This window comes from Xiphophorus maculatus, chromosome 23 (assembly GCF_002775205.1).
Source record: "Xiphophorus maculatus strain JP 163 A chromosome 23, X_maculatus-5.0-male, whole genome shotgun sequence".
Classification (NCBI taxonomy): Eukaryota; Metazoa; Chordata; class Actinopteri; order Cyprinodontiformes; family Poeciliidae; genus Xiphophorus; species Xiphophorus maculatus.
The window spans coordinates 20,829,208-20,898,822 of NC_036465.1; the positions used below are offsets into that span (position 1 = coordinate 20,829,208).

General features: G+C 39.5%; 7 protein-coding genes across 9 annotated transcripts; 5 read left to right on the forward strand and 2 right to left on the reverse strand.

Annotated features, from left to right (window-relative positions):
* Positions 1-885: 885 nt before the first annotated feature.
* LOC102233559 (neuropeptide Y receptor type 2-like) lies at positions 886-8,022 on the forward strand. Its single transcript, XM_005795388.2, has 2 exons — positions 886-1,044; positions 6,781-8,022. The coding sequence occupies exon 2, from the start codon at positions 6,821-6,823 to the stop codon at positions 7,934-7,936; it is 1,116 nt and encodes a 371-aa protein (XP_005795445.1). The 5' UTR covers positions 886-1,044; positions 6,781-6,820; the 3' UTR covers positions 7,937-8,022.
* A 2,696-nt stretch (positions 8,023-10,718) lies between these two features.
* prelid1 (PRELI domain containing 1) lies at positions 10,719-15,172 on the forward strand. The gene is made up of 6 exons (XM_005795387.2): positions 10,719-10,847; positions 11,376-11,495; positions 12,961-13,186; positions 13,286-13,399; positions 13,628-13,706; positions 14,292-15,172. Exons 2-6 carry the CDS (start codon positions 11,404-11,406, stop codon positions 14,411-14,413), a joined length of 633 nt encoding a protein of 210 aa, XP_005795444.1. The 5' UTR covers positions 10,719-10,847; positions 11,376-11,403; the 3' UTR covers positions 14,414-15,172.
* Positions 15,173-15,910: 738 nt separating this feature from the next.
* On the reverse strand, positions 15,911-19,269 carry mxd3 (MAX dimerization protein 3). Of its 2 annotated transcripts, XM_005795389.2 has the most exons (6): positions 19,056-19,267; positions 18,283-18,385; positions 18,103-18,132; positions 17,550-17,664; positions 17,275-17,440; positions 15,911-17,046 (listed from the first exon to the last, which is right to left on the reverse strand). In XM_005795389.2, exons 1-6 carry the CDS (start codon positions 19,123-19,125, stop codon positions 16,928-16,930), a joined length of 603 nt encoding a protein of 200 aa, XP_005795446.1. In that variant the 5' UTR covers positions 19,126-19,267; the 3' UTR covers positions 15,911-16,927. The 2 variants fall into 2 exon arrangements, with proteins under 2 accessions (XP_005795446.1, XP_023184009.1); XM_023328241.1 differs by lacking the exon at positions 18,103-18,132 and having other exon boundaries at positions 19,056-19,269.
* A 543-nt stretch (positions 19,270-19,812) lies between these two features.
* fam193b (family with sequence similarity 193 member B) lies at positions 19,813-32,940 on the forward strand. The gene is made up of 10 exons (XM_023328916.1): positions 19,813-20,402; positions 23,367-23,645; positions 24,376-24,574; positions 26,526-26,735; positions 27,439-27,850; positions 27,940-28,123; positions 28,224-28,457; positions 29,255-30,311; positions 30,399-30,474; positions 31,264-32,940. Exons 1-10 carry the CDS (start codon positions 20,238-20,240, stop codon positions 31,358-31,360), a joined length of 2,913 nt encoding a protein of 970 aa, XP_023184684.1. The 5' UTR covers positions 19,813-20,237; the 3' UTR covers positions 31,361-32,940.
* Positions 32,941-32,975: 35 nt separating this feature from the next.
* On the forward strand, positions 32,976-41,389 carry ddx41 (DEAD-box helicase 41). 2 transcript variants are annotated; one of them, XM_023328095.1, is made up of 17 exons: positions 32,976-33,211; positions 33,768-33,863; positions 34,220-34,370; positions 34,465-34,539; positions 34,648-34,708; positions 34,801-34,937; positions 35,027-35,099; positions 35,175-35,328; positions 35,978-36,129; positions 36,339-36,501; positions 37,616-37,747; positions 37,840-37,911; positions 37,989-38,085; positions 38,308-38,457; positions 38,567-38,638; positions 40,791-40,901; positions 41,004-41,389. In XM_023328095.1, the coding sequence occupies exons 1-17, from the start codon at positions 33,185-33,187 to the stop codon at positions 41,138-41,140; spliced, it is 1,860 nt and encodes a 619-aa protein (XP_023183863.1). In that variant the 5' UTR covers positions 32,976-33,184; the 3' UTR covers positions 41,141-41,389. The 2 variants fall into 2 exon arrangements, with proteins under 2 accessions (XP_023183863.1, XP_005795447.1); XM_005795390.3 differs by having other exon boundaries at positions 35,993-36,129.
* Positions 41,390-41,592: 203 nt separating this feature from the next.
* dok3 (docking protein 3) lies at positions 41,593-53,675 on the forward strand. Its single transcript, XM_005795515.3, has 5 exons — positions 41,593-41,793; positions 47,644-47,934; positions 48,216-48,306; positions 50,600-50,787; positions 51,879-53,675. Exons 1-5 carry the CDS (start codon positions 41,737-41,739, stop codon positions 52,731-52,733), a joined length of 1,482 nt encoding a protein of 493 aa, XP_005795572.1. The 5' UTR covers positions 41,593-41,736; the 3' UTR covers positions 52,734-53,675.
* Positions 53,676-53,808: 133 nt separating this feature from the next.
* LOC111606866 (neurogenic differentiation factor 4-like) lies at positions 53,809-55,317 on the reverse strand. Its single transcript, XM_023328240.1, has one exon. The coding sequence runs from the start codon at positions 54,869-54,871 to the stop codon at positions 54,134-54,136; it is 738 nt and encodes a 245-aa protein (XP_023184008.1). The 5' UTR covers positions 54,872-55,317; the 3' UTR covers positions 53,809-54,133.
* Positions 55,318-69,615: the final 14,298 nt, after the last annotated feature.

Here is a 69,615-nt window from a genome sequence, read left to right on the forward strand (position 1 = left end):
ACACACAGGATTTTCAATTAATCATATTTAGGATATCAGAGTAAAGCGGGCTGAGTATAAATGAGTGCCAAACTTTTCACCTTTTTAGTTGGACAAGAAAGAAGTCAAAGTTTTTCTTTGCACTTTGCACTTTTGGTCCATTTGATGAAGTTCCATCACAAAATCTCCCAATGAAATACACTGAAATTTGTGGTTGTAATGTAACCAACTGCGAAACCATTTCAAGTGTATGAAGGCTTTTGGAAGACATTGTATGTCACACTGAAATTACAAAGAAATTGTCCTCTAGAGACTGAGACACCCATTCAAAATGCATTTACAATCCTTCAGATTAATAAAACTGCATTCGAAAAGTATGTCTGCAGCTCTGGGCCTCAAATGTTCTTTTATTGACCTGCCACCTTGATGAAGTCCCTGCATGTTTATGTCTGCAGTTTAAACTAAAAACAACGGTGCGATGTCCAACAGCTTTCATCTTTTCCAGGTTGTCATGGAGCTCACAGTATGTGATTATTTCCAGGGGAAATCAATCTACTCTGGCCTTGGTTCCAAGTCGTTCCTTTAAACTAACTTGATCCCAATCGTGGAAAATAAACGGTTATGTCAACTTGAACATTGTTCATCTGAGATCAGACTGGAGCAGAACGATGGGGACCATAAACTGAAATGATATAACGACATGTTCGTGTCAGAGATGCGTCCACACTGTGCACCACAATTAGAAATAAAACCTCGAATGCAATAAACTTTGTGATGTTCGTCAACATAATAAAAATGAAGATGAGAGAGACGCTTCGGGTAAAATTGTGATGTGCGGGGAGCCCACAGGACGCGGCCATTGCGCAGATCTCCAGCGGACCGTTCCTGGCACAGATGTTGGCGCCTCATTCCTACTCTGACTCCGCTGGATCTGACTCGGGAGCGCTCAGTGGATCCACAAGATGCGCACTCCAGGCAGGGAGGAGCTTCGGGAATTTCACACCACTTGTTCCACGCCACTCTTGAGTGAAGACTCGTTTCCCAAAGTAGATATTGCGGCGAAAGGTGAGTCCATTAACACGCGATTGGTATTCGTGTAGACCGTGAATTCATAATGCGGGGCTCGATATGTGTCCAAGTGCACCAGATAGACGCTGAATGTTCTGTTCTGTTCTTGTGACGCGGGCGCATCCTGTAACTGAAACTGCCACATGTGCGTAATTTGGATATGAAGAAACCTTTTCAAAGCAAGATGATGAAGAGTCCAAATGATGTGAGACAATTATAGTAATTTGCATATGTTTTGAAGGGTTAAATGAGCCTTCAGGGCTGCGAAAGATATATTTAAAGAGTGAGAAAGTGAAACAAATGGCCACAAATTACGCGTCAATGCATAATTGATTGAATTGGGTTATTAAAATATATCAGTAGTAACTCGCCATTGATGTGAGCTGGATCCCTTCAGCAGGTGCATCGTAGAAAAGAATAATAATAATAATAATAATAACTCTTGGGATAAGAAATTATAGGAAGTGTTTTTTTTGTGCTTGTGTCTTTTTTTTTTTTAAATTACTGTAAAAATGTTGCTTGAACGGAGATAAATCACATCCATTTGCTCTTGAGCATCTGTGCGCTTTGGTGTCTAGGGGATCCCGCTGAGTTGCTTGACGACGGCTACATTTTCTAATTTGCTTTATAGCTTTCATGCCATTTCACTGCATACATTGAATGTATCAAAACTACTTTAACAGACAAGGAGAAACATAAAACTTTATAAACTAAGGCAGCCTGGCGGGCAGTCTGTTGAATAAGCTTTTATCTTTAAATCAGCTGGGAACACAGGTATTATATTTCTGCCTGTGTTGCAAATATTACATATCAACTTTGAAAGTTGAATGGAAAAAGAAATTGAGTAAACATGGTTCTTTTGGAGACTTGAAGCCTGTATCAACAGAACAATGAAAGAGAATAAGAAAAGATCTCAATAAATTATGCCTGATCTCTTCTCAGTTCTTCCTCCAAGAATCAAAACTTGAAATATACTATGAGTCGTGTAACAGTTTTCTAACTCATTTGCACAATACATTTAAAATACAACTGAGAAAGGAGTCTGGAATTCTATGACAAAATTTCAGAAAATGAGCATAAATGTGTCTTTTTATAAGGACAAAATTGGCTAAAACTTGCTTTTGTGTGTTTGGATCATAATATAACAGGAGGCACATTAATGGGCATGATCACCTGGCATTAGTGAACATTATCTTAGAAAAGCAATTTCAGCATAGATTTTATAGCATGTGATTAAGAACATGCTGAGGCCTTATGTGTTCTTTCTCCTCATATGTCTCAGGTTCATTAAATTCCTGCTTGAGTGTTTTCATCTGACTGATTAATTTTATGACTGAATGATTAAATACATCCCATATTCCCCCCATTCAGTGCAGCAGGGCCACCTGCCATCTACTTTTAGTTTACCTGAACACTCCAACGTATTTCACTGAAAATTTATAAGAAAATCATTTCATTGTATCTTCCTCTTGGTGTTGACTTAAATGATGGAGATGATTATTGGCTGTACTGCAGGTGCACGAGTGGGTTAGTAAGGAATGATTCAGCAGTCCAAACCTCATTGAGACTTGATAATCATCCTAATGGAAAGTCCTGAACATGTGGTTTTCATAACATCAAACATTAAACATTAAAATGAAAATGGGAGATCTTTGATTATGAAATCTCCAGTCTACGCTGGTCCTCTTCACAAACTGCTTCCATTTGTTTGGTTGTTGAAGTAGATTTTATTCATCTTCTGATGATGAACTATTTCTTTAGTGTGCTTGATTAATCTGGCAAACCATTAGTTGACAGTCTAACCCGCCAGTAGCAATAATTGAATATATATCTGTATGCAGCAGCAGCACTTTGCCTGCATATGTAAATTAACAGGAAAAGCAAAATGTTGAATTGCATTTATTTTTCCTTAATATTTCCCCGCATTTGTTCTCTTTAATATGAGCTGCAAGTGTAGGCACACATTCTGCAGCTCTAATGATTGAGCTTTGAACTCACTCACTACCCCTCATTGCTTCTTCCATCGTCTCCTTTAGTGTCAATAGAGGCACAGGTGTTCCTAAGGGGAAAAAAAGAAAGCATGCCGTAAATAAACAGGCAAGCAACACAGAGAGCATGAGGAAAGATGTTTTCTCATTATTGTCAATTGATGAGATAGACTATTTAGTGTAAATTTTTTTTGGTTGGAATTTCTACTTCTGTTCCAGGAAAGCTAATTTTCTATTAATTTCTCTCTGTGACTGCTGCTCATTTTTCCTTTTCTTAGCTTTGTATAACATCCACCTTTCTCCCTGCAATCAGGGAAGATTGTGTGAATGATGAGATTGCACGCATTAGAGAATCAGTTTATCTGCTAAAATGCACTGAGTTTTTACTCTTCAGCTTTAAATACTAGTTGTTTTATGGTGGTGACATTTTCTATGGAAGCTCAAGCCTGGTAAAAATTACATACTGTTTCATCAACCCATTCTCACTCCCAAGTCGTCATATATTGACACATGGGACGGTCCGTCCTCATCACATATTGACGCGCAGGGTACCCCTTTCGCGTCAGTATGTGACGCGAGGGGTTTACCCTATGCCTTACCGTAATTTTTACCCTAAACCTTACCAAATCGTTGGGTTTTGAAGGTTCGGCAGCGGTTGCGAGAACCCTTCACGTTAATAATCCTCGTAAAACACGTAACCTTCCCAAATCGTCAACATGTGACGCTGAAGGACCCTGCCCAAGTCGCATGGTCAGAAATCGTGAGTGAGAATGTGTTGGTTTCATAAGAAGCTCTCATACTGAGGAGGAAATGACATTGGAAACAAATAACATAATTTTAAGATACATCACCAATGCTATCATTTTGCCTTCATGCAGCCAGTGTTCATTTCTATAAATGACAGAGTCGCTTATGACAGAGATGAATGGGAACAAATAAAAGGTGTTGCACACATGAAAAAAGGGGTCAAAGAATCAACTGACAGCCAAGTACATGCAGACTCCCAGCTGAGAGACCTCGGCAGGGTTAGGTGGCAGGATTTGACAGCCAAGTCCTCCTAACTGCACTCAGTAGCCCCACTGGGAGTTGTTGTTCAGGAGAATATGTGAAGGTTGGTACATGTCGCCCCACTATGCAGGAGCAAATGACTGATGCAGATCCCACTGTGCTTGCACACACAAGAAACACAGTTCACAGATCTTGAGAATTTTGAATCAGACACTTCTGAAGCAGCTTGAGTTTATTCCCTTACTTCATATTCTCATTTGCTGAATGAGTGAACAAATTAATTAATAAATGAATGAACAAACGAACAAATGAAATATGTATTTAGAACATATAAACAACTAATTTTTAAAGAAAATAATACAAAAACAATCAAACATAGAATAAAAATAATAAAAAAAAGAATACTTTATCGTCATTGCAGTTACCTAAACTAAAATTATTTCCCGTTTCCTCACAAAATGAACCATGTTAACTAGATAAAAATCCAGTAATAAAAACAACTGGGCCTCTCTGCTTAGCCTCATCCCCAGTGTCCACTAATTTGGGGGCAATAGCATTGGTTCCCACAGACTCTGGGGATCAATTAAGCTGCTGACCCCTGAATATTACCCCAGATAAGCAGAAAACGATGGATGGATGGATGGATGGATGGATGGATGGATGGATGGATGGATGGATGGATGATAAATATTATCATAACCCATGTATTGTCATATTGCACTAATCAATAAGGGATCGAGGGCTGATAGAAGTTATTGTTCTTGAAAATAATCTGTTCCTCACACATGTATTGCATGTTTCTAAAAGGCACTATCTCCTTCCTCATGGCAGAGGGACAATCAGTGAATGCCTCGGGTGAGTTACATCAGCACTGAGTCTTTGACTTCTGCTGCAGCCGGTCATGATACAGTGTCCAGGGCAGACAGTGTACTCCTGTGACCCTTAGTGCTGTGTTTATTACCCAGAAAAGGTTCCTCCAACAAGATCGCTGATACAAGCGGCCAAAATGGGTTTTCTCCGTAGGTTGTCTGGGCTCTCCCTTAGAGGTAGTATCTATATCAAGAATGACAGGAGTATTCCAGTAAATGTTATGAGGAAACATTGCTCTCTACATCAAGAGTGCCTTATGCAGGGCATTTTATCCACTGAGAGACATTACTTATATATTTTGTATAGCTATTAAAATCTCACTGCAAGCTAACATTGGCCTAGCACTGGAAGAGCTGCATAGCTTTTTTATCATCCAGATGAATGCTCACCCTAAAGACTTTAATAATGCAGATATGACAGCAGTCTTACCCAAGTGCCATAAAAATGTATGCTTTCTGGCCAGAAACAAAAATATCCCGGATCAACTATTTGCAAATATCCCGTGACAATACAAAGCTGTGCCATCACCACATCCTGGGGATGACAGACGACAAATCACATTTCATTGATCCTGAATCTATCATATAAACCTGTGGTTTGCAAAACCCCAGCATCTGTGAGTACAGATGTAACATTACAGGACTGTTTTGAAAGCATACACAAGGTGTGCTTTCACAGGGAGCTGACTCAGAGACATATGTTTCTGCTGGCTTTAATTACACCAAATTTTGCACTGAGGCAATGCTGACCATTAGAGCCCTTTGTTTTAACAGCAAGGTGAGAGCACACCTCAAGTGTACTGATATATTTGGTCTCTCACTACAGCACGTGTCAGTGCTCACCTGCTTCAAAACCACCACATTCATCCCACTGCCAAAGAAGACATCAGCCACCAGCCTCAACAACTACTGTCTAAGTAGGCCTTACACCATAATGAAGTGCTTTCAGAGAGTGGTATTGCACATCAAAAGCATCCTATACTGGCTGCCTGGATGTTTGCCGAGCAAACTGAGTCTGTTTAAGATGTATCATGTTTCATTCAGCCGCCCTCATCCCACCTGGAGCTCTGTATTTTTGAACTTCTGTTCCGAACTCACCAGCCTTGGACTGCCCAACACACTATGTGAATTAATTGTTAATTTTCTCAGTAACGGATCACAAAATGTCAGGATGGAAAGTCAGACATCATCATCCATAACTCTGACCTGACATGTGTGCTACAGGGCTTTGTGTTGAGTCCAGTCATTCTTACCCTCTTTACAATGACTGATCCTCCCCCCATACACACACACACACTCTTCCAACATCATAATCAAATTTCCAAATGATGCCACCCCACGCTGACTAATCTCAGATGTAAATGCAGGTAGGAGACCCAACATCTGGTTGAATGTTGTACAGGCAATAACTATATTTTAAACAACCATTTTTAAAAAAAAAGATGTCATTGTGGACGTTTGGAGGATTAAGAGGAAGACCAAGGCTCCACTGACCATCAATTAAGTTCAAAGTGGTGTCCATCCAATTCACATCAGTTAGTATCCAGCTGTGAACTCCAGTTTTACCAGAGTTTGCGGTTCTATCTACCCAATAGACAGTGTGGCCAGCTAAGCGAATAGCCTAAAGATTTGGTAGTGCTTGTTAATGTAGGTTAGCTTTCAGACTCGCATGGAGGCTACTGCACTTGCCCCTAATTCTGCTTCACTTAATTGCTCCTATTCAGTGTGAAAAGGATAGGAAAAAGCTCAGGCTTATTACATCCTACTCCTTACTTCTCCAGAATATCCAACATAGCTATGTTCTGTCTGAAAGTGATGTTCTATTAATTTTGTGTCAAGCTGTTTTGTTTTCTGTTTTCTCTGCTCAGGTGTTGGTGCAGCGTCAGTATTGTGGACCTTCCAGTAAAAATGAGCCCACTTGACACATCCAACGTCACAGCAGAAGTGGAGCCTAGCGAAAGTGATCTGTCGTTTTTGTTCAACGACAGCTCTGATTCATACCAGCCCGGTTTCAGCTCTGATGTCACCAAGCACCTTGGAGTCCAAATCACTCTAATAATGGCTTATTCCTTAATAATCCTGCTGGGGCTGCTGGGCAATTCCCTCGTCATCTACATGATTATTCGCTACAGAAACATGCGGACAGTGACCAACTACTTCATAGCCAACCTGGCTTTGGCAGACCTTCTGATGGTCACTCTGTGCCTGCCCTTTACTCTGATTTACACTCTGCTGGATGAATGGAAGTTTGGTGCCGTGTTGTGCCACATGGTCCCATTTGCCCAAGCTCTGAGTGTTCATGTGTCCATCCTGACCCTGACTGTCATAGCTCTGGAGCGTTACCGCTGCATTGTCTTCCACCTTGGTCGACGGCTCACCTGGCATTCCAGCCTCTTCATCATGGCATTCACCTGGACTATTTCTTCTGTCCTGGCAGCTCCTCTTGCTATCTTCAGAGAATATCGCTATGAAGAGATTCCTCCTATCAATCTGCGCATGCCTGTCTGCTCTGAGAAGTGGCCCCATGGCATCAACAGGGATGGAGTCATCTACAGTCTCTCAATGATCCTACTATTGTACATTCTTCCTTTAGCAATCATTAGTTATGCATACATATGCATTTGGGTCAAACTGAAAAACCATGTCAGTCCGTCCAGCCGTAACGACAGCATCAACCGACGCAAGAAAACCACAAAGATGCTAGCACTGGTAGTAGTGGTGTTTGCAACCAGTTGGCTGCCTTTACATGTGCTCCAGCTGGCCACTGATCTGGACTTGGTGCTCCGATTTGAGGAGTATAAGCTCATCTTCACAGTGTTTCACATCGTGGCTATGTGCCCTACCTTCACCAACCCTCTCCTCTATGGATGGATGAATAAAAACTACAGGAATGGCTTCATAATGGTGTTCCGTTGCGAGGACAAGGCAGATACTTTCCACCCAGATGGGTCATTCAGGACACGCTCTGTAAGAGGGCCCACTCTGAACGGTCGTAACAGCAGACACCCTACTACTGCTGTATGAGATTTGTCTTGTTTAAAAGCAGAGTTTTAGCACATTAGCTAGACCTCTGATTTAAGGGGTGTGTGGTTCTCAACAAGTCTTTTGACTTAAAAGAACTGACTCAGCAATTGAAATGCACCTATGGGTATATTTCAATTGTATCTATCCTGAAGCTTTCAGCTCCTTGTTGGTTTTCAAGAACCTTGAAAACCATTTGTCCACAAAAGTTCAAAGTACAGGTACCTTAGGTACATATGTGTCGCTTACTTCTGGTCAATACTAAACTGCTGAGGTGTTGCTGCTGCTGCTGACGGTGTCTTAAAAGTAAAAAATAAAGCAAAACAAAACTACATGTTATTTTATACTTTTGGTGTAGTGTTTCCAGCTGGAAAAATTTGTTATTGTTTGCAAACGCAACATTTAGGCCTAGCTATTTTCACAACTACAATAAGATTAGGAGATGGTTTTCTAAATGATACCAATAAAGCATAATTTTCTGACTATTTTAACACTGGGTACATTATAAAACAGCAGTAAGATAACTACCAATTATGTGAAATCCTTAAGCTGCTATCACGCTATTTTCTATTTTGCCATGTGTGCTGGGCCTTAAAAATGTGTTTCATAAAACTAAGCAGGATAAAAAGGAATCATTTTGGAAACATCAAATCATATCACAGTTTTGATGGGTGTTTGTCACTTTGACATGTTCCCACTTTACATAATGCATATACTGTAAATTGGGATTACATGGAGCAGTATTATGCAGTATCTACTTTTTTAGCTTTATATCATGTTATAATGTTATTTCCTCATCAAAACCATGCCTGGAGTGTTGCTTTGATTCTTTCATGCATGCTTGAGAAACCATTTAATCTTGTTTTGCACAACCATTCAGTTGTACAAAAGTCTTGGTGGGACTGATATTCTTTGAGGATGAAGCTCCTCCTCAGAGCTGCAGAGCCTCTTCCTCATAGATCTCTGCAAATTCCTCACTCATCTCCTTCAGACTAGTCAGCAGCAATTAGCCAACGCCTGGGGGAACTGTGCATCTGCTGATCTCATTATACCCGCTACTTCTCAATGGTTGCATTGTTGCTCAAGGGTCTACAGAGGAGTGATGTTGTGATGACTTCCTGAAAGTTGAGTGCTGGAAAGAGTGGGACATTCAGCCTGCTGTAGCTAGTGATCATGTTATGTTACTTAATATTTTTCACTGATTACTTCATTTATCTATATTCAAGTGTTCAGTGTCAACAAAATTTGAACACTTCAACATTTTTAACCAAGGCTTGTTTACAATGTTTTTCTCCAGTTGGGCTTTTGGTTAAACATACAATGTTTTTTACATTTACTATCGTACAGTATTAAATGCAAGGACAAGTGGTGATGCTGGAAAGTGATTTACCTAAGACAGTATGTAATCCTACCCCAATAAAACACTTGGCAGATAAGCAACAATGTGACAAAGGTGTTATTGCCTAACGCAATGCAATGTTCTCACTGTCATACTTACCTATTCAGAAATGGCTAACAACCTATCAAAGCTCCACCCTTTTGAGGTTTTTTCCAAAAGTGCTACCTCCCTACCCTGGACCCTGCAGCTTAAATGAGAGGGGACAAGAGATAATAACCCCTCCGCATAGAGACAATGGTTGACACAAAGCATTGGTCACTAAAGAGGGCCCAATGCTTTGCATGCAAGTCTCTTTATAAGGCTTATTGAATTGTGAGTGGTACTTGTAAAGTACATATCTAATTTATTCAAATATGTATCTAAAATGTTTACCTATGTCTTATGTAAACATGTTCCACTGTATGTACATAATTCTTGTTGCTAAATAATGTTCAACTTTGCAGGATATTTTCTAGTGAGAAAGCAGAGATTTATGTGACAGTGAATGTAGACTTCTCATGATACTTCGGTAATTGTTTTATCATTCATTCAAATCCTCTAATCTGGAAAAATAGAAGTTAATTGTTCTCACCTGGCCACCAGCTGTTCTTGATTAGACAGAGCAGCGGGACTCTGTGTCCAGAAGAATGGGACTGGAAACCGGTGACCTGTGTGACGCCAGGGCAGCACACTGTTGATGTCTTCATTACAGAAACTTGTTCAAGGGGATGTAAAAAGAACATGCAATTCTGTGTTCATTACGCTGCTGCTAAAGTGACCTTTCTGGTGATCCTATTTAATAAATGTGGGGACATGAATCAACAACGAGGCCTCTGGGCACAGTTTTCAAGCCTGGACCTGATACATTACAGCTGCTGTTTCTAGAAAGACAATTTATTGTTTGTTCCTCTGTGTCAAATAAAGAGATATTGGTCGTGTATGTGTGGAAGTAAAGTACATCTAGATTTATAAAAAAGTAAATTCAGTAAAACATTAAAATGGCAAAATTACTAGTGTGACCCACACATTTTTTTTTATTCATTGTATGTCAAAGAGAATAGCTATGGCCATTGCATTACTGGTTCCTAACTCCCACATTGCAGATTTCCTGGTTTAAGCATATCATTATATATATAATTCAGGCTTCAAGCCTTGAAGAAAAAAAATTAAATCTCTTCCTTAAAATTTACAGTATTTTCATATAGTCTATTTGTTAATATCAGTCACAAACACAGCAGAAAATAAGAGTTTGATTTGAGTAATTTTTTGGAATAGCATTTAACTGGGCAGGAAGAAACTGTAGGTGTCAACCCTGCAGGGAACTGAAACATTTTGCGCAGGATCTCTGCTGCCATCTAGTGATCAAAACAAGCATCACCAGTGCCTCCTGCCGGATGTTCCGTCAACGCTCAACGTTTGACCTTCTTCTCGGCCTGGTGACGTTTGGCGTCTGATGTAGGTGGTCGCACGATGGACTTTGCTCCTCACGAACAATGAAATGTCCGTTCTGATCTTTTGAAAATCGTCACTGTGCAGGTCGGTGTTTATTTCGTCTGTGTTGAGCCCTTCCTCCTGAGTGTTGATATGTGACTAAATACAAATGTATACCGAGAGAGCCATTCATTCACGAGGTTAGCCACATGCTAGGCTAGCTCCTACCGTCCAGGAAGCTGGTAGTGTGGACGTGACGAATGTGACAGAAACGACTTTAAACAGGTTGACCTCAGTTTTTTTTTTTTAAATACATGAAGCCCTTATTTAAACTGCAAATACATCATAAAGCCGTCACTAAAAATGCCCCGCTGTGCTTTTTCTTTTATATAGCTTGGTAGGTTTTTATGTGGGTTTTAGCCACTTTGTACCATTTTCTACAAAATATGAATGAAAAATGTCCGTACAGTCATGACTGACCTTTGCAAGCATGCACTTAAATCCTACTTATTCGTAGCAGTTATTTAGTTATTTGCAGCAGAATGAGCTACAAATATGATTACTGTCAACCTTACTCTACTTCTGCTTTATCTGATTGTAACTGACTTTATTTTTTGTGCCGTCGTTCCACAGAGTACTGCCAGAGTAAACCAAGGGAACAATGGGGAAATACGTTTGCTGCACAGGTTTGCTGAAGAACACCTGGGACCAAGTTTGCATTGCTTTCTGGCAACGTTATCCCAATCCTTACAGGTGAGAAAAAATATCTTAGTGTAAAAGTGCACGATTATTAATTATACTGTACAAAATTGTGCTGGTGAAATAGGTCTTTACATTTGCATACTGCAGAGGTTTGTTAATGTAGATGAATTAATTGATGTACAAACACTCTTATAGGTACACACATAACTGTAGTGTACCTACAAGCTTGTTTTTTTGTTTTTTATAAAACATCAGTTATTGGCCATTTGAAACCATAAGGTGCTATCATGCCAAGCTGAAAAATGCATTAAGGGAATTTTCTGATGATACACGGACATTGAAATGATCAAAGTAATGTTACTAAAATAGTGAGCATGCACTATACCCCCTGTCACATGAGGCAACAAAGTGGGACATGATAACCTGTCTGACATAACTGTAAAAGCAGTTTATTAATAATTAGAATCACATTACATAATATGCATATTGCCTTACAAAGTTCTTCACACACTTTCAATTTTTCCACATTTTGTTATTTTGTCACCACAAAGCTATTTATTTATTGTGATTAGCTGCTATGTACTAACACAATTGTCATGCACAATTGTAAACTAGGAGAAAAATTATGCATCTTTTTTTTTTCTTTTACAAAGAAAACTGAAATTTGATCCAAGTATTCAGTCTCTTTTATTCTGCCTTCAGAATCCAACTGATTAGTTAAAAAAAAAAAAAATCCCATCTTTGTGTAATTTAATCTCAGTGTTTAATCTAAACTGTTTCTGTGAAAACCTCAGAGGTTGTTGTTGGTGAACAAATTGCATCATGAAGACCAAAAAGGAACACACCAGGCACGAAATTTAATTATGCATTTAGACAAATGTTAGTCTCATACACACAACTATGTATGAGACTATTTGTGTCCTTTTTATAGTCCCCTAAAATTTCCCCTTAGTTTCTCACATAGGAAAAAAGCCTTGGATTATTGACGTTTTGTTGTTGGCATTCAATCTGGAATTTGCATGACAACATAAAGAACTCTTAAATCCTCCATTTTCTATTTCCTTTCATGATTTAAAAACGTTGTTTTTAATCATCATTGAAAGAACCAAAGATTCATGTGACTCTGGATCAGCAATACACTGAGCCCTGTAATTAAAATACATAGAAATTTATCAAGTTAAGATTATGACAATCAAATAAAGCATTGCTACAGAAGTAAACAATTGCTATTTACCACAAATATCCACAGACCCTAAAGCATTACTGATGTTGTGTTTCCTGAATACTGTGAAGTTCTTGTTGAGGAAGAGGGACATTTTGCTGACCTAAGTTTGAATTACTGATCTAGGATTTTAGGTTTACTGTAAGTAGTCAACACAGAAATTACATCAATAAAATCCTTTCATACTAAAATAGAACACTAATTTGTTACTTTGAGAATTTAAAATTGTCCAAAAATAAATATATTGCAAATAAAATGTAATTTTTAATATTTTACCGATCCCTTTGATTTCAGTAACCATGTCTTGACGGAGGACATCATCTTCAGAGAAGTTACTCCGTCCAACTGCCTCATTTCCAGACGTCTGTTGACCAAAACCAGCCGTGCACCTCGCTGGATGGAGCGGTACCTCCCAAAGCACATGACCAACTCGGCGTACATCATCGAGGACTCCGTCGTAGACCCTCAGAAACGGACCATGACCACTCTGACCTGGAACATCAGCCACGCTCGCCTCATGGTACGCTCCGGTTTTCATCCAGCAGAACTGGGCTTTGCTCAAAGTCAAAACATAATTGTAATGTTTGTTTTGTTTTGTTTTTTCTGCATGCTGTGGCAGTCTGTGGAGGAGCGCTGTCTCTACCAAATTAATCAAGAGAACGGCTCCTGGACGGAGATTAAACGGGAAGCCTGGATCTCTTCCAGTCTCTATGGGCTTTCTAGAGCTATTCAGGTCAGTAGAGTAAAGTGGAAAGTGGTACTACAGCACAGAAAGCAGCATGGAGTGGCTGATGGGGAGACCTCCCCACCTGCCTTCTGTTCTGTTCTGGCATTATCAGCAACATAATGCCAGAGTTAAGATGCAACAGCTGAGCAATTAGTCCAAGTAGTTCCTCATTGTTGCTGGGTTTACATAAATACACTTTGTCTTTTTCATTTACTGACTTTGTTCATTTTTCAGGAATTTGGTCTGGCAAGGTTCAAGAATAGCGTCACAAAGACAATGAAAGGCTTTGAGTACGTGCTCTCCAGAATGCAAGGTACATTGTCATTTGAAGAGGTTTTTTTTCCAGATTTCCCTAGTTATTTTATAGAGTTGTTTCCTTCATGTTCTTTACTGTTAACGTGGAGTCATGAACTACATGAACCTAACAGGTTCATGTAGTTCATTCATGGAAATAATGAGTTATAGAAATGTAAAATAACAGTTAATTTTTTGTTTTAGAAATGTAAAAAAAATTAATTCAATTTCTCAGAATGCTGACACACCAAATTCTCTGAGTCAGAACAATACAAAGAGGAAGCAAATAAATTCTAGTCTGCCTCTTCGGCAACTCATTTCTATGCAGACATAGTTAGCAGAACCATGCTGCTGATCGGCTGTGACTTTTTCTCCTTTATTTCTTTTTGATGACTACGTGGATTTTAATAAAATTGATTGACGTTTGTGAAATGAGGGACATTTTGATGTTGTAATCTTGACATAATATACATTGCTGTGAAAAAGTGTATGTTGTTAAAACCTCCCAGTTTTGTTTTTCACATCAGCTTAACCTTTACCTCTACATCCTGAGGATGAGAATGTTGATGTGTTTCATTTAAAGCCATGCTTTGTGTTTCTGTAGGCGAAACTCCGTCCAGAACCTTGGCAGAGACTGCTACAGAGCGGGCAAGAGAGACAGCAATGGCAGCTAAAGAGAAAGCCAAGGACCTCGCCTCGCATGCTCAGAAGAAACAATACGTATGATGATGCAGCTGCAGCCTTTTATATCAAGACTATTTTACATTTAACCACTCTCATAGCTCACGCAGTTACTGGGTATTTTGCAATGCATCCCAGTGTTGGTTTAAAAAAACCTCTGTGAGGACACATCCTGCTGAAAGTGGTGGTGAAGAAAAGGCCTGAGCTGGGTTCAAGAGCCTGCTCCACCCGCGCTGATTGTGTTTATTGTACGTCTGATGCCACGTCATTTCAGTATTTACCACAGATAGAGATTTTGAACATGGCCCCGGGTGCCATAAGAGTAAAGGTGATGACCTATACTGGAAGTGTTCCTTAGGCTTTTGCTCAGCCTCTCTACCCACCAGGATTTGCCTTTTTTTTAATTCTGGTTCACTTCACATCTTGTTTTGTTTCCCCCATGTTCTTTATTGTTAACTTGGAGCACTACTTTAAAATATGACATCAGTTCTTTATGATTAATATACGTGTTATGATATCCCAATTGTTTTGTGTTAGTTCAGTTTACCCAGTCCTACCTTAGTCCTGATATTGAGAGTGGTTCCCTGGCTGCTTCATGCTGAAGTTTGTTAGCTTCACATTGTTGGAGATAAAAGCTTGATAACGTCTCGTCACCTGGCGTCTCTGCTGCTGGGTAAGAGCAATACATGAAGCCTCCTCTTAACTTGATTGTCAACTCGCTGTATACATTCATGTAGTCCTTGTGACTTTTCTTGCTTAAATGAAGTATCAGCTGGTGAATAAATTGACATTTCCTGATCATAATATGGTTTTCTGTGTCAAGTAAAGCATTGTACAACTTTAGATGCGATGGCGCCTTTTTGCTGTATTTAATTGGGATTTTATGTGGTAACACAACACAAAGTAGTGTGTAATTGTAATATAATTTTTACATTCTTTGCAAAATGGCAGATTTTTTTTGTCTTACCACAGATTCTAGATTAGAATTAGATCTAGATTTTAACAAAGCCATTCCAACATTAGTATGCTTTGATCTAAATCATTTGATCGTAGCTGACTGACTATCATTGCGTTATTGGAACATCTCAATATAAACACTTTCTGTATTTAAAAATATAAATACAGAAAGTTAAAAGCAGAAGTGGGTAAGAAACGACTGGTTGGGAGGAAACGCACAAAGCTACAATATGTCAAATATTCAGATTTTGGGATTGCAAAACTAATAATTATCCTGTGGACAGATTAAACCACCTTTAAATTCCTCCACAACTTTATCAAGTGGCATAAGAGTTAAATGGGGCTGAATACAAATGCAGATTACCATAGTATACTAGTTTGTTTGTTTTTTTTGTAGAAAAAATTCTGGTTTTTGTGTTGCTCTATCAGGTATAATCACCGCAATACACATTTATTTTAGTTTTCATATGAAAAAAGTATAAAGGTATGAATACTTCTACAAGGCTTTGTTCCTGAAGTTCTCAGAGAGAATAGTTTTGAAAAAATAACACATGAAAAAAATTTATATAGAAAATATTTATTTGCTTAAAAAAAAAGAAAGAAAGCTTACAATGGTACAAAAAAAAATGCTACATAATATTACTGGGTGGAAAGACGAACTAAAAGTAATAAGGCATCTTGCATATACAAAAAGTGAAGAAGAAAGCAACTTCAGTTATTAAATCCATGTTAAATACTTGTAATCAGCATTAATTGCATAATTATTGCAAGTAGATGTCACCTGCTTTGACTGATTTTCAAATGCCCAACTGAATACTCAAGATGGCCAACGCTCCTCCCCGACTTGAACGCTCTCGAGATCCGACCGATCACATAATGCGTCAAAAGTCTTTATTTTAAATAGAGATGTAAATGTGTGCTGATATGAAACCTCAATGTGCAAATGTGACTGAGGATTTTTTTCTTCCTTCCCCCATTTCCTGGTTGTTGATTTTTTTTTCCCCCCATCTCTTGCCCTACCCCACGTCCTTCTGACAAAACAAGTGCAACGGGTGGACGTTATGTGCAACAGAAGAAAAAGAGCTATAAATACATGAAGGGAACTTACGTAGGAGAACAAAAAAAAAAGGAAAACAAAACAGAAATAATGTTTTAAGTGCATGATAAATGTGACATTGCTGCAATATAGACTTGGTGCTAAGGAGAAGCAGCGTAGAACGTTAGTTTGAATCTGGTTTAAGGCAGAATTCAGCACAGACATGAAGGAAATTTGTATTAAAGCCCTTATTTAGAGAAAAACTGGATTCCTAAATGACAGAAAGGTTAACACCTCATGGCTTTTGGGAACAAAAACACATAATTGCTTTATCAGAGGAATGCTTATTCATGCTGTAACATCCATCCCAGTGCAATTGAGTACATTATTAGCCTGAACTTATTTTGAAAGAAGATATCCCTCCCACCCCCTAAAAGAAAGCTGTCCTGTAAAAACAAAAGTGTTCGGTTGTGTACAGTATCCACGTCTTGCCTCATCCTCTGTTGTCTTGTTTTTGGAATGTTTTCTTCCTACCCTCCCTCTGGTTAAACCCTGTGTCATGGTGGTCATAGCCAGGACCTGTCCAAGCTGGAGTAACTGTGGTCTGCGTCCATGTGTGCAATACTCAGCCCGTCAGAGTCCACGCAGTCAAACACGATGCTTTCCACATCCACCTCCACGTCTTCTGTAATGAGGACAGCAGCAAAGATCAAACCCATTAGGAGAGGAAACTCAAGGTGAAAGAGCTGAAAACTGGGGCTGTTTAAAAAAAACTCCTGTTATCAGTGTTTTTGGTAAATAAAACAAAGACTTTTATTTATTTTTTGCATCATTCTAAAAGTTCAAGCCAAAAAGAGCGTAAAAACAAAGTGTGACATAACAGATTTCAGCTGAGAGCCCGTCATGCACCCACCTCTGTCTGAGTCCGACCTCTCAGAGGACATGGTGGACCCCTGGCTGTTGTTCCTCATCCTCTCCGTTCCCCTCTGGAGCTGCTCCAGCCGAACCCGCAGCTCCCTCTGCTCCCAGCGAAGGCGGTCCTTCAGCTGCTCGGCACGCTCGTCCTGTTTCTGCAGCTTCTGAAACATCGCAGACGAAGGGGAGAGAGACATTTGAGCAAAGCTTCAGGTACAAAGAGAGAGGAAGGGAATGTCGTTGGAGAGGTCAGCGTGAGGCTTTCTGCAGTACCTTTATGTGAAGCTGAGCTTGTCTCAGCAGGTTCAGGGTGGTGTTCCTCATGGAGTCGGTAGAGTGAGGAACCTGCTTCTTCAGCTGCTCCAAGCATTGCCTCAGCTGAGCTCGTCTGCAGATTACAACAATCAGCAATGTTACTTTTTCATATCTCGTCACATTACGACCACAACGTTCAAAGGAACCTCAACTGAGTTATGCTATATTCCCACACAATGTAATTGTGAAGTGGACGAAGATTCATGTGGTTTTCAGTTTCACGTTGCAAATAATGTGAAGTCTGTTATGCATTTGTATACATTCCACTTTACCATGACAACCTTAAGAAGTCAACTCAGGAAAATATGTCTGTATGTGATCTGTTTTGCGAAAGCCTCTGAGGTTTTCAGGCATTGCACAGGCAAACTCCATGGATACAATGTGACGAAATGTAGAAAAGTTTGAATTATAAACGAGGGCAATGTACTGTTATATCTCTCAAGACAAAAATCCCCCAGCTTTGACAGTTCTGATGTAATTTAATTAAAAAAACAAAACAAAACGTGAGTACCTGTTTTTCTCCAGCTCATTGTGAACTGTCCTGCAATTAGAATTAAAAACACACTTTCCTTAATGTTGTAAATATGCATAGGAAATGATGAAACAACTTTTATAGGTGAGGTTTATGGTTCCTTATCATAACTGAGAGACACAGACAAAGTGCCATTGATCTGTTACATCATGTACTCACCTTTTACCGCCAGCAGCAGAAATCTTCTTGTTCTTCTGTTTGCTTCTTTTATCCGAGTTACCGGGGCTGAGAGGCGGGGGTGAAGCATATCCATGTTCAGCCTCTGCACGGGGAGGAAGTCCATGTTTATGACGCTGATAAAATTACTGTTACAATGTTATAATGGTGGGTTTCTCATTGTAAATATGTTAGAAGTCCTGGGATTCTGATTAAGTATGTATCATGCCAGAAATATTACCTCAACCCAAGGTCAAGCGTTCAAGCAAAAATGATGAAAACAATCTGAGGAGTCATCAGCTGAACGTTTATTTATTTATTTTTTTTGGTTTTTGGCGCCATCCATCCATTAGCTATCCGTCACTTTCAAACCGAGACTTTTAGATTTAAAGTAGTCTAACTTACTAAATTAAACTAGCATTGACTCAGTTTGCACAATGCGCGACAAAACGTAGCTCTCCTGCCCGGTCGCTCTTTTCATTCATCGAGCAGGACTGATGAGCGCCGCCCTGGATTCATTTTCAAACTCGGTGAGATTGGCGCCTTCCAATACAAAGATGCCACCGATATGTAGGTCACTGAGTCAAATGGCACAGATCGGCCGCGGCACCATCTAGCTGGAAAATCATGTGCAATCTTAAACAAATGCAAATAATGTGATTACTGTATTATTAATCCCGAATGCATTAATAACAGCTTCTCGATGCAGATTGTTTTTTCCTCTTTAGCAACAATAACTCCTACCCCTAGGCTGACTGTTGACATGAAATACCAACCTCGGCCTTTCCTCTCCACGAACTCGGCCGCCCAAAGGAGAACCTGGATGCTGCAAACATTTCCTTCCATTATTGAGCTGGCAAGAGTAAAACAAGCGGAGGTAAACAAACTACAACGAGACAAGCATCTACTACGAGCGAAGGACTGTCTGTGCAGGCTACGTCCACAGTTCACAGAGATCCAACAATAGTGCTGCCTTCAAGGACTGGACGTAAATCTCGGAAATTCCAGTCTTTCGGCTGCCTTGTCAAAACGCTAATAAAAAATAGTTAGCCCATCACAATCCGGTACTGGATTAAATAGACTGCTCTTAATTTGAAAGCAATGACATGGCCCTTCATTTTTTCAGGTGTGCTTAAATTAAAAATTGAAAATGTTATGTATATGGCAACACCATTTCCAAAAGCATTTGGAGGGGTCGTAATGCCTCGTAAAACGTCATGGTCAAGCCAGCCACTCCCCTCCGCGAGAGACGTGTACTCGTTTCTAATTTGCTCAAGCATAATAAAAACATTTTCACGCGTATTTACGGCAATAATTGTAGTAGTACTAAATTTTTTTTAAGTTTCTCACATGCAGAAATCATACAACTTTACATAATTATCGACTATATAAATCTGTTTCCTACAACAACAACAACAACAACAACAACAACAACAACAACAACAATAATAATAATAATAATAATAATAATAATAACCTAAAGCAACATGTTTATGGTTATTTTCCAGTTAAACAAAATCGTAGCTGACACATTCGTTCTTTCATTATATATATTAAATCTGATTTAATAATTTATACATGCTTGTGAGAATTATGCTATTATAATAGATATTAACGATGCGTTCTAATAAAAGAAATTCTCGGAATTAGGGCTGTATTTTCAATTATACTCTAAAGAAAAAAAAAAGATAATTTTGCCCTCCCTAAACATGGCGATCTCTGGCTTCACCGACTGAACGTTGCAGCAAATTCATTCACCGGTTGGAAGTGAAGCCTTCTTGCCAGTAGTATCTTTAACCTCTGAACCCCCGAGTGTGCCAGTCCTCCGCCATATTGACTGTTGTCTTGACTGGAGGAGATAGAGAACATTTTGAGGTCCGAGAAGAAACGAAAGTGTGCTCGTAGAAACATTGAAACTGGTGCAAACTTGGCCAAAGCGTCCCGCAAACACCACAGTAATGGCGAGGAAGAAAAGCAAGCAACAAGGGGTCGGCCAGAAGGAGCTTGTGCCTGGACAGCAGCCCGCACCGAAGAGCTCTGTCTCTCCCGGCGATGCAGCTGGCGGTGGCGGCGGAGGAGGAGATGCTGGGTTGGATAGGCTGGCCAGCACCAGGGCGAACCAGGTAGCTAAAGAAGCAACCCATCTGTAAAGACTGCTCGGCCTGTGTTCCTTCTCCACTCTGCTAATCCAAACAGAACCGTACTGTTCTTTCTTTTTAAAAATTTAATTAACGAAAACCGCTGAGGTAAAATCAAATGCATTCGCTCCGTACTTGAAAGCTATTTCACACTTGATGTACTTGTCGTGGATGTGGAGCTTGATCGCCTTGGATGTGCAGGTCAGCACATAAGCTGGATTGAGGGAGGAGAATCCGGGAGCTTTGCAGCCCCATCTCTTGTGTCGGACAGGTGACATTGTACCTCGGACAGGTCGTCCCGTTTCCAGCCTTTAAAACTCTTCATCCGCCCAGCTAGCGTTAGCCTCAAGGCTAGTCAGTGTGCTGCAAACGTGCTTCATCCCTATGTGCAGGAGCGCTCTGCAAGCACAAGCTAACAGCTTAGCAGCCCACCGGGCTACAGGAGAGAATGGGTTAAAAATTATTATGCCAAATCTCATTAGGATTTTTCTTTCTTTTTTTCGTCGTGTCTTGTTTTTTATGATCTGTTTGGGAGGTGGAAACTTTAACTGTAAACGCATCATTTTGTTATGTCTTAATGAGACCGTCATTTGCACTGAGCATGTAAAACGATGTCAAAACTACACGATATGACTCAAATTTAACATTGTTTCTTTTTTAATTAAATTATAAAACATAACTCCAGCTGATGCGAATTTTGCTGAGTCTGGGTCAGTTACACTCAAAATTTCGAACAAGCTTTAAAACTATAATATTTATTTATAATCAGTTTTCCCTTTTAACTACTATAATAAGATATAATAACAATAAAACGGAACATGTTTAACTTAATGTGACTCTTTTAAACAATAACATGTAGTTTTGTTTATTTTTTTCTTACAAATAAATCATTAAACATATATTGTGGCATGGATGTAACTTATGTCTAGCTATATATGATTTATAATCATGTGATTCAGTGTTATACATACGCAGAATTGGAGTTGACTTCTGTTGACATTTGTTAGTTTATTGATACCCCACGATTATGGTCATCAATGTCTCTACTTTTCTTTTTTTCACTGAGTCAGTGAGTGGAATCGGATAAATCTAATGCTCCAAAAATGTAACCAATCTAAAATACTTCTTATGCCATGAAGCTCCACATAGACAGTTCAAAACAAACCGAACATTACATCTCCTTACTGACTATTCTGGTTTCTGTTGGTCAAATTCATGTTTAGTGCTGTAGTTTCAAAGCCTTTTTGATAATCTAAACAGATTTTCGCAAAACCGTAACATTATTCTTAAACTTGATGAATCTGCAGAGTGTTTATAGAGGGTTTCTGAAAGATTTTAAAAAGTCAAAAAGATCATTTTTAAAGTTTTAGGCTCTGGAAAGTGCACATATGTCCAGTTAATTCCTAACTGTGTATTCTTTATTAAGTGCTGTTTTTTGTTGGGTTAATTTGTTCTGTGATTAGTAGCTCTAGCAGAGGATTTAGTTATTACTTGTGAAAGTGTGTTTCATCTCCCGTGACTAAACTATGACTCCCATGTTGCAGGGAAGCAATAAACTCAGCTGAAAAATAATGATTACATAATGCACAGCGTACTGTAGGTCCGGAAGGTAAGATACCCTAGCTGTAAACAATTTACGTTGACAGTGATGTACTAATTGTCCACTCACTTTGTACTCAGAATTTGTATTTTCCAAGTTCTGAGTCAGGAAAACAAGCAGAATGCTCCCTAAAGTCAATCTTTGGACCAGAAAAGCTGGAGCTGATGAAGAAACTCTGAGCTTAATATCTTATATACCTGCATGCACACAGAATGTAGTAACAGTTGCCCATATTTACCATTTATTAGCACTTCATTAAACCAGGCCAACACAGTAAAATATCTATTTGCGAATATGTTCCTTTCGTGTTTGAATACAGGAAGTTGAAAGAAATAGGCTCGTTGTTGTTGGTGCCAAAAGAAAAGGCAAATCCCTCAGTTTTCCCTCTTGCAACCAGAACCCTCTAACTCAGGGGTGACTCCCTGCTCTGAAATCTGAGACTACTTGAACGCAGATATAACTCGTTGTAATCAACTAAGAAAAAATCTATATTAACTGGTAAGTGTTATTTTTTTCACATAATTCTTAGATTTAAATCATAATGACATCAGAAAGGTTTCTAATGATGTTCCATTTATCCTTTTGAAACACGAAGAAACATTTTATTACTTTTCTAATAAAGCACTCAGTTGTGTTTCTGTTTTTTTTTAATTTTTTATCTTCCTTCCAATAATTTTAAATAATAAAAAAAAAAAGACTTTGCTCCTTACTAGTATAACTCTTTGCATTATTTAAAATTGCTGGCCAGTCAGATTATAAAGCCCTACACACTCCAGAGCCCCTGAAGTCTGTCTTGTGATACTAAGCAATATGATTTCAAATTAACTTGTCAAGTGTGTGACACTATAGGGCCATTATTAAGCACAATGTTCATTTACACTTAGTAATAAGCCAGTTATGGCACTTAAAATTGACATTTTGTAGCTGCCTTTAGATTGTGGTTCAAATCTTTTAGGTGTTTTAAAGCAAACTGAGTTTTGTGCAGACATTGCAAGAAATATCTATCTTATTATTGTTTATATCTGCCTTTAAAAGAGCAAAATGGTGATATCACAATATGAAGGAAAAAGAAAATGGTGGCTGTCTGTTCATTGAGTACTATGGGTCTCAAAGAGAAGAATAAATAAGAGGGAAGTATTCAAGTGATAAAACAAACAAAGACTCAGTAGTAGTTCTTAGGCCAAGTAAAAAGCAAGCAACTCTTCTGACGCTTAGAAGTTTTCTATTTATATTCACCCGGCTTCAAATTGGTTCAAGCTTATTATGGCGCCACATGAAATCAGGCTTCAATCCCACAGTTCATTCGATCTTAAACAGTCATCACATTCTTTCTCTCTGTATCTACCTAGCCCATGCACACCTGCTGCCTGCTGTGCCATCGAGAATTCAAGGACTGGGGAGCGGGTTCTGTCAACGGGCTTCCCGCCGGCCACGGGACGAAGCTGGCCGACGCGGTGCCTGCACTTTCCCAGGCCTTATTGCGGGAGGCGCCGGGTCGAAAACTGGCCGACGCGGTGCCCTCGCTGTCCCAGTCCCTGCTGGGAGAGGTCCCTCTGTGGATCTGTCAGAGCTGCTGCAAGAGTGTGGAGGAGGAGGAGAGAAGGAGCACGCAGGAGCAGCCCTCATCGGTACATTAAACAAAAAAAATTAAACGGTTTGGCTCAGGCGAAGTTTTACTCTACTCCTGCTTTCTTATATTTGGATAATGTGTTTGATTGTTTTGATTAATAAGTTTTGATTACTAATGTGTTCTGGGAGAACCTGTTTTTGATTTGCTTCATATGGGGATGCAGGTTCTGAAACATCTGATTTGACTGATTTGACTCCCCTAATTGTTGAATGCATTAAAACTAAGAACTCCCATCTTTCTTTGGTCCATAATTCATCATCCAACAGCATGCACTTAAATGTCCTTTTTTCAGCTAACTAATTGATGCGTAGTTGGGCATAATCGAGTATTTTCTTTTAGTTTTCCACTGAATGCAAAACAACATCTAACATGGAACCTGCAGCACATTTTTTCTATTTTATTTGTCCTGAGAAAAATAAAAGTGGAATTGCTCAAACTCATAATTAGCTGCTCAGACCTTAAATAAAAACAGATAGTGGTATGTCAGAAAAAAGTCTAACGTGTGCACTTCCAGTTCAAATTGTAAATGTGTTAAACGTTAGAAAAAACAAGAAGCAGTCTTTTTACCGTTTGTTTTTCTCATTAAAATAGTTTAACGCATTTCTAAGCTGTTTGACCTTTATCTTACTCTCCTGTCGGGTTCTTTTACTGCCAAGATTTAAGTCAATAAAAGAAGGCCAGATGAGTAACTAATTGGTGTTTTGTTTTGTTTGCTTCTTTCAAACTAGGTACCATTGTCACACTCTTCCTCCTGTAAGTCCCAAAGCTGTGGGAACGGTTACCCGGAGCAAAGTACTGTAGATTGGGACCCGAGTTCCTTCCTGTCGGCCCACAAACTGTCAGGTCTCTGGAACTCGGCCCACTCCAACGGAGGCGAGAACTGCAACCACAACACTTCTTTGCACTCACAAGGTCTGTCATCACAAGGTAAGGAACAAAGGCATCAATGACACACACACACACGGTGATGGATGAAGGTTTCTCCAGGCTTAAGATCCAGATGTTGAGTTGGTGGTGTTGTTCAGAAGAAACTGAATGGAATTTTATTGGTTGGCATCTTTGCTCTGCTACACCTAAAGAAGGATAAAATAAAGTTTTGGCTCAGAATTATTGCAGGTAAAATGATAACTACAAAGTTACTGCATGTGTAGGCTGGTGTTTAGTCTGAGTTATTAATGAATGATGGTGTTAACATAAGAAAATAAAGAAGATGAAGTAGTGACTCAACTATTGATCAGCCAATAAATTAAATAGACTTGATCTGGTGATTGGTGATCGCTAGGTCAAATTCTGAAAAATTAAATGCTGTTCTCTGGCATAGACAAATGGTATGTTGGATACTTTTTTATTTTCAGTTGAGGAAAAATCTTTGTGTTTAATTGCTGAATTAAACCTAGTTTGTCCTAAATTGGTATCGAACCTTAAAGAATGTCAATAATCTGTCGGGCAGTGAAGGTTTGATCAGAGTGTGACGCAGAAGCTGCTCTGTCTTAAACTTGTTCAACAACTGAAAACCATTTAAATGGACAAGATCATCATTTTTAACATTTTAATGGTTGGAAAGGAATAGAACCAACAGTTTATTGCTCCTCAAAAATTTTCAAAAATAAAACATAATCCCAAAGAGTAAACTTCTTAAATGCACAGTATAAATTACTCAAAAACAAACTACATATCATCTCTTAATAGTCTTGCAGAACTGGTGACATCTACTATTGTGTTCTGACCTATCGACAATTCATAGTCATTATCTGAGTATCAAATAAGTACACAAATGCGTTTGCATTTGTGTCTAAACCAACTCTTCAATTTTAGCCCCAAAATGAACCCATGTTTCTTCACTTGCAAAGTTGTTAGACATTTGAAGCTGTGCTCAAACAGCTGTTTTTTTGTCAGGGACCTGTCTTGGTTTTTGAATTTTACGAGTTTTGTTAAAAGTAGGCAGCAAAAAGATGTTTCCACTTCGACAGTCTTAAAAAGCCACAAAACACTTTGACCAATAAAGAGTAGAGCAGGTAGTTTCCTAAAAAGTAAACATTAGTGTTGAATAGAACAAATTAGAAATATAATCAATGGAAGAAAAAAAAGACTAGAAATTAAAAAAACAACATGAATGTAATTGTTGTTTTTTATATTCAATTCAATTAGATTTCATGTCAACTGCATGCTTTGCAGTTGATCCTTGTTTTCAAACAATGCAATCAAGTTCAGTTTATTATTCAGATTGGTTAAAAATAGTTCTACTTAAGACTTCATTGAGACTTCGTTGTAGAGTTTACTTTAAATACACCAGAGGACCTGTAGCTCTGATCTGGAAAGAAAATTTGAATTGGTAATGTAAGATTGAGGCTTAAACTTGGAAAGTGAAAGTAGTCAAATGATGCTTGCATGCATCATGAAGTCGCATGTCATTCTTGAAAGGTTTAATTGTTTAGTGAATAAGAAGCAAAGGGTGCAGAGCACTGACACACCAATGGAACAACATAAATAAGAAAGGAACAAGACATGTCAACATCTGAAGTGTCTTTCTACTTCAGTTATAAGTAGGTCAACACTTTAAAATGTAATTCAAAGAGATTTACCAGCTGGACCGAAAAGTGTCAAAAAATACTTGTCAGCTTGTTTTTTAGTAGGAGCAATAAAAATTAGTTATAATTGGATAGTTAAACATCCCCTCAAAGAAAAGAGACGATTTCACAAAACAAACTCTAATCCTGAAAGACTTCTACATGCTTCTGTCTGATATTGATGGTTCAATTACACCAAAAGGTCTGATGCTTATTCCTGTTTCTATGTGTTGATCGGTGTGAACTATGGAAATGAACAGCTATTAAGCCCTCTGTTATCTGAGATATTTTAGACATGTTTCTATTTACAGGGCTAACAGCCTGTCACGAAAAACGGGGGCTTCACGAAGCACCTGGAAAATCGGCAAAAACCTCAAGTCCTAAAGTCTGTCCCTACAGTCACCCGTCATCCCAGAATTCCAGTGGATCCTCTGCTGGGAACTCCCAGTCTACCTCAGCAGACCTCTGTAAGACCACACCCAAGCACTTCAAGACCATGTGTCGTCGACCAACGCCACCAGGTATTTCGTTTTGTTTAGTTTGGGTCAGTAGTCTTATTAAAAGTAGTAACGTACCGATGAAATATTTTGTTGCCAGTTTTCAATTTCTGACTTTATTCATGCACAGGGTAATTTAAAGGGCTTTAAAGAAAAATCTCTTGGGTGTTTTCTAGAGCGAAAGCAATCAGATTGTACAGTTGCTTACTATCCTGATCAAATAAGATTGCTAACTGGAAGTAGCATGTAAAGTTTTTTTCTTTATCTTAAATAAACAACTGCTGATCAGGTACAACCTTTTGGTAAAATAAATTTTAAAAAACTGTATTTGTCTTAGGAACAAATATGATGGAAAGTTTAATTTTATCCAACTGAATATTTTACTTTATGCCACTAATTAAGTTATGTTTTTTTCTTTGTATCCCAAAAAGATTTACTTAGTCATTTTTATGTGACTAAAAAATTACTAAGTAAAATATTCTTAAATATTTTTTATTAAAAAAAAACAGAGTTTAATTTACCACTATCTTAAGCAAATGTAATTCTATTACTATTTTGATTTCCCAAGTTACATAAGACATGCAAAAACATATCCATTGTAGCGACATAAAATGTCCCAGAGATGTAATTTATTTTGAAGCCCATACAGGAATTGCTCATTTCTAATTCCTGCTGTCAATCCTTGTATATACCCTAGAGCTAATTTTTAATGTGTGTTTTTGTCCAGGGGAAGCCTTTCATCCCAGTGACCACCATCAACATGCAGACTTGTCGGTACCGCCCAACAGTCCCACCGGTCTCTCCTCCCAGCATTCCTCCCTCCTGCCCCCAAAGCCAAACTCCGGACAGCACGGCCACGTCACCTCGTCCTGCGGCACTGGCGTGGCAGCCCAGACTTCTTTCTCCCCACTGGTACCAAACCTCCACAACACCACAGCCAAACTCAACTCCCCAAGTCCAGACAGCCCAACATCGGTTCATAAACCCAGTTCATGCAAAAACTCCCACATTCCTGCGGTAAATACACAACACGGCAAACTAGGAACGTCTGTAATGGGCTGTAACCACTCTTGTAACGGACACAACCCGGGAACTGTGGCCGCTTCAAATGTAGGGCATCTGACGGCTGGAGCCTGCAGGTTAGAACTGGTGTCTCTGTTTATGTGAAATTAGAAAATTTATGTATTTATTGAAAGTAAAAAACAATTTATGTGGGGGTCTTTTGCAGGGATCAGGCATGTAAAGGGCACAAAGTGACAAATGGGACATTGTGCCACCCATTGTCTGAGCTGGAAGAAGGTGAGGATGAAGACAGCAGCTCTGAGAGGAGCTCCTGTGCCTCCTCTTCAACCAATCAAAAGGACGGGAAATACTGTGACTGCTGCTACTGCGAGTTCTTTGGACACAATGCGGTAGATTTGTTTTTTCTTCCTTTGAGATAGAAAGCAAGAAATGGAAAGCATTTGCTCTGCCAAACATGCGTCATATTTAAACATGTTTAACATCTTACAGCCTCCAGCTGCACCAACCAGCAGAAACTACGCTGAGATCCGAGAGAAGCTTCGCTCACGTCTAACGCGACGTAAAGAGGAGCTGCCACAGCGTCAGGATGCAGAGCTGACCGCAGTCAGTGCCATTGACAACAGGGACGTTGACGAGCTGCTGGACTTCATAAACAGCTCGGAGCCTAAACCAGTCAACAGTGCCAAGGCTGCCAAGAGGGCTCGACACAAACAAAAGAAAAAGGTGTGTTGACCTCTGAAAAAGTTGCTAAACAAATAATTTTACTTAACTGTGAATTTTAAACAAAACAAATACTGTAGATATGATTTTTTTTAAAGCTTAAAGCTCAAATCTTTGTCCGGCAATAAAAGGTCAAGTCTATTATGAGCATATTTGTAACTTCAGATTTAATTTTGTCATAAAAAATTGATAAACCGTGATTTGGGACAGTTCTGGCCTTAAGATTATAAAATTGGACTTCAAGGACATTTTAACGAGCTTCAACCATGCTTGACTTCTGGTACAGTGATCCTAGTACTGTTAATACTTAAGTTGACTCCGCCAAACATACTTCTTGTGATCTTGGCCAAAAAAGATAAACATTGTGCTCAATATAGTTTTGCCTGCAAAATGTATTTGAGCTTGAAGGTGTCTGCTTGGGAGCAGATGATTCTTTTTGGACAAGTCGTTTCCAACCTATGTTGATGTTTAACTGGACGTGTGCACTGGTGAACCAGCATCTTCAAACCTGTGATAAAATGAAATCACATTGGCTCTTGTATTGTTCTTGAACATCATAATTAAAATAGTTTTAACCTGCAATAAATTCAAACTTGTGCATCTCAATTTTGTTTTCAAATTATAATGTTGTTTAATGTTGCCACCGCGACATTAAACAATTTCAATAAATAATCAAAAAACCAGGATCAATATGACATTCATGTAGATTAGTGCATACAAACATCTCTAAGGAAGTTCTGAATTGTGTGTATGTGTTTGTACTTAAGTTTGCTCCTGAATTTGTTCCTCTTATGATGCAGGAAAAAGCTCAGCAGGTTAACACGGGTTCTGCTGGCAGTGAACCCCAGTCCGGTGCGCCTGAGGAGCCCGTAGATGAGCCCATCCCCGATGGCCCTGAAACCAGTCGGCTTCTTGACTGGCCTCAGCTGGAACTTGAGCGAGTCAACAGTTTTCTCACAAGTCGACTAGAAGAGATAAAGAACACCATCAAAGACTCGATTCGGGCCTCGTTCAGCATGTACGACCTCAATCTGGACGTCAATGACTTTCCCAAGAAGGCGGCTACATTGGAGGGAAACCACCTGCTGTCCCATCTCAACGGTTCCTCTGACTTGCAGCAGATAGACCTGGACCTTTCTCCTCTCTCGCTGGGAAGCTTTAAGAGCCACCTGGACCTGGTTAACGGATGGGAGGACACGAATATGTCCTCTTCTCCCAACGCTGCTGCCAACACCCCATCAGGTGTCAGTGCTGCTTCAAAGGACACCCAGCGGTTGCACACTACAAGCAGTCTCTCAAAGCTCGCTATAGTTCGCTCCCCAGAAAGATGCACTTCTGCTGGATCTGACAGTTTGCCACAGGTGCCAGCCCAAGCGACGGCAAAATCAAAGGAGGATGCTCCTGATCCCAAGAGCACTGGAAACGTCGGCGCAAAGTCGAAGAAGAATAAAAAGCAGCAGCTAAAACAGGAGCAGTCAGTATTGGAGCAAAACTCTATCAAACCAACCAAAGCTGCCTCTGGGAACGAAGCACAGAAAACCAATGAGTCTAAAGACACGGCATCTCACGGCTCAAAGGCTGGGAGCAAACAGCCTCAGCAGCCAGCGGACAACCAGAGGAATGGGCCTAAGAAAACGGAGGAGGGGAGGCCGTCCAAACATGTGTCAAATGGAGCAAACGGCCTTGTGGGTGCACCAAGGGGGAAAACTGACATGGAGACCCGAGGAGGCCGATCTGAGCAGGAATCAGAGAGTAAAGCTCCCACCTCCATTCCTCTAAATGGGCCTCCACTGCAACAACCCAAGGGGAAAAATAAGAAGAACAAGAATAAGGGAGAAAAGTCCAACAGTGCTATTGGTACGGGGGCAACAGCTTTGTATTTACCACATTATGCTGAATTTGAGTCTTCCCATCTAATGTTGCATCTTTATGTCACTTCTTCAGATGATGTATTTCTCCCTAAAGATGTGGATCCCACAGAAATGGATGAGATTGATCGGGAAGTTGAATACTTTAAAAGGTAATCACAATACAGCTGTGACTTAGTTGAAACCATATATGCACTAAACAGAATTTTGAGCTCAGATTCCGATCTTAGTTTTTTTATAAAGCTTTAAAAAAGCTTTTAAATGGAGCTGCCGATGCAAATTCTTGCCATTTGTCATTTTATTCTTTATGAAAAAAACAGCATGATAAATGCACAGTATTGAAGATAGTTTTTCCTTCCTGACTGAATGTAGTGTGAAGTGCTGTGGAGTCCTCTGGACTAGCTAAATCACTAGACAAGTACAAGCCATTTACTATTCTATATTAGCAATTGGCAGATTTAGCATAAATAAATAAAAAAAATTGGGAAGGGGTTGTAAACCTTTAACTCTGAGATTTCTAAAAGGTTGTGTTATTTTCGAATCAATAGTGGTATGTTGAACAAAAGGTAAATGAATAAAACCCAACATGTCTGTTTTACTATGTTATCTATTTAAAGAGTAGATTTTCATGATGGAGACAAACACTTTTTCACACCACTGTACATTTCTGTGATTTTCTAACTTCATTTTGAAGAACTCAGTGGTTCTGGTAAAAGTTACATTTGAGTCTTTTTCAGTCAGTAAGCAATTCCACATGGAAAAGTGCTGTTTGGGTGAACTGGTAGCTCTTAAGTTATCAGAAAAAGATCTGGGTTTTGATCCATCTAGTAACCCATAGAGGCTGTTCGAGTTGAACATCTGCTGATTTCTCTGTTCACACCTGTCAGTGTTAGCCTTATTTGCATCACTAATCCAGCTTTTTTTATCTTTGCTTCTCATAGGTTCTGTCTTGACTCAGCAAAGCAAACTCGCCAGAAAGTAGCAGTGAACTGGTCCAACTTCAGCCTCAAAAAGGTTCCTTCCAATGCAGCTCAATAACTTGGATGAAATTCAGAGGGGGAGAAAAAAATTCTTCACATCACAAACTCTCTCAACAGAGCCCGGTTTGGCCTGAGCCCTTCTCTCATTCCCAGTTTTCTTCTCCTGATAAAGCCAAGGGACCCTGGTTTCAAAATCTTGCTCTTCACTAAAAAGACTGAAAAGCGACTCGTGGCCGTTAAGCCACTTGGCGTTCTCAAGGCCAACTCTACCCTTTTGCTATGAATGCAACGTGAACTGAATGAGTGATGCAGAACCGTAGAAAAGTCTGTTGATTCAACTGCATCCATGTGCTTACGTATGTAGTATGTAAACAATTACATGAAATAAATGGTTTTATCACAAATCTGTGAAAGTTTAACGTTGTTAAACTGATGAATTACAATGAAGTCAAATGGAATTGGTGCTTATCATCCATCACAACCTGCAGTCTAATCCAAATATGCTAATAATGTACAGAATGGAGCACAATATAATATTTTGAACTAATATTAAGAAAACACAGCTACCATCCTAAGTTACAGATAAAACAGGATGTGCCGCTTTTAGTCTCAAAGAGACTGAAGTCAGTCCTGGCACTGAATTGGATACTTGTTCCTACACTTGATTACGATCAACAATCTACCTTTCACTTGACCTACCTGCTAGACTTTCTTGTTATGAAATTGAAAAAAATAATACAGCATGTTTTTTTAAAACAATAGATATGAGAGCAACACTAATAATATTCATGTTGTCACTTATTAAATTGAGTTTTTGTTTTACATTTGGCCAATGGGATGCATGATAAATGTGATTTCTATCAGCCCTCCCTCCTACCCCCCTGCAGATGCATCCCTGTGCATGATGAAAAGGAACTAAACTCTTTGCTCCTATCTTGTATTGGAAAATTGTGTTGCTTCAGTGTCGGTCCCTCTTTGGTGTTAGTTATGAAGAACTACGAAATCCAATACACTCTGAGACTATGTGTTGAAGAAACCCCTTTGCCATGAAGTGCTTATTCTCTAAACTGCTATTTCATTCCCTGCTTGGCAGCGCACTGTGCAATGTTCACTCCAACATTGGAAACGCATTGTTTGTTGCAGTTAATTTAAATGCTTGTACATACTGAGTGAATATTTTTGGCCCCTTCGAGTCTTTTTCTTACCTTCCTGAGGGTTGTTTGTGTATATGTGTGAGCTCCATTTTTCATTCATTATGCTCTGACCTGTACTGTTAACTTGACGCCCTCCTCCCAAGTGTTTTCTTGGCAAAAATAATAGAAACAGACCTTTAGGACACAAGCCTTTGGCTTCACACCAGTATCAATGTTTTTGCCTGATGGCTTTCATGAAGATGGATGATTTTTTTAATTATTATTTTAAATCTGTGCTGAAATTCTGTTTTTAATGTAACATCTCTGATGCTTTCCAGGTTATACTCAACTAGAAAAGATTACCTTAATGTTTCGAATGTAGATTTATACTATACCAATAACAGCCAAGTGTATGTTGGCTTGTTTCTTTTTTTAATTCACTTTTGATACTGTGAAAAAAAAATCTTTCGTTCGGAAAGATTAAAACAATACAGTTTTGACAAAATCAGGTGTGGTATTCTTTTTTTTTTTTTTTTTTTTTTATTTTAATTTTGTCTCATACCTGTATCCGTACCGCTGTCTCGCCTGTTTGGAAGATGTGGCTCCGGTTGATCTGACCCGCCTGGCGTTCCGTACACTAGCAGTTTCTGTTGCGTAAACAGGAGGAGTTGATCAATTAAATTGTTGTATTATGATCTGTAGCTAACTTATAATATATACAGGGTAAAGTTACGTAAATATTAGATAAAATGGAGACCGAAAATCGGACTCGAAAGGTAAGTTAAGATCAAACTGCGGGGGCTAAACGGGTGAAGCTAGCTAAGGAAAGCTAATATGAAAATGCTAACAGTTTTTTCTATCAGTGAAGGTCTAGCATAATTTCACATAATATAGTACATTTAAATGTAAATAAAATCACGTAGAAAGTGTAAAAATACATTTTTGTAATATGATGCAGGTATTAAAACTAAACTATATCAACACAGGCCTTACAAAGTGAGGTAGCCGTGCTATGTATGCAATTTAGGCTTTTCGAAGGCTATACGATTATCAGTGTCTGCTTCTATTTTAATGTAAATACGGTGGTGACATTTAAAACTGAGATGCGTGTTTATGTCAGAGAGCATTTCTTGGAGACTTGAAGGTTGATGTTCGTGGTACCAGCTTTAATTACAAAAATGAGGGCCACTACGAACAACTGTCTATATACCACGCTAATATGAATTTAAATTTCTGAAATGAATCATTCAGACACAATGAAGTTTTACAAATTTTTCTCAGAATTTTATTTTTGAATTATCATGGCATCTGTCTCCCCTCCCCCCCCCCCAGAGATCCCATGGAGGTGAAGAAAAGTCTGGCTCAGAAGGATCGGAGGATGATGATTATGTCCCATATGTTCCAGTCAAAGTTAGGAAACAGCAAATGGTGAGTTATCTTGCATTAGTAATGTTATGAAACAAAGAAGTGACAAATTTAATGTTTAGGTTCTTGTTCCACGTGACCAAATTAATTTACATGAACCTTTTTTCTTAATATTTATTAAATCATTTCCCCCCCTTATATTAATCCCATTATGAAACCACACACCAATAATTTTCATCATTTTACTTCATTATTATTGTAATAATCTGAATCTTGGGGGTGGGGGGATAATTTTCGTCAAAGTCGAGTAAATTAATATTAAGGGTTTGTTAGGCCTTTAATATTTTGAGTTACTTAACTTTATGTTGTGCAGTTGTACTTTAAGTTAGTATGTAGTCAAGCTTTTTGAATGTTCACAGCTCCAGAAGATGCTACGCCTGCGTGGAAAGGCCGTAGATGAGGAGCAGAAGGATAGCGGAGAGGAGCAAAGGGATGAAGAGGAGGGCCTTGGTCCACGCTCCAATGTTAGTCTCCTCGACCAACATCAACACCTCAAGGAGAAAGCAGAAGGTTCAGAGCAGAGCTTCTCCGTGTAACACTTGTCTCTATTTTCTGTCTTTACGTTAAGGGATCTGTAACAGTTTTTACTTGTCTGTGTATGCAGCTCGTAAGGAGTCTGCAAAAGAGAAACAGCTGAAGGAGGAAGAGAAGATTCTGGAAAGCGTGGCTGAGGGCAGAGGTACATGAACACAACCAAGACCCTCAGAAGTCAGAGTAATTCAGTGGTGAAATTGAGAAATGTGTAGATGACAGAACTAATTGCACAAACTTATATCTTTTCTTCTAGCTCTGATGTCTGTAAAGGAAATGGCCAAAGGTATCATATATGATGACCCAATTAAAACAAGGTGAAGCTTTACGTAATGAAGCTTTTTTTGTGTTTGTTGGACTTTATTTTTTTTGGTGGTGAGGGCTCATTTGACTGATTATTCATTCGTAGCTGGAAGGCACCACGATACATCCTAAATATGCCAAACACAAGACATGAGCGAGTCAGGAAGAAATTCCACATCCTGGTGGACGGAGAAGGCATCCCTGCTCCCATCAAAAGCTTCAGGGAGATGAAGTTTCCGCCAGGTGACACCACTCGACACCTCCCACGTTAAAACTGCATTCTGTGGTTTTATGTCTCCCCTGTTAACATATTTCTGTCTTTACATTTGCAGCAATTCTAAAAGGTTTAAAAAAGAAGGGGATTGTCCATCCAACCCCAATTCAGATACAAGGAATCCCCACAGTGTAAGTGATGTGATGATCTCTGTTAGGATTTAATGCATGGAAAACTGTTTATGAACTGACAGTGCTTGTGTGTAGTCTATCAGGTCGAGACATGATTGGCATCGCCTTCACGGGATCAGGAAAGACTTTGGTCTTCACTCTACCAATCATCATGTTTTCCCTTGAGCAGGAGAAACGTTTGCCTTTTTTCAAGAGAGAGGGACCATATGGACTCATCATCTGTCCCTCAGTAAGTCATGCCAGACTCTTTCTTTTTTTTCTTGAAGAAACGAGAGAAATATTTGATGTTTTACTTGACAAACACCGGTTGATTAAATGACTTCGAAAATGTTTTTTATTTGTACTTGATAAGCCAAATTTTGGCAAATTGCCTTTTAAATAAGAATTTCAGTGGAAATGTGCCCATTGTATTGTCGCAAACAAATGAAGTTGAATGGAAGTAAAATAACAATGGAAATGGACAACTTTTATCATTTTGGCCATTATAAATGTGAGTAGAAATTATTCAGCAATAACAGAAGATGAATGTGTTGAGTCTAAATAATTGTTAGGCTTGATTTCAGAGAGTTTATATTGTAAAAATATTGTCGTACTTTAACTGGTTGCATTTTTCTGGTATTTATGTGAAAGAACCGCATGCTTTCAAAAAAGAAAAGTTACTTTGAAAAGATAAATTGTAATCAACAGCTAAAACACCTGGGAAAAAAAAGATATCTGAATCAATTACGAAAAGCCTGAACAATCCATCTCTACTATTCTGATTTCTTCAGACCAAAATTTGCTGCACATCTTAGTCCCCTCATATTATTTCAGTTTTAAACCTCAATTACATAAGCAATGGAAAATCTTTTACTTGTCATACAATAAAACATCTGCAGCCTTCTCCCCCCCAGCGAGAGTTGGCGAGGCAGACTCATGGCATCATAGAGTATTACTGCAAGCTGCTGGAAGAGGAAGGAGCTCCTCAGCTGCGCACAGCCCTCTGCATCGGAGGAATGTCTGTCAAGGAGCAGATGGAGGTGGTGAAACAGTAAGTAAGATTGATTGGCTTGTTCAGCGGTGAAAAATCTGTTCACTGTGCCATTTGGAAGTGTTCAGCTACGTCATTCTGAGACAAACACAGAATCTCAAGAAAGGGTTCCTATGAACCGTGTCACAAAGTGTAACGTCAAAAAGCAGAGTAGCTACCTGCTTTTGAGGATTTATTTCATTTATTTTATTTTTTTGTATTGTTTTCAGTGGCGTCCACATGATGGTCGCCACCCCTGGAAGATTGATGGACCTGCTACAAAAGAAGATGGTCAGTCTTGACATTTGCCGCTACTTGGCTCTGGATGAAGCAGACAGGATGATTGACATGGGGTTCGAAGAAGACATCCGGACCATATTTTCCTATTTTAAGGTGAGGCACTTGTGGTGTGAATAAGCGATGCTGGGGAACGGACCATCCACATGTTATCAGGCGTGTCCAGGTTTGGTCCCTGAGAACCACTTTCCTGCAACTTTCAAATGCAACCATTCTCAAATACACCTGAATTAAATGAATGGCTCGTTGCCAGGCCTCCACTGGGACAAATGGCTGCTGAGGAGGGAATTTTGTCATTTGATTCAACTGTGTTGGACAAGGGATATGTCTAAAAATTGCAGGACAGTAGTTTTTGAGGACTGGACTTGGGCTCCTAACTGATTAAAAGGAAAGGGGTTTTGTGGAAAAGAAAAGTTAAATGGATATTGTGGCCTAATGTACTAGAATTTCGAGGAAAGAGATTCATTTAGTTCAAATTGAAATAAGACTGGAACATAACAAAACATGGAAAAAGTGAATTGCTGTAAATACTTTCTGGATTGCCATAAATGCTTCCTGGTTTTGTAAGTTATTTATGAAATACTTGATATATTGACAGACTCTCAAAGCCTTTTTTGATGGTAACACTTGTCTGGACCATTAAACCAGTCACATTTTGGAGATTCCAGGACTCCAGCTGCATGGGGAAAAAAATGACAGTTTTGGCTCGAGCTAAAAGATCCTTTTAGGACATTTTGAAGTGACCTGGGCAAGTGTAGTTTAAGTGAGCGAGTGGTCAAATCTGGAGTGTTTGTTTTACAATACACACATCACAGTGCAGTTGTTGCAATTTTCATGTTCCTCTGTTCAGTGATCTGGGTGTCTTATTGTATATTTTAGTCACTGAATAGAAGTATTTTTTTTTTTATGTAGAAACATCTACGTGCTTTCTGGTGACATTTCTCTGGAATAAATTTGTTTTTCCTAAATTGTGTTTTCATTCTGGATCTTTCCAGAATTTTCTTTTTCTTCTTTGCGTTTCATTGCTAAGTTATAATTTTTCTCCTAAAGCTCAAAGGAAGTGAAGTTAATCATCTAGAATTGGCCACGTTGTGGGTTCCAGCTGCTGCACTCAATCTGTTGATGCAGACTATTTTCTCCATCTGTAAAAAAAAAACAGCCTTCCTGATTGTGTGTGTGCATATATGTGTGTTTTGTCCGTGTATTCTAGGGACAAAGGCAGACCCTACTTTTCAGTGCTACTATGCCAAAGAAGATCCAGAACTTTGCCAAGAGTGCTCTGGTCAAACCGGTCACTATTAACGTGGGCAGAGCCGGAGCTGCAAGCTTGGATGTAATCCAGGTACGTTTTTTCTGTGTCGCTGTAAAGCTTCTCAAATCTTCTCACAGATTTCATCTTAAAGATTTTCATGAGCTTATTTCTTTCCAATGCAGGAAGTGGAATATGTCAAAGAGGAGGCCAAGATGGTGTACCTGCTGGAGTGCCTCCAGAAAACCCCGCCTCCAGTAAGAATCTCAATTTACTGTGCAAACATCCTGACAAAATAAGCGAATATATGTAAAGCCACTGTTTGTTTTGACAGGTGTTGATATTTGCTGAGAAAAAGGCCGATGTAGACGCCATCCATGAATATTTGTTGCTTAAGGGAGTGGAGGCGGTAGCCATACATGGAGGAAAAGGTATGCAGAATTATGTTGATGCTGCTATGCAAAGCTATTAGGAGACAAAAACTGTGAATGAAGGAGTGTTTAACCCTGCATGAGATGTTCTTCTAAAATCTGCTTGTGTTTCCTCATTAATACCAGCAGATGTCGCCCTTCTCGCAAATGTCACAAGGTTGTGTGAAGCAGTCACTAATCAGGTGTAAAAACTAAGGTTTTATTTGTTGATTCTTTTTGCAGATCAGGAAGAAAGAACTAAAGCCATAGAAGCGTTCAAAGAAGGGAAGAAAGACGTTTTAGTTGCCACAGACGTTGCATCTAAAGGTCTCGATTTTCCAGCTATTCAGCATGTAGTGAACTACGACATGCCTGAGGAGATAGAAAACTACGGTAAAGAGGATATATGTTGATAAATGAATCTAACTACACAAGATTGTCACATTATGCAGTTGGTTGTGGACTTCTCTAATGCCTCTCTATCAAATGTTTGTTGTCTTAGTCCACAGAATAGGAAGAACCGGACGATCAGGCAAGACCGGTATTGCCACAACGTTCATCAATAAGGGCTGTGGTGAGGAAACATTGCTTTTGTTATCCAAGTTATTTATCCTCAAAATTGTTGTTCCTTTACTTTTACTTTGCTGCAGATATTACCAATATCTGTTGTACCTCCATCCATCTTTACTGTAGAGAAGTAAAATGTAGCCGTTTCAAGTGTTTTGTAGCCTCTAATAGGTTTTCTTCCAGGATTGCTCTGCATTAAACTTCGCCACCTGCAGAATCACACTTTGTATTTGTGTCAGACACTTTAACAAAGAAGTTTCAAAACCTTTAATATTTTGAAAGCAAAATATAATTTTCACTCTGCTTGATAGATTTGCGTAATGTTATTTAGCAAATTATTTCTATTGGCTAAATGTCATAAAAATAAGGGCAAAAGTGTGTCAGCGATGTATTAATGTCTTTAATGTCAGACGTTTAAAGTGTTTGGCAGTGTTGCCTTTCAACTATCTGACTTGGGTCAAACCTGTTGAGTTTTCTTCCCTCTCTGGTGTAACTGAGTCTATTTTGTAGGTCGCCTCACTCGCACATGCTTTTTGCCCACAACTTCTTCATAGGACTGAGATCAGGACTTTGTGGTGGCCACGTCAAAACATTGCCTTTGTTGACCTTAAGCCACTTTTCTCTGTTTGCTCAGTGTTGTTCATTTGGAAGATCAGTCTGCACCCAAGTTTTAACTTCCTGGATGATGTCTGTAGTTGTCGCTTTAATATTTCCACATAATGGTCTTTCTTCATAATGCCATCTATTTTATGAAATCCAGTTCTTTCTGCATCAAAGCGGCCCCACAACGTAATTCTTAGTGAGAATGATACAAGCAATACCCCTGTTTTTTCTTCTGGACGTCATTATGGCTAAACACTTCCACTTTACTGTCATCAGATCACAGGGCATGTCTCTAAAATGTCCGTGTCCATCTGCAAACTGCAGTCTGGCTTTTTTTGTTTCTTTTGAAGTAAAGTCTTCTTCCTCACTGAATGGCCTTTCAGTCCATGTCTGTACAGAACACATTTCACTGCGGAGAATGACACTGTCTTACCAGGTTCAGATAGCATCTTCACAAGGGTTTTGGCTTTAATTTTGGGGTCAGTTTGCACATTTTGGACCAAACTTGAGCGGTGTGACGGTTGGACGTTCCCAGCACGTCTGTACTTGCATGTTACACTTTGAACGGATGAACGCAACACCTGGAAGCATCTGGAAATGATTCCCATGGATGAACCAGAAATGTCCAAATCCATGACATTGTCATTGGGGCTTTCTCTTGTTGCTTAAAGAAACAGTAATCTTTCTGTATGTTAACTTCTGATTTTAAAGACATCAGTAAATAAATCTGACGCATTCTTTTTTTTCACTATGGTGGCCTTTAGTAAATAGAAGTAGATCTGGTCATTCTGAGCTTAAACAAGCCTTATTTAACTTCAGAGTCAGACAGTAAGAAAAAACGTGTTTCTATACTTTTATTCGGTGTATGTAAACTTCAATGCTACAAGGTCACTGCAACTTGACAAAAAGTGACAAATTGTAAACAAGATACAGTGATAAGACCTAATGAAAGTGCTGCCGAATCATCCTGACCAAATCTTCATCTGCCTTAGGACGTTAGTCCTCCAGTGGCAACTGGATCCAGACATTAAAAACCACCCAACTCTGCTGCCCAAGCGACTATTTTCTGTACATTATCTGTGAGGAAATGCTTGATGAGGGTAAACAAAGTAAATCTGTTCACCACAAGCCGATTTAGAAAATGAAGCTCCTAAAGTAAAGTTAAATGGCATTCACCAAATGCAAAATATCAGCTGGGCTAGTTCCTGTAAGTTGGTTCTATTTTAATGTCAGATTTGTATGTTCATGCTTTAGTGGGACAAAATAGACGCAAACTACTCAAACGCGGTTGACAGTAGTAATGAGTATTAGAGCAATAACGGTGGACGAATAAGTATCTAAAGTAAAATGGAGTAAGTTTTACAACGAAATGCTTCTCAAATAAAGTACAAATGCTCCAAAGACTGTATTTAAGTATAGTAATGACCAACATGGAGGAGCTGATAAAAGTTAACTGCAGGGTGAAACCAGCTAGGCTTCCGGGGACAAGAACTTGTGACGTTAGCTGGCCTCTTCACGGCTGAACTCAGCAGCGTTCGTCTCGTCTCTCCTAACAGACGAGTCTGTGCTGATGGACCTGAAAGCTCTGCTGGTCGAAGCCAAACAGAAGGTTCCCCCGGTCCTCCAGGTGCTCCAGACGGGCGACGAGACCATGCTGGACATCGGAGGTGAGCTACTTTGTTGTGACATTTCTGAACCCATGTCACCTCACGCCGCCGTGCGGCATTAGCGGTTTTATTCTAACACGTCCTGCTGCTGTGTCCTCCCAGGGGAGAGGGGCTGCACGTTCTGCGGTGGTCTCGGCCATCGTATTACCGACTGTCCCAAGCTGGAGGCCATGCAGACCAAGCAGGTCACCAACATCGGTCGGAAAGACTACCTGGCTCATAGCTCGATGGACTTTTAAATACTATTTTTGTTTTGTTTTTTACAAGAATGTAAGTTGTCCTGATGGAGGTGAAAATATTTCTGTGGAAACTTTACACTTACATGTAATGTCTCTGAATTGAGGAAGTTTATTTTATCATCCTCCTCTAGGTCTGTTAGACAAAAGTGATTGTTTTGCTTCTTTTCCTCTTAAGTTACTTGCTGTGAATATGTTTTTTTAAAATACTGCTAGTATCATCTGAACTGTAAATAAAACCTTTATATTTTATATGATCTTTTTGTATTATGTACAAAATTGAAGAAGTGTCGTGAGTTTTTCTACGAGGAAGTTGATGTGGTTGCAAAATAATTCAAAGGGAAGTTGGACTCAAGAAAACATCAGCACACACAACTTGTGTGTCCTTTCTTTTGTAACAGGTTGCAGATGATTTTTAACTCCTCCTTTAGCCAGGGACACAGGTCGACGGCAGTATGACAGCAGTTCATGACGTCAAGGAAAAAGTCAGACTTGTGGTAGAGGAGGCCTAAATTTAACCTCATCACTTGTCACATTTTTTGCCACATCGCAACAACTGCTGTTAACGTGTGAACAGTTTTCACCCAAAGCGTACGAGCATGGAGGTCATTTTCAAAGAGGGGATGCTGCACCTTCAAGGGGCCAAGTTTGGAAAAGTAAGTTGAATCTTTTGTCACGATAAAGAATGAGAAATACGCTGCCTGCTTTTTACTGCTCAGCTAAAATGTGTCAGTTGAGTGTCCAGTTCTTATAAAAGGTAGGAAAAGTTTAAACGTACATAGTGCTGCTGCATAGGAACGCTTTCACAGTATTGGCATTTGTTGCAGTACCTTGTACGGCACAGCGTTCTACTTTTTAAGATTATTTAAAAAGTACTGTAGATGTCAATGGTGCTATCAGGTTATTAATCCTCTCAAATATAGATGTACTTCTACTCCAAATATTGCAAAGCTTTACAAACTAGATTACATTTGATTTACTACATGTCACTGGTGCAAGGCAGCAGAATTTTCTGTCACTCTTCTGCAGTAATAATTGTCTGATGTGAAAACTCATGTTGAATTTCATTTTACCTGTATGATTTTTTTTCCTAGGAGAATCTAGAGGTTAAGTGACCGATAAAATAATACTTGATATTTCTACAGAAGCAGAAATCAGCTTTGTAAGTTCCACTTCAGCTTACTCCATCGCAATAAATAGACATGCAAAATGGAATTTTAAAATAACTGCAGCAGCCACATGAAAATAGTACGCCAAGTTCAGTAAATTATGAATTCAACACCCACACAAAGGATTGTGTATTTATTTACATGTCTGCAGTGCCAAGAAAAAAAACAGTTCCCCCTCCCTCTTACAAATTTGTTCTGTTTCTGCTTTTTGGCGAATGTGACGTGTCTTTATTCTCGGTTTGGCCAGCGGTGGTTTTCTCCTTGGAACTCTCGCACCTTTTTTGCAGAGCCTCTCATTAGTGTTAGTGAATCTTGAACGCTGGCCGTAACTGAGGAAAGTGAGAACTGCGATGCTTTCAATGTTATTTTGATTTATTATTTTTACCCCTCCAGGGGGTCTTTTTGTGGGCTCTAGTGTCCCTTATATGACAGTGGGCTGACAGGAAACGGGGAAGGAGAGGGGGGGAAGACATGCTGCAAATGTCGTCGGGTCTGGGAGTCGAACCCGCGACGGCCGCTTCGAGGACTCGAGGCCTCCAAATACGGGTCGCGCTAACCACTACACCACCACGGCACACCCTTCAATGTTATTTTGGTTGCTGTTGTGACCTCATGGATAAGTTGTCGATGTGGTCTTGAGATATTTTTTTGGCCACTCCTGGGGAGGTTCAGCAGTGTTTAGTGTTTTTTTCTTCTTCTTTTTTTCGATTTGTGGATGTTTCTCTTCATTGCTGGACTTCTGAAGCCTTTGAAGGACATGAGCTTGAAACCCTTTCCAAACTGATCTATAACAATAACTTTCTTATCTGTTTCTGAATTTCTTTCTACCATGAGGTGCATGAGGTGTTGCTTGTAGAGGTCTTTCACCTTACATCATGGTGTTAGAGAGGTGCTTTTTAAGCCACTTCTTGATTCTATGACTCTGCCGGGAATCAAGCCTCTGTTGCTACTGAAATTAAAACCAACATTCCAAAATAAATCATGGTAAATTCACAATTTAACAGGTGCAGTTACTTCAAGATCACATCAACAACTCATCCTGGAGGTCACAAAAGTACCCAAACGTCATCTAAAGCACTGCGGGCATCACATGCCTCAGTTAGCGTCAATGCTCATAACTCGGTAATAAAACGGAGAGTGGGAGAAATTGTATCTCTGGGAGGTTTCCAAATAGAAAACCACTGCTGGCCAAAAAGAGCTTAAAGGAAAATCTGACATCTGTCCGAAAAATCTCAATGATCCTCAATACTCTGGAGGGAAATTTTCTGTGGACTGATGAGGAGAAAAGGTAAAGGTAAAAGGAAGATATGTTTCCTGTTACATCTGTTGTAAAAACTAATGCAGCGTATAAGAAAAAGAAATTATTCTCAGTCAAGTTGGCTGTTTTTTTAAAAATTCTATTTAATAAATAAATCATCATTTGAAAATTTTGTTTGTTTTCTACCAAGGTCATTTTTGTCTGAAATTATAATTAGTTTCATGATTGGGACATACTTGCCTAAAGGAAGAATGAAACAAAATCCAAAAATGCCAGTACAAAAGAAACACGTGAGGCAAAGACTTTCTTTACAACAGTAATGCATTCTTCAATAATTCATACAAGCAAGTTTTACTTTAAAGGACATTTTTATGCACAAAGTCTATATCTGAAGCTTAAACAGTGAAGTTTTGAAATCCTTTTGAAATGTTATGGGATTTTTGCTCCAAAACATCACGTAAAATATTTTATGGAGCCTTAAAATGTTTATTTCATACGATCTTTAGATTTTTAAAGGTGTGGTGAACTCAAACTTGTCAGGAGCTTTTATTTTTCAGACAAAAATTTAAAATACTTGCACAGAAAACCAAGTCACAGGTGTGAAATAATAATAATTACAGTATCTTGAAATATAAAGTAACTGAAAAGTAAGAATGAAAATAATACTTAAAGCAATTCACAGAAATAAATTAAGTAACTTTAAAAAAAATCTCCCTGGATTTACAAGTTTCTCTAAAAAGCATTTTCTTTTAATCAGTAAAGCAATGAACCTTTTAACAGGGAAACAGTTATATTATTGTAAACTAGCAAATATGGATCTGCAAAAAGCTGGAGCAGAGATCGGCTTTTGTTGCAGCTAATGCTCCAACTTTTTTCTTGCATTTGTCATGCATTTGGTAGATTAAATTGTTACTTTTTAATAAATAAATAAAAAAACATTTTATTGCATCAAATTACCACGAATAGTGCATTATTGTCACACTTGATGGCTCTGAGAACAATATTTGTGGCAAGTGTTGTTTGGAGCTACACTGTGTTTGTGGTTTTCACAGTGCAGTGCCCTGGTAAACCAGTGGAAAAAAAGATTTAGAACTTGGTGCATTGTGTGAGAACCTCTCACACTATAAAAGATGTAAGAATTATATATATATATATATATAGAGAGGTTTTTGGGGTTTTTTTTTTACCCTAACCAGATGGAACCAAATGAAGAAAACACTAATGTTCCAGCCATCCATTGTCTATGCCTGTTCAAACATCAAACATTACATTTTTTAACCATATCAGAGTGAAGAACATCTCCTCTGACTGCGTTGTGCAGCATTTGTTAAACGTTGGGGCTGTTTCGATGGTTCTTGGAAATTCAAAGATACACATGCAAGAGGAACTCTCCCAATTCTACCTTGTCATTGCCATGTTTCCCCCCCAAAGTGATCAGAGTGACTTGAAAGGGGAAGGGCCCACAGCAGCATCCGAAGCCTGCAGAGAAGTTGACCCAGTCATTTACACGTTCTTTGCATCCCAGCTCTTTGCAAATCATTCCCTTCTCGGTTCTGCACTTAAACTTAAATCTAAATCGGATCAATGCTTCTGGTTGGCCAACTTGTTTATTTTATGTCAGAGTTTAATTTACTTCTGTTAAAAGTTGTGATACTGAGTTCTTTTAAAGACCTGACTGACTGAACTTACTTTTGGTTGATTTAAAAGAAAAGAAAAAGACGAATATAGATTCAGGATAACTGAACAGATAACTTAGAAGACAAGCAGTGTATGTTTGTCTTACTACAATTCAAATGTGGGGTTTGTCAGATCAGTGTTTTGCTTTAAAAACATGGAACTTGCTGTTTCTTTGGGAGTAAGCAAAAATGTTAATTGCTTTGCAAAAACCTTAAGGTCTGAAAAGTAAAGGACTGTCACTATTAATTAAATCTAACCTGGTTATGGCGCCAAAAACAACTAAAAGCTTGTTAAAGTGGTCTGATAGATTAATCAGAGATTATTAGCAGAGAGGAAGTTTTTCTGGTATTGTTTTGCAAGGTTTAAATTTGGGTTTCCAGAAGTTGCAGTGAGTAAATAAAGTTCTGCCTTTTAAAAACTGATGCTTTTAGATAAACTTTCACACCTTCTTTTCTTGACCCCTACTATTAGGGTCACCTATGCTTTCTGCAGTGTGAGTCCTCACGACAACGTCAGAAATTTGGTATAACTTCATCCGACAGACTCAACCGTGAGAAGAACCGTGTTTTACAACACAGAATCCCAAATAAGACTTGTTCAGGAAATGTAAGGCGGAACAAACTATAATACAAAGAAAGGCTACAGATGTTTGAATTTGGTTCCTGGAATCGGTTTCAGGTTCTAGACCAGAGGTGTAAGTTGATGTTGATGATGGGTGGCGAAAAGAGAAGTGAGACTCTCTCTTCTGGTCTTCGCTGCTGAGTAACGGGAACAATACGTCACCTGTAGACTTTTGACTTTATTTTCCACTTCAGCTCTGTGGATACGACGAGGATGATCAAGCTGTGTTAGAACAAGAACAGGAGGTTTACCTATTAATCACGCTTCCTGTAAGAACAGTGCAAACACACCTTCTGTCACCTCACACACATCCAATCAGACACTCTGGGATTGAGCTCAGTCTTAAACAACAATTATGGAAAGGTTTGGAAAATGCTCATCTTATTCCTTTTTTAGTTTTTATAATTTCATCCATCTTTCTGTTAACGCTGACCGACTTCCCCAACGTATTCCCACAGCATCATGCTGGATGGGGATGCACACGCAGTTTTAAACAGATACTGATACAATAAAAGTCTACACAGCCCTGCTGAAATCCTGTTTTCCAGACTTCAGAAAGAATTTTAAAATTTTTCACGTTTGATGTGACGTTGCGATCATACTAAATAAATTAGAATATTGATTCTGATGAGACTGTTTGTCAGATTATTTGAAAAATAACTTTAAAATAAGGCATTAAGCATAGCCTTTAATAAGTCCACATTTCTGAATTGAAAGTATTTTTAATGTTGGTCTGAAATTCTAATCATTAATGTCGTGTTTTCATTTGTTAGTGGAAAATCCTCAAAATCATCAATGTGCGCAATTAATCTCCGTAATGTATGGAGTTACTGAAATAAATAAACTTGTCAGTAATATTGTAATACGACAGTCAAATCTTTTAGAAGTGTGCACACATTCTTAAGCACATACTTTGCTGAAGCAATTTTTGATTTATTTCAGCTTTGACTTTTCCTGAGTTCACACATGTGAAAAATGGTGATGGCAGGGTCATGATCTGGGGCTCCCTCTCTTCTGATTGAACCTGGGTGAATTCATAAGTTTTAATTACTAGCTAGTTTAGACCCTGAACTTTCAGGTATCTCATGGAAATCTGAAAGTGAAGAGAGGCTTCATTTGTTGCATGACTGCGAGTCCAGGCAAACATTTAAATCAGCAACAATAGATGTTTTCAGCAAAAAAAATAAAATAAAAAAGGATACAAGTTTTAGAATGGCGCCCCAGAGAACAGAACTAAATCCAGGAGCAAATACATGACATGACTTGATCACTGTGGACAAGAGATGTCCACACAATCTGAGAGATTTGGGAAACGTTTTCAGAAGAATGAGCAAAAAAAGTTCAGATGTGGAACGCTGAAATATTCCATGATGTACCTCACGTTAATGGTCTCAGTATTTGAAGTTTAAAAATCAGAAATTTTAACAGGGTGGCATGGCCTTCTCAGAGCCATTGATTGTTTTATTGGTAGGTAAGTAAGTAATTTAGACTAGACAAGCAAAGAAGTAATATTTAGAGTTTAAATGACAGCTCAATCTTTATTTTACCTTCTGGCGCCCCTTGTGGTGTGCCTCCATTTATGCAGCTAGAAGATGATGCAGTGTGTGAATGAATGAATGAATGAATGAATTTAGTGTGAAGCGCCATGGTGTCCTCTGGACTTGATAAAGCACTCCACAAGTATAGACCATTTACCATTTTTTCAGTGGAGATGCTGGAGGCCGATTTCACTTTCAAAATCTGTCTCCGATAAAAAAACGTCTCCTTTCTTTTCTTGTCAGAGAACATGGCGGAAAATCTGGATGGTGCTTTTCAAACCCAGCTCCATGGGTGTGGGTCGGCTGGAGTTCCGCTCTATATCCGACAGCGAGCAGCTAAAGGCCAGTCGACAGAAAACACAAGAGAGAAAGGTTGTGCGCTTTAGCGACTGTCTGAGTGTCACCCCTGCTGCCAAGGAGTCGTGCCCGGCTCGCTGCACGGCCTTCTACCTGAACACCACACACCACACCTACACCTTCGCCTCCATGGAGAGCCAGGACTGGATCAGCGCCCTCTGCTGTCTTGCCTTCCAGGTATCACACTTCCCCTCGTTACGACCCCTGCAGCTGCCAGACTTTCACTTCATATCAGTGCTTTAATTTGGGAAAAATGCTCAGAAACCTTCCCCACAGCCAGACATGATAAGAACATGGGGAAGTTGAAACATTATCTGGAACTTCTGCCACTTCTCCAATTCTTGTGCTTGCACAAGCCATGTTCTTGCTTGCATCTTACCACTCTGAAGTCATAAAAAGCAGCGATAAGAGGGAGGCGTTTACTCTGTGTAATGTTTATTGTGCCATCGTGTTTGCAGAGGGATCCTGGAGACTCAGAGGAAGGGGATTTTGAGGAAGGGAATGGCCTTACCATGGCGGATAATGACCTTTACTCGTCTTGGAAAAGTGGTAATTCCCATCATTTGTAGCATTCATCCAGTAGGATGAGCGCAACACTACACTGTTTCTGCTAATTGAAGATGTATTGCTATGAGAAACTACTGCTGAAAAGCTGTAAGATGTGCTTTATTCAGAAAATAAAAAGGTACAGCAAGGAGTAATTCATTTTTACTCAGGATAAACAAGAAAGTCTAAAGTACCATCTTGCCTTTTATTTGAAATACTTTCGGGTACGAAATTTCCGCTCTTAATTTCTTAGTGTACATTCATAATAACATAAAAAAAACGTATTTTTGGACCGAAGACCATATGAATCATCACAAAATAACAAAAACTTAAACGTTGCCAGGTTCTAAAATGATTCAGTGCTGCCCACAAATGAATAAAATAGAAAATTGTTTCCACAATGCTTTTGCACAGTGAAGAAAAACAGAGCCAAAATACAAAAAAACTCTGTTCAAAAAACTCACCACAGCCATACTGCTTCTGAACTTGCTCATCAGCAAATGTGGCCACTTGTGTGAAAGCGGGAGCTGCTGCCAGTGTGTTAGCACGATGCCAAGCAGACACCAGCGATGACATTAGAGAGAGAATTGATGTAAACATGGTTATTAGGTCATTTTTGAAGAGAAAGACTATTATATTCAAGATTGTTGCCAGAGAATGCTCAGAGAAAAGACTAAAAACAAACAAAAAAAAAACAACAACAACACCTGTGACTCTGATGACCTTATCTTGCATGTTAATTGTTAAAGGTCATGACAATAAGAATTAGAAAAAACTGACTTCTTTGAAAGTTTTTTTTTCTTCCAGGAGGAAGCATGACTTAAAAAACTGCATCTGATCGAACAATATCTTTTGATCGGATGAGAACTTTTTGTGATGTTTGGCCACAATACCCTACACTACACTATATTCAACCAGTAACCAATCACAATATCAGCACAAACAGCTCATACTAACCAGTGATGAAGAGGGCGTGTGGGGTCATCTTGGTCAGAGTCGCCAAAATGACCACAAGCATTTTGTAACCCAAAGCTTACAAGAGTGAAATTAAACCCTTTCTGTCTGAACACTAAGGCTTGTTTCAAATGCTATTATGTAACAGGACAGAAATCCTAAATGCATCAACAAATCTGCAGCAGAGTATGCCCAAAAGAAAAGCATAAAGGCATTGCAGTGGCCTACTTAAAGTCAAGGGCTCAAACTAATTGAAAACCCAATGAACTGAAGTAGCTGTACAGAAGAGTTGGCCGAAATCCATCCCCAGTGACATGAGTGACTGATAAAATTGCACAGGAAACAACTATTTCAAGTTACTGTTACCAAAGATACTGAATCATGGGGTGGAGCTTTTCATGCAGACCTTTCCCCCCCCCCCCATTACCTTTCTCTTAGTTTCATAAACTATGACTCCTTTGAAACTGCTGAATGTTTTTTCCACACCTCAAACCAGACAATTTCTTGTTATGTCCGAAAACGTACATGTGAATCTAAAGAGAATGTGTTTTCTTCTAGAAAGGAAATAACGAAAGAAGATGGTGGTTTCCCTCCCAATTTGCATATATGCTAAAAACATCCCAAGAAGTTGAACTGAGCAACAAGAAGTGCAACACCTCTCATCGTAAACACGGCTACAAATGTCAAACACCTTCCCCTTTATCTTTAGTCTGCTCCACAAACTGTTCACACTAAAGTAATATCATCATCAAAATCATAAACCAGATTATTTTCGTTTAACATTAGAACCTTTTCAGTAATCTCTCTTTTGAAAGATTGAACTCTTGCTTAGATAAACAGGTATTTTTTTTTTACAAACACCATAAAGTCTAGCTCTTACCATGTCGTCACTGTAATGTAGTATAAATACCTTGATGGTTAGTGTCAAATTCGTTATCACTTACTAAATAAATGTAAAACGACCAGACGGTATGTCGCAACACAATAAATTGTAAGCATCTGCTGAAACTCGTGTTATTTGTCAGAAGCAGCTAAGTGTGCTCATTTGTTCAGGCGTTAAAGCTCGAATGCTTTGGCATCAGCAAGTTCCGGCTTATAAAAATGCATTTCCTTTCATTTCCGAGCGGATTACATTCCCAAGACACCCGGGTAGCTCGAACGCATGGAGAGATTAGCACAGTGCAAGTAATTTCGAATCAGACTGTCTGAAAATGTGGTGAGCGCTTGTTTCCTTTAATGACACTCCGCTTCTCAAGAGCTGCTATAGAAAAGTTTTTTTTTTGGATTTGCTCGGTCCTGACGTGTGAACATCCCCCTGCTGGGTTTGTTTTCTGATGTGTAGAGCCGACACTTCCTCCTGACCAGTACAAAGTGAAGGTTCTGGGCACGGATGCGGCTAAGAGGTGCAAACTGGCCGGGGAGTATGTGGTGTTCACAGACAGTGAGGCCTTGGAGCTCCTCGACGTCAACACAGGTGGAGTCATCTACAGCTGGCCGTACAGACTCCTGCGCAAGTTTGGACAAGTGGAGGTAAAGTTGTAGTGAACCTCATTAATTCATCTAAATGCCTAAAGAGACATTTTGTCAAAGATTATCGCACAACGACTCATTTATATGAGTTGTATGCTCAGTGAAGTTTTTGTGAACATACAATGTCCTACAAAATTATTCATGCACTTTTTTTTTGATGTGGCACATCAATATATCTTACTGTGATTTTGTGTGATGGAGCAACACCAAGTACAGCATATGACATGGTTTTAATTTAAAATAATAATCTGAAAGTGTAGCATGCACTTCAGGTCAATAGCAGCCTTGTCAGGTCATTATTGTAAATAAGAACGCCTTATTAGTAGCTTACCTAGTTAAATAAAGGTTGGATGAAACACATTTGCATACTCCCCTTTCTCTCAATCAATACTGTTTAATCGCAATTATACCTGCAAATCTTTTGGGGTATGTTTCTGCTAGCTTTGCACAAGAATAACTCAAGCGCGTATAATTTAGATGGAGAACATCTTTGAACGTCACTGTTCAAGTCTGTTGGTCTAGACTTTGACTGGGCCTTTTTATCGCACCAGTATAGTCTTCTAAGACAAGAACTTGTTAAAAGGTTTGAGGCAAACAATAAATCTTCTATACTGGTTGTATTTGTGGTTCACTAATGTTGTCTTGCAAACCACTGATGTCTTTACAGAAGAGCTTGAATTAAACTGAAACACAGCTGGACTCTGTTTTATTTTATTTTTACTTTTTTGTTTTCGTTGTATTTTATGCTGACCAATTCAATTCAAAATTCAAGAATAATTTATTCACCCCTAAGGGAAATTGGAATTAGAAAACTGGGGAGGGGGGAAATGCAATCAGAGTAAATGGGGCTGTTTACAAATGCAGGTCACACTTTTTTAGATTTTTTTAAATTTAAAAATGTTATATTACACTTTGTAGTTATTAGCTGCTTTGTGTCGACCACATAAAATCCCAACACCAAACAGTAACGATTGCGGTTGTAACGTGACACGACGTGACTGCTTCCAAGATGTATGGATAATTTCACATGGCTCAGTATCCGTCAAAATATGCTAAATATGAATTGTGCGCTGGTTTAATTGTGATTGCAGGGGGGCTTCTGCATCGAAGCAGGCCGACGCTGTGATTCGGGAGAGGGAGTGTTCACCTTCCTGACCCGTGACGGTCCCCAGATCTACCAGACTTTAGCGAGGCAGTGTTCGCTGCAGAAGAAACAGGATGTCCAGCCCTCCGGTATCAAGAAAAGGCCATCATTTGACGCGTCCTCCGTTGCCCTTCCAAACACGGTCGGCCAGAATGATGCTCCTCCAATCTACAGTCTTGTTCGGGTTCGTCATGACAAGGAGGACAGTTCTGCCAGCCAATACGCTACGATTAATCTCCTCCCCTCCGAGGAGAGTATGAAGCATCTGTGTCTTATCCAGCCTTATCTCTCCGGCAGCAAAGAGGAGGTGGGAGAGGAAAGCAAAGAGGAGGAGGAGGAGGAGGAGAACCAGGAGGAAGAGGAAATCGAGGGCGAGGATGATCGGTGTCATTCCCTTGAAGCTGTAGATGAGGATAGCGACACAAACGACAGCATTTATTACAACTTGAGGAAGACCACGCCTCCACTGATGAGAAAAACTGAGATTGGTGAATTTCAGTGCGTGTACAGTGAGACCAAAAGCTACTCCTCCTCCGACCTCTATTATCCGAATGAGCCCTCTACCCTCACCCTCACCAATGCAGATCACTTTGCCTCAGCACGACCACAAAGCCTGAATCTCCCCCCTGCAGATGCCTACGAATGTGCGGGGTACAGCGCACAGGCAGCGGACGACACGATCGACCCGGAGGAGGCCATCAGCTCCACCGTCCCATCTGAGCCCCCCGGCAGTTTCAAACAGAGGCTGGCAGAAATCATTTCTAAGGACCTGGCAAAGTTCCAGCCTCCTCTTCCCTATTGAGCAGGAAGCCCCACGTTTTACAGTAGGCTGTTAGCTCACAGACTGACTGGGAAAAACCGTTTCAAACATGATGAACTGTCACGCACCATAATTAGGCTTCTGGTGCTTGCAGATGTTTGTATGCTTTTCTGCTTTGAAAATGGATCTGGAAAAGCGGACCCCCCACTTTTTTGGGGGGGTGAGTGGGATTTGCAATAGCAAAATGTGAAATGTGATAATCAGTTTTGTTCTTTGCAGCTGCTTGGACATTGAAGAAGCGTTGTACCTTTTAGAGCCACTTTGGTTGACCAGGCGAAGCAGAAAACAGTTGTTTAAAAATAAAACCTCCAGCTGATACAGTGCTGAGCTCGCTAATATTTTGTCACATTACAAACCAGAAACTTCAGTGTAATTTATTGGGATATGACCAACACGAAGGACCTCGAAATTGTGAAACAAAAGGAAAAGGTTGCCTGGTTTTCTACATTTTTTCTAAATGAAAACGATAGAGGTTTGTCATGGATTTGAGTTTAGCTCTCTTTACACTCCAGCCCACCGAGTGCCACCGGCCTGCAACTTTTAGATGCAACCCTGCTCCGACAAACCCAAATCAAATGGCATGTCAGCAAGTTTTAGAAAAGTTTGGTCATTACCTCCTAATTTGATTGAGGTGTGATGGAGTGGCACAAACGTTGCAGGACAGTGGCAGCCAAGGACAAGAGTCGCAGACCGCTAAAAATGATTTAACACAATTGATCATTGCTGCTGTACTGTCATGTTCTTCTTCGTGTTGGTCTGACAAAAAGGCCCAGTAAAAATAGATTTAGGTTTGTGGTCATAATGTGGTATCATTTGTGAAACCTTATAATATTCATGAATATCATTGCAATGTAGTGTATTTACTCAAACCTAATGACTTGTGCACCAGAAAGGGTCATTGTCTTCTTATTAGCCATGGAATGTATATTTATAAATCAATTATTTTTCTGCATAATTAATAATTGTGCTTTGGTTTAAATTGTGCACATATCGCTGGAAGTGATACATAAATAAATTAAAATGCACACCCATTAATTAATAATATCTTTATTGTAGCAAAAACAAAACATCCCTCATACAATACAGATTAGCTATTCTTAAATAGAAAAATACTTGTTTTATTTCAAAATAAAAGCTAGGATCCAACCACTGACTCTGGATAAAGTTATTGTTCAGGACCTTAAAGTGCAGATGTAGGCCTCTTTTAGTTCATCAAGAGGAAACCAAGTCAGGATCTCTGAGAAATGAATGAGTTCTCTTCACTTTTGAAATCCAGCAGTGCAACATCTGATCTATTAGAGACGGCCATGGAGTAAACAGCAGCTCTGCCTCACTGCCATGTGAACATCTGGGAACCAAGTTAGAAATAAACTGCTTCTCTGTCACTGTCTCCCAGTCTGACTGTCCTCCGTGTCGCTGAAATTCGAGGATTCGCCATCACTGCTGCTGGAGGACGCCTCTGACGTGTTGGACTCTATCACAGATGAAGGTCCGAGTATGATCAGGTGGTTGATGGATTGGTCTCTCTGCTGCTGTTGCTGTTCCTCTCCAGTCAGCAGCATGGCTGGCTGCGCAGCCGCGTCTGGCCGGATCGAGTGAATCAAGTTCCTCCTGGAGGTCTTCTCTGACCCCGAGCGAGGGCCTCTGGACTCCTGCTGAACCACGCCGGCCAGCAGCTCAGACAGCTCAGTGATGTAAATCTGCGCCATCTGTAGGGTGTCGTACTTGGATAACTTTTTCTCGTTTTCCAGCGATGGAATGACGCTCCGCAGTTCGTCAAAGGCTTTGTTCAGACCGTGCATCCGCCTGCGCTCCCTGGCGTTGGCTGCGACGCGCCGGTGTCTCTGAGGCCCCAAGCCGCTCCCCTTGTCTCCATCGGATGCCCTCGCGTGGCCTGCCTCTGCGGACGCGCACTCGTGGAGTCTACCCACTGACCCGAGTTTCTCCAGTGAAATCCCAGCCTCTGCGGCGTCGTGCGCTTCCCTTCGCGAAAAGCCACGGACCGAATTTGAGGAAATCCACGTTTTGGAGCTGAGGTGGGCCAGATTTTTCTGTTGTAGCAGGGAGAAGTCCTCGGGGTACTCTGGCCAGCCCGGAAGCTCTGCTTTTGCGGTCATCATCAGTGACAGCCTGCGCTCATGCACTGCAGTGGAATTGCGCACGGGATTCTCCGCGTGTTTGGAGAGGTTTGCTCGGCGCCGCCAATTTATAGAGCCTCCCCTCAGTCACCTTGCTGTCACTCCCTGCCCAGTGACAGCCCTGCTGTCTCAGGAGAGAGCAGCCTCTGACCCTGTCAAAGAACAATCAGACAAAGCTTGACTTTTTCTCTCCTATTGTGCTTTGTAACTCAATCACGACCTTGTTGTTGTCCTTACACATGAGGGGAGCTGGAGTATTAATCATTCAGGAGCGTGGATGGCACTGGAGGTCTAGAAAGTTTGGATAAAGGAAGAAATGGGTGTAACGTCTCTCTTACTGGAATGACAGTAAACTTTGCAAACACAATCTTAATGGATAAATGCAGATCATATTACAAGTGTGCGTGCCAAGTCTCGACGTTATGCACAGCGACTTTTGAGCTTGAACTGAAACCAGATCTACATTTAAATACACTGATGAAACAAGCTGTTATAATTCAACCAGTACATTTGGTCTAGCAGTTTATTTTGATGGAGCTTAATCAACATCCTGCGTAGAAATCTTGCAAGATTAATGGCTATTAGGTTCTAAAATAAGTATGTTAAACTCTAACCAACTTTAAAATCTGCTTTGTCAACAGAGTTGCATTATAACAAATTGTTACATCTTGCTTATATTTTTGCACTGATGTCTCAAGAGATTTCTGATATGAACATATCTCCAGTGTTTATGCCCTTACTTCAGGTCACGAGTAATTGAACGGGAGAATCTAAAGCCTCTAACTCTATTGTAATGTCTCCAGAAGATTCACCAGAGAAAGAGCGAGTCAAATCAAATATCTCCAGTTTGACTTGTATTGTAAAATAGTAAATATCGTTTCATTGTTCAGCCTGTCAAGAAATCTATTCTGTCAAGATGGCATGAAAATATTTTCCCTGATGACAGCTAAAGATGTTTAAGAAGCTCAACTTGCTGATAAGTTTGACTTTATCATTAGCAGTGCTGCTAAACTACCTTAAGCTGGACCCAAACTCAAATTTTTAGTGCAGCAGAGAAACTTTTTCAATCACAAATCTTGTGGCAAAATTTTTCAAACGTTCTATTTATAATGCAAGCCGCACAATCATCCCAGCTTTTCATTTCTACTGCTGGTAACAACACACAATGACTGAGAATTAAGTACATTTCATCTTCTGTTAAATTCTTAAACCTTCTTTGAGGATTTGCGATCAAAATAAAGTGCTAAAGTTGGTATAATTCAACCATTAATCAAGATTACATTTACGATTTAAAATCCTTGATAAAAGTGTAAACCCATTTAATGACTAATGGTTGATACCACCCAAAAAAAATCATTTTTACAGTGGTCAAAATAATCTTATTGAATAGACAGAAGATACGCTACACATTAAATGTTGGTGTGTAGTGAACAGCAATCCTTTCTGGATTAACCACGGACCATCATCAGCCATGGTAAAGTGAATTTGAGTATTTTACTGAACATAAAACTAACTATTGGCTCAGATCTCTGTGAGAGGGAAAGGCAGATCTGGAAAATAAATGCATGCTCAAACAAACAGTAAAAAAAAAAGGCCAATCTTTCCCTGATTATTTGCAGAAGAATAATAAAACGAACAGGTGGGAGACAAGGCTGAGACACACCTGGCTACACAGCGAAACCATGATAACTGATAAGTTGTCTCAAGGCGATTTATGAATCATTTAAGAGCAGGATGAAAACATTCATAAAAGAGGTAGTTACACCATTAAATAACCAGGTTCCTGTTATAGTTGTTGTTGCCAAAATGAAGATGTTGTTTTCATGTGAAGGATGATTGATTAGGCTACAAATTTCAGTTTTAGTAACTTGGCTCCTGCCCTGTGCCTATCAGCTGGTGTCCCCTGGCACCCCTCACAAGCCACGCACCTCTGGTGGACACAGTGTCACCCACATCTCCCATATGCTGCCCACGGCGCTCCGAAGCTAATCACTCATTAGGGCGTCAATTACTGCAGAGGAGCAGCTTCGGCACCAGCGCAGACCTGTCCCGCTGGGAGATCTTGAGATCATGTAGACCGGCGATGGTGACTTGGACACACTTTATATTCAGCCCTTTTCACCCCCCAACCCCTGTTGAAGTGTGTGGAGTTGGTGTTTGGGTAGTTCTGTGTGAGAGAGACAGTCGGGGTCGGGCAGTGTTAGTGAAAATCACTGTGACCTGCCTCGCCGCCAGCAGTTTAATGAGCCCTGGTCTTAGTTGAATAAATCGGCACGTTCTTCTCCCGGGGAGTCCATTCAGGGTTTTTTTTTTTGTATTATTTGGGGGCCTGCATGAATATTTCATTCCTTCGGCATCACTGCCAGCACAACAGCCTGTAACCCTGCGTGCAGGCTTTAAAAATGCGGCTACACTTCCCATCTGGTGCAGGGCGGGAGCGGAGGAGTGGCAGCGCAGGCCGAGGAGGTATGAGGAACATTGCTGAGGTCAACTTCTACTGACCCTCTGAATCGCCCAGTGGCTCCTGCTGGGGGCCTTTACTTTACACTGAGATGTGGTAGATAGTATGGACTCCATGTTAACTCACTTCAGGTTAGGCACAGGCTTCACAACTAAAAGGTATTAGAAGACAGGACATTCTATGGGCAGTAACTATACATAAATACATTATAGATTTCAATATATAAATAGATTATATTATTAATCTATTTAAAAATATATCTTGGCCCAAGTTTATTTCCAGTTACATTGAAATATATTAATGTCTTTAGTAAAATTATAAAATAACCAAAAGCTATGCCAGCAGAAACAATGTGGTATGCAGCAAAAATAATAAATAAATAAATAAATATGATTTTTAAAATAATGTAAAGTTTTAACAAAATTATGTTATTTGTTTTAAATCTGAAAGTTGTCATCTCAATAAAATATCTGTTAAATTTTACTCAGTCAAGCAAGCAAATAAAAAATAAATATCATGACTAAGAAATAAATATTTAATATTAGATATTCTTGCTTAAAGCCAAAATTATGTTTTACAATTGTATAAGTATGTAAAGTTAAAATATAAGTTATCTATTTATGTCCTTAAATTGCTTTTCAGTCCGATTAAATAAAATTTATGCATAAACATTATATAAATAAAACAATAGAAGTTGAATCTGATGACTGATGTCACCAACACAAACAGTTTTGATGGAAACTCCAAATAGCCTCAAACAAATAACTTCCAACATTATTATTTTCATTAGTAATCATTTTTCCTCAGATTTTTTCCGACTCTCTGCTGTCAGAGTTAACATGGTTAGTCGAGCTGGTTGGACAAATTTCCCTGAGAAAATTTCACAACATCCGTTTACCGCCAATGGCTGCACACAACTTGTCACGGGCCTGGCAACCAGAGAGCTGCAGATGACTGCCTCTGGCCCACGATGTTAGTGATGGAACCTGGCGTCCGTCCAGGTGCTTTGTTTCCTGAGCCTTAACCATTATTCAAACCTTAATCAGCCAAGAGCAGCAGCACCCACTTGTGTCGACACAATGTCCCCATGGCTGTTGTTCAGCTAACCACCTGAGCTGCTGGATTTAGCATAGGTGGCTTGGACTTGAACCCAAAAGAATTAAAAACGTCTGATCAATAGCTGCAATCATAGAACTAAAAAATGTTTAGAATTTTTTCTTTGTTTTCCACCATTTTGAGATTTGTGCATTTTATTTAACAAAAGGTCCGAAGGGGAATGATTCTTGTCTTGCCAGATATTCTCAAATGTATTCAGGCCTAGACTTTGACTAGGACGTTCAAATACTTAACCCTTTCATGCATAGTGGTCACTACAGTGGACAGCTTTCTAAAAGCCAGTTTCTTGTGCTTCCTGTGGATTTTTATGTCATAAATGCACACAGACCACTGAAGTGGACACTAATGCATCATAAAATATACCATCAACTACTGGCCATCAGCTGCAAATGCAAGAAATTATTTTTGTTAAATACAATATGACCGACAGACAAAAAAGCATGAGAACCGACCCGGTCCCTCCTTCTACTGTAGACGACTCTTACAAGTAAAAAAAATATTGTGACATCAGATAATCCCTAAGGAACAATACTACTGATTTATTTTTCAAATAACAACTTTGTATTTGGACAAAATTACAATTGATCACATAAAAATAAAAAATAAATTATTTTTACAAAAAAAAATTCCTACCTTTTTTATGCCTTAAGAAAAAAACTTAAAAAAATGGAAAAAAAAATTCTGACACAAAGGATCATAATTCATGCATGAAAGGGTTAAAAATTCTTTGATCTGAACAGTACCTTTGGCTGCCGGGTCTTCTTCTGCGTTTTGTATTTTTCTTCTGTCCCTGCTAAATAACAATCACCCCCACTACCATGTGTCACTGTGGAGGTGGTGTGTCCAGGCTGATGTGCAGTGTTTTTGCACAGCAGATAAGAAGTTCAGTTTATCTTCATATCATAATTAATAGGTTCTGAAAGTCCCTAAGGCCGCCAGGGAACAGGTGTGTTTTCACTGAGGTTAATATACCGACAGATGGACTCCATTCACTAATTAGGTGACTGCTGAAAATAATTGGTTGAACTGGATTTAATTTAGGTGTATTACACACTTTTCAAAAGTCTATTTAAAAAAAAAGAAAGAAAGCATGCATCCTTTACGTTCCACTTCTTTGCCTCTTTATGCTACTTTTTCACATACAATTCCAATTAAAGGCACTGAAGTTTATTATTTTGTGGCAAAATGTGGAAAAAAATACACCCACATATGTACTTCTGCAAGGCACTGCACAGGGCCTGGTTATTTTAATAGCAATCATACTTATTAAACACAGCGTGACGGGTGATGTGCCAAGCAAACCAAACAGTCTTGATATTTCTCAGGGGACGCACTCAGACCCACTCAGTGAACTCCCTGGGGAGCCACAAGGGCCCCAACGTCCTCTCGTCTTTTAGGCTTGATTTAAGACAATTTTGTCCCATTTAAAGATCAACTCATGCTAAATTTATTTTTTGTTAGCTCCACACAAGAAAAGTCAAATTTTGTCTTTAACATTGCGACAAGTGACTAATTTTGTATTTGATCTTGATGAAAGCTCTAAGCCACATTAGCGTATAAAGTAACCTAAACCCTGGTTTGTTGTTGCTTAATATTATTACATTATTATTACAGTAATACTGGTATTTATTGGACGTGTTTGCAAAATACAGGTCTATACAGTGTAATGATTGTGATAAATAGCTGATGAAACTTTAAACCAAAAATACCTTATTCTTTTTTGGTTTCAGTTCAAAAAGGAATATTATTTTCTATGAACAGGATTGCTACCGCCACACCCTTTCGGATGCTTTGGTAATAATGTAAAGTTGATGAATCTTAGTGGAAGTTTCTGTGTCAACTATCTTTTTATTTAATTAAAGATCCTTTAATGTCCCTACAAAAGACTGCGTGGATTATTTTACACCACCGTGCACCAGCAACAGAGAGCCTCTTGATGTTGGAAACAGTCCATAGTGTGTAATTATCCCCTCACACCCGAAGCTACGGAGGTGGTTCTGGTGAGCACAGAGAGAAAGCTTAATGCTTGGGTTTCAGACGCAAATTAGGACAATTAGCGGCCTCATTAATTTGGGAAGAGGGAAGTAATATTCTCCTTACAGAAACGGTTCATTAAGTTAATGGTATCTGTGGCAAAGGGCTAATTGATGAACTCAAAAAGACAGTGGGTAGTTCTCTCTCTCTCTCTCTCTCTCTCTCTCTCTCTCTCTCTCTCTCTCTCTCTCTCTCTCTCTCTCTCTCTCTCTCTGACTTTATGCTGTGTGTCATCATCTTTCGTTTAGAAGCTGCTTGTAATGATCTTCAGCTCTCCTTTCGGTCATCTCGAGCATAACCGCGCGCTGCTCCAGTGAAGTGGAAGGAAATGTCGCGATGCTTTAAGCCGGGGTCCTGCAGGGGGTGCCTTTTCAGTCCGAGTCCGACAGACGGGGTCCGAAGGAGCGGTACTTCAGGCAGAACAAAGCAGGTTCTTACAGGCGGACCTGCACCAATGATCACAGTGTTCCGGGCGGCACGTGCCACCCAGCATCTTGCTTGGATTGGACTTTTTTTTTTTTTTTTTTTTTTTTTTTTAAAAAGGAGAAAAGCTTATTTTTTTAAGCCACTGAAAATAATACTTTAACCACACCACTATTTACTTTCAAAAGACAACCCACAGGAGCTGCGTGTATGTGGAAAAAGTGAACTGTAATAAAAAAAAAGCTTTTTATGGATGGCCTTATTATATATTTTTTATATTACTGTAGAACTGTGCAGGGTACCCCTGTGACCCTGCCAGCATAAGAGGGTATAGACAATCAATCAATCAACCAATCAATCAATCGATCAACTTTATATTTATGCCATTAAGTAGAGTTGGTTGGATGGATGAATGAATATCTTTAATCATGGTTCACATGGAGCCTGGAAGACACTTACTGTTGATTGTTAACCCAGGCTAACAAACGACATTAATTTGTCATTGCTATGGAGCCGGTAGTTTAGGTAGATAGTTATTTAAAGTCTATTCATTCACACATACAGCTGTTTTCAGATCTGTATTTCTGCTTAGTGGGTTTATTTTCTGCTTTCAGCTAATGAAAACATAAACATTTACTTTCTTAGAAAATTGGAATGCTACATGCAGGGCCTGCTGCTGAGAAGCATCCCCTCTGCATTGTGCTGCCACCACCATACTTAGCAGTGAGGATGGTGAGTTTGTGGTGATATTTAGTGTTTGGTGTTTGGCCAACTTTGTTGTCTGGTGGCCAAAAAGCTTAATTTTGATCTCATCAGCTCAAAACACTTTCTTCCACTTGACCATGACCGCTCTTGGCAAACTCGGCTCAGATCAGTGTTCACTTTGACATTAAATGTTATTTTTTTGTAATATTTTTTCAGGAAAAAAATATAATTAATTCCTAATGATTTATTTGTAAAAGAAACAAAAGGGTGAATGTGAGGTTAATTAAAAATATGTGTGATAGCTAACAATAAGCTTAAGTACAACAAAGAAACAATCAACCATAAACAAATTTTCTCAGTTTTTTTGAGCTTTGTGTAGAAAACACAACCACGTACCTTATTTCTAAAAGGCAGTAGTGCTAATGTGTTTAGATGTGCAAAGTTACAGAAGTAAGCTAAACATTAAATTCAGAGTAAGACAAATCTGAGTTTTTACCAGAACATACTGAAAATATACACACACATCATAGTACTTTTGCCACTCAATATAGGTGGAGGACGTGTCCTACATTTATACAACCAATCCCATTTTTGCATGAACTTTTATGCTCCTTGATCAATCTTTTCTAATCTTGCTGATTTTCTTTCAAATACTATTAAAACCTTGTGAAACCACAATGAAATGCATGTTTTAGCGTTTTGTTTTTTTAATGTACCAGCACACCATATGGCAGATAGGCAAACACGTGCGTTGACTGTGTTGTAAAGAACCAGTCCATCAACCAAAAGAAGAAAGGCGTCCAGACACTTGAGCATCAGGGACCCTGAAAGCTGTCAGCGGTGGATAGACACTTATTATCCATTACACACTGAATGCCTGGGCGGGCTATTGTGGTTGTAATGACATCATTATATGCCGTTGATGGGCAGGCGTGCAGATGAGTGGACAGCATCTTTGGCCCAATCCATTTTTATCATGAAGGACTCCACTGAAACTTTGGCCCTGGGCCCAAGTGAAAGTTGTTTTCTATTGTTCATACACTGTAACGCATTTCTAAGACCCAGAAAGGAGAGAGCACTTTTTTATTTTTATTTTTAATGCACATCTTTTTTTCTCCGTTTGCGGTGTTAAAAAGGTGAGGCTACCCTGTGGTGATTTTTGAAGCTTCGGTTCAGTTTGTGGTGGTGTTGTTTTGGAAGAATTCACACAGTGACCATTCACAAAGTTGAAACCAGAAATTTACATACAAAAAATCAAAAGACGCATTCACATTTTTGTCTCACTGTCTAAAGTTAAATCACACCAAACGTTTCTTGTTTTAGGTCTGCTAGAGTTGCCAAAAACTGAGAGAAGGAATATGGCAGAGATTTATTATTTATGTCTTCAAAATCAGAAGAACGTATGTATGTCCTGGGTGAGTTTAATCTTCTGGTTTCAAGTGTTAATAGCAGAAGTTTGACATATGGATGTATAAAAACAAATGAAAACAAACTTGTCAAATGTTCCCTGAAGCTGCAGAGCAACAAGACTGAGAAAGTACAAATCATTTTATCTTCCTTTTTCCCATGGCTACTGTTTGCCTCCGTGATCATTTTCAATTCTTCCTTTATTAGTTTTATTCTCTTTTGTGTGGGTTTGTATGTATTGTACGCATAGCCATTTTTATTTATAGCGTTTGTCGTTTCTATTATTTGTTTTTAAAGTCACTTCTACTACCTTAGAGTCAGATTTCCAAATTCCTTCTTTGAAGAGTTTTTGCAGTTGTTTGTTGCAGTTTTGTGTCATCTCCTGTCGCTTGTGAGTCCTTTTGATGTCTCTTTGTGGCTCGTTAAAGGAGCTGGAAATCTCTGTGGGCTTTCTTTGTGATTTTCAGTCCCACTTGTAGTGGGAGCCAAAAATCTTTGTTGTTCTGTGAATTGTATGCCTCCCTTTGCCATCCAGGTTCTTTGCGGTTTGACTGATGATGAACACAAGATCCTAACAGTCTCTTTAAATGAAACTTCTTATACAATTCTGTTGTTGGGTTTGTCTTTATTTTGTATTTTAATTCCTACGGTTTATGGTTTGCAGCGAAATTTCAAAACTGTAAAGTGGAAGGAAAATGATACATCGCTTTCATTTTTTTAATGATAAAAACTGAAATTGCATCATGCATTTGTATTTAACTTCCTTTAAAGGGGGTGAATATTTTATGTATTTTTTGTACCTGTGTTTTCCAGGTATAAAGTGTCATTTCACAGCACAATCGGGTAACTATGTTATCTTCAGTTATAAAAATGCTGTACATTTCAAACATGGCTTAAAAGCAATTTGACTTTGCAATTTGACAGATACTGTCTCTTTAAGAACCTCCTACTCTTCCCTGCACTTCACCTTCAGCACGTCATCACAACAGTGCTTCTCATCATGCTGTTTATGGCTGTGCTAAGGAGTGTTGGAGTGAGAGGCAGTTCTTATGATTAGCTCAGCAGACTCAGTCTCACCAGGTGTTTGTTCATTGCTGCTGCCGCTAGTCTAGAGGAGCTGAGTGGGGAAGGCATGGGGGAAGAATGCTCTGTGAGGTGGAAGCTCGACCTGAAGAGACATAAACAAATGTTTAAGCACCCCAAATGGCTTCCACGGAATATTCAAAGATTTCTCAAACATGCATGAAAGAATCGAAGTAGCACTCCAGGTATGGTTTTGATTTGGTAATAACATTATAATGTGATATGAGGCTAAAAAAATTAGTTGTGCATAATACCTCTTCCCCTTTAAAGCTAGAAAAATAATTAAGTGAAGCAATTAAATCAGGTTTAGATTGTAAACCAGCATCCTAAACGCTCGACACTTAATCATTCAATCTGCGTTCCAAAAATGGAAAGAGCATCTTACAACTGTAATCCCCCCAACTAAACCTAGTCTAACCAAAAGAGAAACCCAGAATAGTAACTCTCCAGGTGCTGCAAAGATCCTTTGCCTTTCTGCCCTATAAAACCCCTCAAATGTGGTGGAAAACTGCCCCACTTCACATCAATCTACAAAAAATATCACCCACATGACGAAGTGTGATAGTGGATGCATAATACTGTTAGGCTTCTTTTCTTCGATATGGCTTCTGGACCTGGTCAGAGTTGATGGGAGGACAAACGGAGATAAATCCCAGTGAAATTCTGGAAAGACAACAGTGAGAGGCTGCAGCAGACTTGAGACACATCTAGTTTAGTGGGTATGTTAAAATAATGAGTACACAGATGCTTTCCCTCACTAAATGTATTCTTTTTTTATTTTATCCGAGAGATTTTATTCCTCTCATATTTCGGCTCCAAACCGGCTCCAAGTAAATGGCAGTTAGAAATAAGATTTGTTGTGGCAACAAATAATAAGCTTTCAAATGAAGCCGAAGAGCTTTTAGGGTTAGGGTGCCAGGTTTGCTGCAATACACCCAGATTCCACCAGATGGAGACAACACAGCAGGCAACACACATGTGGCATTAATGGCATCATATCAGAGTGGGTTCATTGTTCAGTCAGAGGAACCACATAACACATTTCAGAACTGCCAGTCAGATTCAAATCCTGCAGGATACAGTGATGGAGTTGATTAAAAAAATATGGAGTCTTGAATGAGAGTCAGAACCAGAAGTTTGATGGGACAGAATAGATGTCATGATCCCATAATAATACAATCCGAATTGTCGTGAACATATAAAAGATGGACTTTTCTTATATGAGCAACTAAAAGGGATCATCACCACATTGTCATTCATGGTCAGGTTACAAGGTAAACCTGACTCGGGCTGTCGTCAGGTACGTTAAGTGTCTTGCAGCCATCAGTAGAGAGCAGTAGCACTCTTTGTAGGGAGCTGAGCGGAGCAGCATGTGGCTGCTTGTCAGTTGAGATGAGCAACACTTTGTCCACTGACCCTTCTGACCTTGTGGACTGAATTAAACGTGCCTCACAAAGTGAGAGTCGTTATGATGTGGCTATCTCTGAATCACAGCAGATTGTTTTCACTTAGCGATCGGCTAAAAGTGCGTGACCTTCAGCGTCTTTAATGTCCATAGAGTGAGTGCAGTGCCTCAGAAATCACGACGGATTACTCTCACCTTACCCCGTTGTCCTCTTTGGTATGATCTCTGCATGTGTTTGTTATATGGCAGAAATGCTTTGGATTTATTTGTATGTCAGACACTTTTACAAAAAATCTAAAAACAGAGAGAGAGGGAAGGTCTCAGGAGTGGGTCACAGAGACTTTGTTCTTAAAAGGGAGATTAATAACAACAATGCCTGTCTGTGATTATTTCATTAGAGAGAAAGTGACAGACACAACCAACTGCAATTATAGTGAGGCAATCCCTGAAATTTGGCACTAAAGATTATTCATCAACCTTCCGTATAGATTTTCTATGGTCAATAAAAATAATTGGATTGAGAATCAGTAATGTCCTAGTCTAAGCCGACGTCCAGTGGGGGGAGGAATGTTTTGCAACCTTTAGTTTGTGTTCCTGCGTCCAATTATTACTGCTCTGTTTTGGGGGCTTTGTGTGTTCAGAAAAAAATGAGAGCAACGTAAAGAGATGAAGCCTTAACCATGATTCAGCTGGAGGAGATGGGGGGGCGTGTGGGCGTGGGTGTGTGTGTGTGTGTGTGTGGGTGTGTGTGTGTGTGTGTGGTGTGGGGGAAGTCCACATAACTAACATTTATTATGAAAAGAGCAACAAACTGCACCTGCTAGCTAATTGTTCCCATGCTGACACTCAGGATGGGTGCGATCTCTCCTTTTAAAGCCTTGCCTTCAGATGTGGGAGTGTGATTCGGGAGTGGCAAAGACTGAGAAACGCAACGGGGCAGAGGAAGCATGAGACGGCTGATGGCAATCTGCGTCTTAATCCAAGCAGAGCTGATTTTGCTGCTATAATCCCCAAGTGATTTCCATCTGTAATGTACGCCGGCGGGGACGCCAGAGGATTTGTGAAGGTGGCCATCGCTCCTGAAGAAAGACCTTCCTTAATGCTGCCTTCATTGTCGCGGCACAAAGAAGATAAAAGGTCATCGCTAGAGATCTGCTGCATGTAAACCATTTGCATGTGGTCTTTCATTGGGATCCTCAGCCATATGAAGCTACTGAGGGAAAGTGGCAGGGATGATGTAGGCTGAGTGAAGCAGTGAGCAGAGATGTTTAGACTGAAAGGGAAAGACGAGGAATGACTTTAGAACAGAAACACGTAGCTGAAGTGGGTAGCAGTAACAAGGTAAAAGTTTCTTCTTGGGATGAGAGGTGCTAAAAATATGTTGTTCCTCAGATTGCTTAGTGACATGCCAGAGAGACGTCCTCCTCCTGCAGGGAGACTCACAGCTTGTTACCAGTAGTAGATCAAATCGAGTTTATGGCGGAGGACATTGGGTTTTATCTTTAAGCATTTTATTCATCTTCAAAAAGTAATTCTTGCTTAAAAGATCTTACATCATTCACATTTCAAACAGATCAAATGGCAACTTTTATTCGAATGGTTATCTCAGCTGGAAGCGCAGAGCGGCAGAGAGGTCAGTAAAACTGTTGCTTCACTTCTTCACTGACATGTTTCTGTTTTGGCTCCACAACACCAATGGAAACTGATTTCGCAAATATTTTTGTTCCGTCCTGCCGCGTTTTCAAACATATAACACAACAGATGGAAATGTGCATATTCTGTAGAAATCTGACACACACAAAAAACATGCTCTTTAGAAAATTAACATTTGAAGTTAACCAGCTGAGTCAATTTTAGTTTCTTATTTTGAAGTAACATGTTAAGTGTTGTTGTCTCTCCACAGTCCAAAAACATGACTGTTGTGTCAATTGGTCTCCCTCTAGATTTAGGTGCAAATGGCCCTTTAATTCTTTGAGATTCATAAATTTAACCAAACAGAAATATTTTCGATCATGGAATCTTACAACCACTTTAAAAATAAATTCTCAGGATTTTGTTTTTGATTATTGCTGTAATCTTCAAGCAAGTTGTTGCTCTTGTGATGTTATGAATGGATTGAGAAAAAAAACCTACTAACTAATCAACATTATTAGTATATTTCTTTGTTTAAATGTAACATTTATCCATGAATCTTCCAAATTTTACCCACATCTAAATCGGAAAATCCCATCATTTGCCTTAACATTGAAACTGACTGTAAAAAAAACAAGTCAAATGTATTCGTTATGTCTACAATTATGGTGCTTTTGACTCGACACAGCGCTTCGTGTTTCAGCACAGACATTATCCTCTCATCGTGGGTGGGATCATCATGAACTGTGTGAAGCTGCAGTAACATTAGACCCGCAACAGCCCTGTGTCTCTTCATGACATTATGCTGATTTAGCAGACACATTTCCCCAAAAGATGAGAAGCATAGAGGAAGAGTGTCACTTATCTGTTAAATGACAACGGCGATTAAAAAAGTGGCAACTACGAGATATGAAACTGAAGGTTTTCTGTTTAGCTTCTTTTTAGACCACACACTTCTTTCTTGCACACACTTGAGCACAAGTCCCACAGGATCAACAAAAACTATAATGGAGTTCTGCTTGAGAGTAATTGTTTGCTTTACCATGACAACCATTGTGCGCTGGAAGCTCAGTAAGGGGTGTGTGGCAGTCCTGCAAAGAATAAAGGATGGGTATTAGAGGGAGGGGAAGGGGGCCAGAAAGGTGTTGCTGGGAGGAGGGCGGGCTGCCCAAAATGCCTGGCATCTCAAGGTCAGAGGCAGCGCCCTGAGGCGGGAAGCGCTGTGAGGAATGACGATGTCAGTCAGAAACCTCCCTCACCTCACTGGCCCTGTCAATTTGCCAGCAATAATTAATCTCTCTCCGGTTAAATATAAAGATTGTAAATCATAGCTCGAACCGGCAACAACGGGGGGCCTTTATCTGTCAGCTACACACCTCGGCTAATGGCCTTTTGTAAGCAGGTAGCACAGCAGCCACCTACCAGTCGTCCTCTTGGTTTCTCCATCAACGATGCAAACTTTCTCCGAGCAGTTCAGCAAAGGATCAAGTAGTAGCATACAGGGGGAAAGCTGATTCTTTAAAAGCAAAATGCTTAAACACTCACGAGCAATACAAAGAAAAGTCGAGGTTTCTACTATAGTTGATGAAATGAAGAGTTTACAATGGCTTATGAAGAAGGAGGACACTGACGACGACCTTCTTAGAGTCTCTGCTCTTGTGCAAACTGCCTTGGCTTGAATGTAGCAAGGGAAAAAACTGATGCTTTTTCTTCCCTCAATCACAAACTGGCCATTCATGAAGGACAAACTGTTTATTTCTTACTTCGCACCGTTTCAAACTGCAAACCTGATGCCATGTTTATAGCAGACGGCCTATTCATTTTTCTAAGATGGCCTGACATCTGCGTGATAGTGAGTTACTGAGAGAAAATGTTGCAAATATTTCTCAAGAGGATAATGACATACTTGTGTCCTACTTTATCGTGATCCCGCTTGTTTCCACCACAGATCAACTCTTTCTTCAAAACTTGCAAAAGTATTCATACCGCTTTTTCAAATTTTGCAGCGTTTCAATCATGATATTATGATATATAGGATTTTTTGATACACACCTCCAAATTATGGCGTCATTGAGAAAAAAAATTAGGATGGTGAAGCACACATTTGTATTCAATCTCTTATAGTCTGATACCCAAAAAATAAAGTGTAACCAGTTCAGCTCCAGTCCTAGAAGGGATGTTTCTTTGCATATACACCTGAATTACATGATTGGGTAATTGGCATGAATCTGTAAAACGTGATGCCAAAGCTCGAGGATTGGTGTTTGACAACCCAGCCTGAAGGACTGATCCAATCAGCGAATAGAGCCCTCCTGTGTGTAAGTTAATCTCAGTCTAAGTCCAGCTGTTCACTGAAGGCGTCAGAGGTTTGCTGGGGAACACTGATAAACAAACAGCACGCTGAAATCCAAGGAAGAAAGCAGACATGTCAAGGGGGGAAGTGTTGGAGAAGCTTAAAGC

What these genes read in the sequence shown, in the direction of transcription:
- LOC102233559 (XM_005795388.2), top strand. Translation starts at nt 6,821, where the DNA reads ATGAGCCCACTTGACACATCCAACGTCACAGCAGAAGTGGAGCCTAGC.
- prelid1 (XM_005795387.2), top strand. Translation starts at nt 11,404, where the DNA reads ATGGGGAAATACGTTTGCTGCACAGGTTTGCTGAAGAACACCTGGGAC. An exon ending in CGTTATCCCAATCCTTACAG is followed by an intron (nt 11,496 to 12,960) that starts GTGAGAAAAAAT and finishes CTTTGATTTCAG; the next exon opens with TAACCATGTCTTGACGGAGG. An exon ending in GGCTTTCTAGAGCTATTCAG is followed by an intron (nt 13,400 to 13,627) that starts GTCAGTAGAGTA and finishes TTCATTTTTCAG; the next exon opens with GAATTTGGTCTGGCAAGGTT.
- mxd3 (XM_005795389.2), bottom strand. Translation starts at nt 19,125, where the DNA reads ATGGAAGGAAATGTTTGCAGCATCCAGGTTCTCCTTTGGGCGGCCGAG. An exon ending in CGTGGAGAGGAAAGGCCGAG is followed by an intron (nt 18,386 to 19,055) that starts GTTGGTATTTCA and finishes CTCCCCGTGCAG; the next exon opens with AGGCTGAACATGGATATGCT. An exon ending in TCTGCTGCTGGCGGTAAAAG is followed by an intron (nt 18,133 to 18,282) that starts GTGAGTACATGA and finishes TTCTAATTGCAG; the next exon opens with GACAGTTCACAATGAGCTGG.
- fam193b (XM_023328916.1), top strand. Translation starts at nt 20,238, where the DNA reads ATGGCGAGGAAGAAAAGCAAGCAACAAGGGGTCGGCCAGAAGGAGCTT. An exon ending in AAAGTCCAACAGTGCTATTG is followed by an intron (nt 30,312 to 30,398) that starts GTACGGGGGCAA and finishes TCACTTCTTCAG; the next exon opens with ATGATGTATTTCTCCCTAAA. An exon ending in GAAGTTGAATACTTTAAAAG is followed by an intron (nt 30,475 to 31,263) that starts GTAATCACAATA and finishes TGCTTCTCATAG; the next exon opens with GTTCTGTCTTGACTCAGCAA.
- ddx41 (XM_023328095.1), top strand. Translation starts at nt 33,185, where the DNA reads ATGGAGACCGAAAATCGGACTCGAAAG. An exon ending in CAAGCTTGGATGTAATCCAG is followed by an intron (nt 37,748 to 37,839) that starts GTACGTTTTTTC and finishes TTTCCAATGCAG; the next exon opens with GAAGTGGAATATGTCAAAGA. An exon ending in GACCATGCTGGACATCGGAG is followed by an intron (nt 40,902 to 41,003) that starts GTGAGCTACTTT and finishes GTGTCCTCCCAG; the next exon opens with GGGAGAGGGGCTGCACGTTC.
- dok3 (XM_005795515.3), top strand. Translation starts at nt 41,737, where the DNA reads ATGGAGGTCATTTTCAAAGAGGGGATGCTGCACCTTCAAGGGGCCAAG. An exon ending in AAGGGGCCAAGTTTGGAAAA is followed by an intron (nt 41,794 to 47,643) that starts GTAAGTTGAATC and finishes TTTTCTTGTCAG; the next exon opens with AGAACATGGCGGAAAATCTG. An exon ending in TTACTCGTCTTGGAAAAGTG is followed by an intron (nt 48,307 to 50,599) that starts GTAATTCCCATC and finishes TCTGATGTGTAG; the next exon opens with AGCCGACACTTCCTCCTGAC.
- LOC111606866 (XM_023328240.1), bottom strand. Translation starts at nt 54,871, where the DNA reads ATGATGACCGCAAAAGCAGAGCTTCCGGGCTGGCCAGAGTACCCCGAG.